General features: G+C 43.8%; 4 protein-coding genes across 5 annotated transcripts; 3 read left to right on the forward strand and 1 right to left on the reverse strand.

The window, feature by feature from the left end:
* Positions 1-14,494: 14,494 nt before the first annotated feature.
* On the forward strand, positions 14,495-16,902 carry LOC100821361 (serine carboxypeptidase-like 34). Of its 2 annotated transcripts, XM_003560524.3 has the most exons (6): positions 14,495-14,809; positions 14,914-15,021; positions 15,222-15,317; positions 15,423-15,515; positions 15,608-15,696; positions 15,805-16,902. In XM_003560524.3, the coding sequence occupies exons 1-6, from the start codon at positions 14,518-14,520 to the stop codon at positions 16,645-16,647; spliced, it is 1,521 nt and encodes a 506-aa protein (XP_003560572.1). In that variant the 5' UTR covers positions 14,495-14,517; the 3' UTR covers positions 16,648-16,902. The 2 variants fall into 2 exon arrangements, with proteins under 2 accessions (XP_003560572.1, XP_024313275.1); XM_024457507.1 differs by having other exon boundaries at positions 15,222-15,515.
* A 3,420-nt stretch (positions 16,903-20,322) lies between these two features.
* On the forward strand, positions 20,323-23,482 carry LOC100821665 (pre-rRNA-processing protein TSR2). Its single transcript, XM_010229193.3, has 4 exons — positions 20,323-20,631; positions 21,530-21,621; positions 22,456-22,569; positions 23,101-23,482. The coding sequence occupies exons 1-4, from the start codon at positions 20,442-20,444 to the stop codon at positions 23,101-23,103; spliced, it is 399 nt and encodes a 132-aa protein (XP_010227495.1). The 5' UTR covers positions 20,323-20,441; the 3' UTR covers positions 23,104-23,482.
* A 2,969-nt stretch (positions 23,483-26,451) lies between these two features.
* Positions 26,452-40,854, reverse strand: LOC112270036. The gene is made up of 13 exons (XM_024457678.1): positions 40,753-40,854; positions 36,011-36,200; positions 35,745-35,806; positions 35,516-35,648; positions 34,971-35,150; positions 34,653-34,818; positions 33,716-34,437; positions 33,483-33,539; positions 32,974-33,387; positions 32,785-32,867; positions 27,227-27,385; positions 26,973-27,149; positions 26,452-26,670 (listed from the first exon to the last, which is right to left on the reverse strand). The coding sequence occupies exons 1-13, from the start codon at positions 40,852-40,854 to the stop codon at positions 26,452-26,454; spliced, it is 2,664 nt and encodes an 887-aa protein (XP_024313446.1).
* An 11,158-nt stretch (positions 40,855-52,012) lies between these two features.
* LOC100822290 lies at positions 52,013-53,180 on the forward strand. The gene has a single exon (XM_003560526.4). The coding sequence runs from the start codon at positions 52,292-52,294 to the stop codon at positions 52,928-52,930; it is 639 nt and encodes a 212-aa protein (XP_003560574.1). The 5' UTR covers positions 52,013-52,291; the 3' UTR covers positions 52,931-53,180.
* Positions 53,181-56,696: the final 3,516 nt, after the last annotated feature.

Genomic DNA, 56,696 nt, shown 5'->3' on the forward strand with positions numbered 1-56,696 from the left:
AAAAGCTACTGTCATGTGTGGAAACTGAAATTGCCGTTGAAAACTAAGATCTTTCTTTGGCTAGCTATTAGAAATAGAATTTTAACTAGAGATAATCTTAGTAGAAGAGGATGGTTTGGATCCACTGAATGTGAATTCTGTGGATCAAAGGAAACTGTAGATCACCTTTTTTTTTCAATGTGCTGTTGCTCATTTCTGCTGGTCAGTGGTAAGTTGTGCCTATGGACTCAACAATGTGCTACAAACCATGGGGGAGTTGGTAGATGACATTTTAATAGAGCAAAGTAACAAGATTAAACGCCTTAAGGCTGGTGGTGCGGCTGCTGTGTGCTGGAGCATATGGAAAGCTAGGAATGCTTCATACTTTGATAAGAAAATACTTAAGGATCCTATTAATGTTCTTTTTTCTGTTTGTTACTGGATCGACTTTCGGGCTGATCTCCAAAAGGGCGCTGATAGGGATCATTTGCAGAATGCATCTCGGCTCCTGAGGACTGTGGCGATTGAGGTCTTTAACGTTCGACATGCCTGGAGACCGCTGGCAAAGAGGATCAGCACAAGTTAACCTGATGTTTCCTCTGTTCGTCTCGGCAGCTTATATGGAGTTTATATTCGAACTACCGGATTTTACCTTTCTGGATTGTAATAGCTTAGAGTTTCCTTCCTCGCAGGACCTGTTTATATTTCTATATGAACTTCTAAGAAGACCTGTTTATATTTCTATATGAACTCCTAAGAACACATCTGGTTTCGTTAATGAAATCGGGGGTCTGACCCCTTTTACTCTAAAAAAAGAATAGATGGTTATCAGATAAGATGGTTTGGGTAGATCACACAAAGTTGGAATTATATTTTGGCATTATACACTCAATTTGCAAGAAGCAAAGTCAAAATACCAAATATGAGTGCATTTCCATAGATACGTAATATGTCATATTTGACTATATGAAGATTTTCAATGAATTAAAAGAACAACCTCACAAAAGTGAGGGCAGTGGCCTAGGCCACCATATTTGAGTATGTATGAGTTTGACACCGCGAATATAGATTTTTGAGCTCAAGACTCAAAACTCACATTGAAGCTCAATGTATGAAATTAATGTTAGCATAGTAAGAGTAGCATTTGCCCATGAATTGAGCTATGCTCCCCCTAAATCCATGCACACATCCAAACTAGACAAATGTTAACCGTGGGTACGTGTGCAAGTTTATCAAACCAGAACACTAGAATCTAGGATATTTAGCTCATGCCTTAACTCCCGAAATCTTGCTTCATCAAGTGGCTTCGTGAAAATATCCGCAAGTTGCATACCAGTGGCAACATAAGAGAGATCAACATCACCACGGGCCACGTGCTCTCGAATGAAATGATGATGAATCTCACTATGCTTCGTCTTGCTATGTTGCACGGGGTTGTGGGCTATTTGATTGCACTCTCGTTGTCACATAAAAGAGGCACACTTTCACAAGTGATTCCATAGTCCAACAATGTTTGGCTCATCCATAATAATTGTGCACAACAACTTGCGGCGGCTATGTACTCGGCTTTCGTCGTGGAGAGAGACACACAAATTTGCTTCTTAGAATACCAACTCACCAAAGACCTACCAAGAAATTGGCATGTCCCGGAAGTTGACTTCCTATCCACTTTGTCTCCCGCCCAATCCGATTCCGAATATCCCATGAGCTTGAAATTTGATCCTTTAGGATACCATAAACCAAAGTTTGGGGTATGAACCAAATATCTAAAAATTCTTTTGACCGCCACTAAGTGTTTTTTTTTTTGGTGCGGATTGATATCTTGCACAAATACCCACACTTAACATAATATCCGGTCTAGATGCACAAAGGTAAAGCAAGGAACCAATCATAGAACGATATACCTTTTGATCCACATCTTTACCATTGGGATCTAGATCAAGAGAGCTTGATGTAGGCATTGGGGTCTTGGCACTCTTGGCATCATGCATCTTGAATCTCTTTAGCATGTTTTGGATGTATTTGGCTTGATTAATAAAGATTCCTCCTCTCAATTGCTTGATTTCAAATCCAAGGAATAACTCCAATTTACCCGTCATAGACATCTCAAACTTTTTGGTCATTAGCTTAGCAAATTGATAATTGAACACACCATTAGTAGAATCAAATATGATGTCGTCAACATATAGTTGGCATATAAACAAATCACCACCAACCATCTTAGTAGAAAGAGTGGGGTCAATAACTCCAATTTCAAAGCCACGATCCACTAGTAGCTCCTTCAGGTGCTCATACAAGGCTCGAGGTGCTTGTTTGAGGCCATAAAGGGCTTTATCAAGTTTGTACACGTGGTTAGGAAATTGAGGGTCCTCAAACCCCGGTGGTTGTTTGACATATACCAACTCATTTAGTGGACCATTTAGAAATGCACTTTTCACATCCATTTGTTGCAAAGTAATGTTATGATGCGATGCATATGCAAGCAAGATACGAATAGATTCAAGGCGAGCAACGGGAGCGAAAGTTTCACCGTATTCAATACCTTCGACTTGGGAGAAACCTTGAGCCACCAATCTAGCCTTGTTCCTTGTCAGTTGTCCAAGTGCATCTTGCTTATTCTTAAATATCCATTTAGTGACAATGACATTCTTGCAATCTTTTGGTCTTTCCACCAATGACCATACTCTATTGCGCTCGAAGTTATTCAACTCTTCATGCATGGCAATCCGGATCCTCAAGTGGTTATTGTACCTTTTGGGGCTCAACACAAGAGACACAAGCATGATGTTCACAAAAGTTAGCTAATTGTCTACGAGTAGTTACCCCTTTCCTCACACTTCCTAGGACATTGTCCAAGGTATGTTCTTGACGTTGAAGTCGTGAGGCAATCTTCATGGCCCGACGTTCCATAGCTTCTTGAGATAAATCTTGAGGCTCAATGGAAGTTTGAACATCTTGAAGATCTTGATCTTGGACATCATTTGGTGAAGAATCACCAACGTCAACATTTGCTTGAACTTGTCCTTGATCAACTTGTTCATCGACATGAGCGACTTGTTCTTGTTCTTGATTAGCTTGTGGATCTTGTGGAGATGAGGCTCTACTTGAGTAGAGCATTGTCCTTATCCTTCTTCCATATGTGGATCCTCAACGGGCATGATTTGACCTATGCCCATTCTTCGTATGGCTTGGGGAGGAATTTCATCATCTATATCCACAACATCAACTTACCCCACATGTGAGCCATTATTCTCATCAAACTCTACATTACAAGATTCTTCAACACATCCGGTAGATTTGATGCATAGCCAACAAATATGCCCTCATAAGTTTTAGGCTCAAATTTAGATAAACGAGCACCTTTCTTAAGCACGAAACACTTACAACCGAATACCCGAAAGTACTTGAGGTTGAGCTTGCGTCCCATGAGAATTTCATAAGGTGTCTTGTTCAATATCTTGCGGAGATAGAGGCGATTAGTAGCATGGCATGCGGTGTTCATTGTTTCGGCCCAAAAGTTGTATGGAGACTTGAACTCCGCCAACATTGCCCTTGCCACATCCATGAGAGTTCTATTCTTTCTCTCCGCTACACCATTTTGTTGAGGGGTATACGCAGCGGAATATTGTCTTTTGATACCCTCATCACTCAAAAACTTAATCAAGGTGTAATTCTTGAACTCGGAGCCATTATCACTCCTAATAGCCATAATCTTTGCATTGTATTGGCGTTAGACTTCATTGGCAAAGTCGATGACGGTTTGTTGGGTCTCACTCCTGTGCTTGAAGAAATATACCCAAGTGTACCTAGAATAGTCATCAACAATAATCAAACAATATTTTTTACCACCAAGACTATCATATGTAGGAGGACCGAAGAGATCCATATGAAGGAGCTCCAAAGGCCTCGTTGAAGTAATAATTGTCTTGTGGTGATGTGCCTTCTCATGTAACTTTCATTCAATACAAGCACTACACACACGGTCTTTATTAAATGAAACATTGATTAGTCCTGGCACATGCTCACCTTTGAGGAGGCTTTGCAAAGATCTCATATTGACATGGGCTAGACGGCGATGACATAGCCAACCCACATCAACTTTAGCCATTAGACATGTTTCTTCTCTAGTGGGCTTCTTACCAAAATCTACCACATAGAGACCATTTTCCACATATCCAACAAATGCTACTTTAAGAGTCTTGCTCCACAAAAGGGTCACACTAGTTGTGCCAAAGAATGAATAAAAACCCATATGTGCAAGTTGAAGTACCGAAAGTACATTGTATGAAAGGGACTCAACAAGCATGACATTCTCAATGGATGTATCTGAAGAGATGACAACCTTGCCTAGTCCCAATACCGTTGATTGTGAAGAATCTCCAAATGTAATTTGCTTGGACCTTGATGTACTCATTTTGCCGTCCACAAGCAATTCTTTGCTCCCGGTCATATGATTAGTGCATCCACTATCCACTATCCATGAAGATCCACCGGAAGCAACCTCCTACAAGTTTAAGCTTTGGTTTTAGGTACCCATCTTTGAATGGGTTCTTTAGCGTTAGCAACAAAGGTCTTAGGAACCCAAATAGACCAATGAACATATTCATAAGGAGAACCAACAAATTATACCCATGCCCATCATTAGTACGACAAAGAACATATGAGGGATTAAAATCTCCGGCACTATTATCATAGGTGGCATTGCCACCCTTCTTGTTCTTTGGCTTCTCCTTGGCCGCCTCCCCTTCCTTCACAAAATAAGCATTAGTGTGGGGAGGTGCCTTGCCCTTCTTCTTGTTGTTCCTCTTCTCATTGGGGTTGTACCCAATTCGCTTCAATTCAAAAGCTTTTCTATGATCATTCAAAAGATCATGGAGGTTCTTCTCGCCTTGGAAGCAAGTGGCTAGGCACTTTTCAAGTTGAGCCTTCAACCTAGCATTCTCCTCAATCATAGATGTATGCTTACAACAAGAGTTAGTTGAAGCATCTTTATCATTAGAAATTAATTCCTTAACAAGAGAATATAGAAGATGATCACAAGACTCTTTGAGAGACTTGTACTCACTTGTCAAGGACTTGTGATTCTTTACAAGTTTGCCAAAGTCCTCAAGGAGGTTCCTATGACCATTCTCAACTTCACATATCCTACCCAAGTACTCATTAGCAAGGGAAATAGCATTATCATAGGAATCTTTAACTTTAGCAAGTTTCTTAGAAAGTAACTCCTCAATTGCTTCCCTATTTGCTTGTTCTTCCTCAAGAGCTTCATTAAGCTCCGCAATCTCATGAGCGGCAACGCACTCAAGTCTTACCTTTTCATCCATGAGCTCGTCATGTTCTTCAATAATAGCTTGAGCTTCACCTAATTTTTCTAAGAGGTCCTCAAATCTCTTTTTGGTCTCACCTTCCAACCTTGCCATGAAGATCTCGAACTCATTCATGCTATGCTTAACAACACTACTCTCCTCCACACAATAATATAGAGATAAACTCTTAGGAATGACATGTTTGGTGGGAGGAGGGATTACCGAAGAGGTCTTGGCCATAAAGCACTTGGGTGAGCGGTTCTTGTTCTCATTGGGGGAGTCGAAGAGAGATGGAACTGAAGGAGCAATGGCAATGTTCGCCCTCTCCGTGGACTCTTCATCATCATCATCTTCGTCACCCGAAGTATATTATTCTTGAACAAGAAGCTGTAACATCCCAATTTTTTCCAAACTTTGCATCACGCATTTGCACTCATAAGCATCGTGCCATTTATGCACTTTGAGCATTTTAAACCAAGTTTCAAAATTTAAAGTCCTTTTTATTTAGCTTTTGCTTTCTAACCTTCTTTGTTACCATTTGGAATTTCTCAACTCATGGGGTTTTGTCAATATAAAGGGGTTTATTGCATCAAGATAAGCTGCCCCATAATTTTTGGAATTTGATTTGGAGTTGAAAAACTATTTATTTCTTAATATTATTGCACTAGAGGCAACTATTTTAAGCAAAACTATTTTTAATAATTTGCTTTTGGAAGGAATCAAGTCCCAGGTGTTTTAGCATTGAGGGATTTGATTTTACAAATTTTCTGGAATTTATTTGGAGTTAAAAATTAAAAGATAGAAGGGAAAAACAGAAAAAGAAAAGAAAAGAAAAGAAAAAGATCAAAAAAGAAGAAGAAACCAGGCCGGCCCGGCCGAACCGGCCCAGTCGCAGCCCAACCCAGCCCAGTCGCCTGCCCGCGAGCACCGCAGTCGCTGACAGGTGGGGCCCACCTGTCAGTCGTCTTCTAGATTCGCCCGGGAATCTAGCTAAGACCGACTTCATTGCTCGTCTTCAATCTGAGATTTAGAGCGCCCCATTAACCACACCCCTCGCGTCACTATAAAGAGCACTTCACCCTCTCTCATTTCCCCCACACCCCCCCGGAGAATTTCTCGCTGGAATCCCTTCGGCCGCCGGGCATTTTTCACTAATCGTCGTCGCCTCGGTGAGCGTTGGAGCCTGAAACTTCCATTTTCTGCTTCCTCTTTTCCTTGCGCACCTTTTGAAGCGAGTCATTTCTCGTTTGGTGCCCTGTAGCAGCCGGACGCCGCCGCCCGTCCTTGCCGGAGTTCCTGCGACGCCGCCGTCGCTCGTCGTCGTCCTAGCCGTGCACCCTGTCGCCCCCGGAGCGAACCGACCGCATCATCCTCTCCGCCTCGTCGCGCCGCCCCCGCCGGAGTCTTCCCCGCCGCCCGAGGAACGCCCGCGACGCTGTTCGCCGTCCGCCCGTGACGCGCCGCCGCCGGACGGCCTCGCCGGAACCCTCGCCGCCGCCAGAGGTGAGGCCGGAACCCTCACATCCGTCCGATGTGCATCAACGGCCGATATTAGATGGATTAAAACGAAGGGGTATCTTTAGATCCTAGCTGTCCATCTCGCCTTAAGTGAAATCGAACAGCCATCTTTTAATTAGACCCCGGACCGGTATCGACGAATCAGAAGACGACATGTGGCAATGTAATAAAATGTAAAATTTGTTTCCGGATGAATTAAATGGTAAAATTGCAGAAAAACCCCTGGAACTTCAAACACTCATAACTTTTGAACCGTGTGGCCAAATTTGATGATCCGCACCTTTTTGGAATCCTCATGACATGTAGAAACTTTTGGCATATTTTGTTTTCAGTTTTGGACAACTGAAACAGGACCAAATAACAGAATGCTTCACTTTGAACGTAATCACCTAAAAATTGATTTGTAATTATTTTGGACAATTTATCCACTCTTAAAATGTCTCAGTGACACACTCTAACTAGTGGAATAGAAAGAAAAATTTGTTTAGTATAAAAATGAATGCATCACCAACGATTGAATAATCTAGCTTAAAATGAATCAAACCGGCTTATTTTTCTGTTTTCCAAGCTGCACCCCATGAACATGATCTTAACGTTGCATCACGTAGATTTAAATCCCTAAACAAACTAATTGTGACAGGAACAAAAACTTTGGTTGCATCATGTGCATAGCATCATGGCATTTTTCAATTGATTGCTTGTGTGTATTGGATGGTTGTTTATTTCTGCTATACGTTTTGTGGTTAGATTTTACGGAGTGCGAACCCTGTCTTTGCGATGAGTGTGAGAACAACAACAACTTTGGACAAGGCAAGTTCATTTTGATCATGAATCACCTATCATCGCACTTATTTTATTCCTATATGCATTAAAGTTGCATATAGAACTGCATTAGGATTATATTATTATATTTATGCTAGCTATGCTGTCCTAATAAAGTAGATTTTCCCCGCTGTCAAATCCCCACCAATAGCCATCGTATTAGTTTTAACTTAGCCGTGCTATGTAAATATACGTGGGAGGGAACCACTTCACTCTAGAAATATTGTGGATGTAAAAGTTATCTTTGAAGTATGGCTAAAATCAACTACTAATGAACCATCCTGGGTGGGTGGCTTTGAGTACTTTGGATGTACGCGACGTAAGGTCCATATCTATGGGGCCCGCTGAGTCGTCTCTCCGTGGTTACGGGAGCGTCCATGGTCGTCTCTCCCGTGGATTCGGGGAGCACCTGCGTTGCAAATGTGGAATGCCACCCGGGGTAACCAGAGGCTGAATTGGGTTCCTATTTAAATGCTTCCAGTACAACCACATGCTATATGGGCTCTGGCGAGAATAGAGTACGTTGTATGAACCTAGACCCGAAGAATTGTAATGATGTAACCGTGTAGGTGGAGCGTGATTCTCTCGTGGTCTAGGAAATTACTTCTGAAAATCTCGTAATCGACGCCGTTGCTACTCTACCCTGAGGACAGCAAGGGATTAACCCGTCGGTTTCTTGTGAGAAATGTGTACAACCTCTTGAGAGTGTCAAAACTAAGTACTTAGCCGTGTCCGCGGTTATGGACGACTTATGAGCAGTTGGATACGGAAATAAGTAAGGTCTCACTCATTCAAATTTCTAAATAAAAATGAATGATTTAAACTTGGGATAGGAGCATTGATGTGTCTACTCAATGTCCGTAGTTTTAAATAGGAGCATCGGTGTGTCTACCCGATGTCCAATAGATTTATATTACTGTAAAATTTAATTATAGTAGGATAAAAATGTTATGTTAATTGCTTCCATGCCAGAGAGCCTGAACTCCACATGGCCAATAATTGCATATATTTGTTAGGATCTGTTATAATCCCCGGTGAACTTGCCAATACATTCAATGTATTGACCCTAGTGGTTGCAACCTTTAAACTGTTGCAGGGAATTCCGACGATGAGTAAGGTTACGTTGTTGGGTCACGAGCCTGCATTCCAACATGCCCCCTTTGTGGCATTGAATTGGCTCACTGTTTTTCCTCGCTTTTCCGCTGCTGAACAAATTATGTTATTTTTAAATGCTAACCCGAGTGGTTATGCAAAGTTGTAAGTACTATAAAGTTCTGGATGATGACGATGTAATAAAATTATTTGACCTTTGTTTCTCGATATTACATCTTGAACTGTGTGTGCTAGTGAGTCGATCCAGGGACTAGCACTAAAAGCAAAGAGATCGAATCCTGTACGGGGCAGGTCGCTTCAGAAGCATTCTTGGTTACCTCTTCTTCGTTGGCTTCTTGTGGAAGGAGGGCTTGGTCTTCCCCTTAAGTATAAGGCGTCCACCATTCTCCTCCCTCTTCTCATAAATACACTCTGCAACGAAATAGTCATTGTTAGCACAATTATAACATTTACGAGATCTTTGACCTTTGGGCTTGGAGCTTGAAGCTCCCTTGTTGTTGTAGAAGTTGTTGGGGTTGAAGGTGTTGGTCTTAACAAACTTCTTGTTCTTCCAAAAGGCTTGAGCCGCAAGAGCCATGTGATCACTAAACTCATAGTTGCAATTTTCTTCCGTGATCTCAACCTCTTCTTGTTGGGGTGCTTCACATGGAGTTGAGGTGAGAGTCACATTGGCCTTCAATGCAAGGCTTGAGCTTTGTGAGAGAAACTTGGCTCGAATGAGGTTGTCCTCGGAGGTCTTCTTGAGAATATCCATAGCTACAAACTCTCCCATCACTTGACGTGGAGTCAAGCTATAGTAGTCCGTTCTTTGCCTAATCATTGCGGCATGAACCTCTCGATGTGGGGAGATGGCTTCTATGAATAGACGCTTGAGCCATTCATCATTGATGTCATGACTTTCATGGTCCTTCATCTTGGCTCCAAGAGTGATGACTCTCCTATATAGCTCATCCGGAACCTCTCCATCCTTCATGAAGAAATTTTTACATTCGTTGATGACCACTTCAAACTTTGACTTCCTAACAATCTCATTGTTGTCAAAGTGGTCACCAATGAGCTTCCAAGCATCTCTAGCGGAATCAACACCACGAACAAATGTTCTATACTCCAAGGGTAGAGCCTTTAGGAGTATTCCAATGGCATGCTCATGGAGTTGATTGTCCACATACTCTCTTGGTGACAAGTTCTTTGGATCATGAACAAAGTAACCTTTTTCAACAATTCTACACAACTCCGTTGATGTGCTCTTGAAATGAGTCCTCATGCAATGAAACCAATCAGCGTAATTAGTAGAGGTTAGCATGGGGGGTTCACCTTGATTATACATAGGTGGCAAATTATGGTGGCGATGATTATATTGGGGTGGTGGAGCCACCTCATTATACAACCCATAGCCACCCCTACCTTGGGATTTGGTAGCACTCTCTTCGATAGCCTTAGCCTTGTTACAGGCTTCGGAATCCGAATCTTCCTTTGTCAAATCCACCGCACTTGGTGGCTTGGCATGGAAGGGCTCGGTAGAAGAAGAAGAGGCTTTGTAAGGTAGGTGCTCACTAATCTTTTTGTGCACACTATCTAGAATAACTTTTTGTGTACTATCCAAAAGCAATTTGATGGATTTAAAAGTTAGTGGAGCATTATCATCTATCACCTCGGTTTCTTGGGGTTTCACGGTGGGTTCCCCATCATCGCCGGCCATACACTTAAGAGCGGTAAAGCCCTAATTAAGATACGAGGCTCTGATACCAATTGAAAGATCGTATGGTCGACTAGAGGGTAGGTGAATAGGAGACTAACAAATTTTAGTTTTTCTTTTTCTTTTCTTGAAAGATACAAACACTTAATCCTAGAGCTTTCTAGATTCTCTAAAGTCAATGCAACCCTAGAATGAAATGCAATAGCCCAAGCAATAGCCGAAGCAACAATAGATAGCAAGAATGTAAAGGGGAAATGATACCACACGTGGAGACGAAGATTTCACCGGAGTTCCACCTATTGGGATCGGTGTACGTCTCCGTTTGGAAAAGTGCTCTACCACAAAGTTAGAGACGCCACGAAGGGTCACTCTATTCTCCAACTCACCACACCACAAAGGTGGGATGAGCTCTCACAACACCACAAAGGTGAGGTGAGTTCCACTAATGGCTTCCTTGAGGGCGAACGCCGAACCCTTACAAACTTGACCGGGGCAAACTCCACAACTCAATCGGAGGCTCCCAATCCAAGCCCCGAGCTCCTCACACACCAAGGGAGAGCTCGAGGTGACCGCTCCCGTCTAGGGTTCCCAACAACTCAAGAGAAACGAAATCCACAAAGAAAACAAGGGGAATCAACTTTTTGACTTGGTGAAATCCTAGAGCAAGATCTTCTCCTCCAATCCTCAAAGAACCACGAGTTATGAGTGGCTAGGGAGGGAGATCTTGAAGATTTAATCTTGAGGTGAGTTGAGGTGTTCTTGGCTGCTTGCTTGGTCAACAGGCTCGTTGGGGATGAAGGGGTATATAAGTGGGTTCCCAAAAATCGAGCCGTTAGGCACAGGTCGGAGTAGGCCGGAACTTCCGGCTGACCGGAAGTTCCGAATATTCACTGGAAGTTCCGCATATTCCCGCGGGACTAACAGAGAGCACCCGGAGGTTCGGGCGGAAGTTCACCGGGAACATCCGCCACCTGGAATCCTGAAATGCTAGAAACACCTTCTGAAAACTGTTTTCTTCTCACACCTTTTTGGATAGGCTTTTTAGTGGGTGCAATTTGGTGTAAATGTGTACGTGAAATTGATTCACCTATTACCTTCCCTTGTGGATCCCCTCTTAATAGTATGGATGTCCTACAACTCAAATCAACCGAAGAAGCCGCTAAACGCCGCTACTCTTCTTTCCTTTTTAGGGGTCCACAATTCATCTTGTGTCGAGTTCTTCATAAAACTTGAAATACTTACCACAAGATAAGTATTTTTCCTAACTCTCGTGTGTATTTTTCCGCATCGAATTATAAAATAAGTTTAGCACAACACAATTTAACAACGACAAACCGAGCCAAAGTTTTTTTTATCACGATGCTGGAATATATTATTGAGTAAGGATGCAAGTACACCGACCACGAAACATACTAGAAGGATACAGAAAGCGCTGGCACAGCCCAACAAAGAACAAGACCAACGAAAAAAAGAGAAAGGCAAATAGGTCCCGGGTCTTGTTGGACTTCCACAACCTCACAGGCCAACCAAACCCGCCGCCAATGAAACCAAGGCAGCCACCGCCAAGCCGTCAACCTGGAGCCAGTCAAGCCTCGACTTGCATGAAGGCGTTAATGAGCCGAAGTAGTCGCCTGCACAAAGCAGGAACATATGACGATAAGGCACACGGTCGGGGGAAATCGGCCAGCCGGCAATGCTCCCCAGACTCGAACTATAACTGAGCCAAAGTTGAGAAAATCACAAAGCATGATGCCAATGTGTGCATTGCCAGCTTTGTGGGGCTATGCTCTATGTGTAGGGATGGCAATGGGTACCCATTACTCGCTTACCCAGCGGGTAAATCCCTATTAGGGCATGGTTTGGGCCAAAAACTTTACCTACGGTTACGTAAATGTGAAAAATTCCATACCCATCGGGTAGAACGGGTACGGGTATGGGAATGCGTAACCCATACCATGTACCCGTTTACCCATATACTAGCTAGCGTGTGGGTGCAATCTTCACGGAGAAGATAGGCTCACAATGTGCTGCAGTTTTTGTCATTATGTGTTGCTATTTTTAACGAAACATTATCTTTTTTGTGTTGTTGTTGTTGTTAATATTATGCTAATGTAGTGTTTTGTGACATGATTATTGCAGTTTTTTAGAAGTATATTGTTCCTTCTAAGGAATATATTGTTGTTTACGACTATGTGATTAAATATTAACATGGGTATTTTTACCCGCAGGTACCCGTCTACACTACTGAGTAATGGGTATGGAAAAAAATTGTACCCCTTCACGGGTTTGGGTACGGGTAAAATCAAACGAAGCAGGTAAGAGTATGGGAAGGCACCACTCCGAATGGCACCCATCGGGTACGGGTATAGCACAACCATACCCGTACCTGACGACCCGACCCTCAACTGCTACCCATACCCATACCCGTAGTCGGGTATGAAATTTTATCATACCCGCCACCCGTCACGGGTACGGGTTACCCGTGGGTAGTGTCTGGCCAGGAGCCCAGGACCTGAGCTGCGTTTCATTCCTCGCTCGCTCTGATCAATCACTCATACTGTGGCCAGCGCCTACCTAGCTCCTCTTGCTAGCTCTTGAAAGAATCACATCTGCAGAATGAAAGTTTTCAATGAAGAACAAAAAAGAGCCGGCCGTCTCGAGATGCAGCAGGGCGCTGCAGGTGCAGGTCGCCCTGCTCCTCATCTTGCTCGTTGCTGCTTCACGGCTCCAGGCTTGCTGCGGACAGAGGCTCGTGGTCGTGGTCGTGGCGACGGGACGAGATGAGGCAGCGGGCGGGGCGGTGGAGGAGGCGGGGCGCGGGGTGGCACGGGGGACGACACGCTTGTGGAGGAGACGGCGCGCGGGACGGCGGGCTTGTGGTCGAGGTGGGGTCGCAGGGCGGCGGGTCGATGGAGGAGACGGGGCACGAGGCGGCGGATCGGGGGAGGAGGCGGCGGGCTGGTGGAGGACGGGAGTAGGCGGCAGCTGCGGACTGGCAGGGATGGGATGAGGATGAGTGGAACTAGGGTTAGGTATTGGGGGCCGATTAATATACTATAGATGTTGGGTTGGGTAAGATTTAATGGGCTTCTTGTAGTGGTCTATATGCGGGTAGACGGGTACACGGGTTCGGATATGCCAATACCATACCTATACGCGCCAAACCCATCGGTACAATATTTTACCATTTATGTACCCGCGGATATATTTTCTTACCCGTACCTTAAACGGGTACATACCCGTCGGGTATGCGGGTATCGGGTAGGTGCCATCCCTATCTATGTGTGCACCTACATGTGTTAATCCAATCCATTCAATCGCAGCAATTGACATGATTCTCTTATCGGTCTCTCCGTGTCTGTGGTTGAGTGATTCTACGTCTGTCAGCATGTACTGTACTAGTGTACCGTTCTAATCTGTACCCGTCTATCGTGCCATGGGCTCATGGTCTAGGCGCCCAGCCCTGCCGGTATTTCTCGACATACGTACGGTGCAGTACCGGTCTAGCATGTCCGGTGTCGCAGTACAAAATTGACCCCACGGAAGAAGACTCAAAGAATGTGAAAAACTCCTTTCAATAAAAAAAGAAGGTGCGATTAATAAATAAATCCAAGCCGAAGCTGTCAAAAACAAAATATCCATGCTGAAAATTGAAAACAAACCTAAAAAGATCCTTGCTTGACAGTTGGACATTACAAAGCGTACGTGGGATCGCGCGTGGAATCCGTCTCTGCAGCCGGATTCTTGAAAATAATAATCTGGCATCGTAATTGGTCCAGATACATGTGCCCAAACAACATTGATCTCCTGATATGCTACTAATTAATTGAGACTCCAATCTTAACCACTTAACAAACAGATCGACCTTCTACAGCCCTGATTCCTCCTAGATTGATTTCCATCCAAACACGGCCACGCTACCAACCAAAACACCCAATCCAATATCAGGAGTACAGTAAAAAGGTCCAACTCCCTCCCATATATATACACGCACGTACGTGCCATAGCAACAGCAGAAAACTTCCACACGTACGCACGATCTCGGCTAAAGATAAAAGATCTTTCTACCTCCGTCGAGTAACCATGTCGACGGCGGCGGCTAGCGTCGTCGTCCTCCTGCTGGCCGTGGTCCTCGCTACGGCGTCGACGACGACGGCGAGGCACCACCACCACGGCGGGGGCTACGGAGAGGTGTTCGAGCGCCAGGCGGCCGACCTGGTGGAGTCCCTGCCTGGGCAGCCGGCGGGGCTCGGGTTCAGGCACTTCTCCGGGTACGTGACCGTGAACGCCACCCACGGCCGCGCGCTCTTCTACTGGTTCTTCGAGGCCACGCACCAAGTTAGCAAGAAACCCCTCGTCCTCTGGCTCAACGGAGGTACGCGCGTATAAATATGAGATTTGTTTTCTGTTTATGATCCAATTTCTTCAAATTTGTGCAATGTTGTAGTAGCACGGATGGATAATGGATTGATGATGCAGGGCCGGGATGCTCGTCGCTGGGATACGGAGCGTTGCAGGAGGTGGGGCCCTTGTTCACCCAGAAGGGAACCCCGGAGCTCAAGCTAAACCCCCACTCGTGGAACAAAGGTAATTAACAGTAATTCATCTATATATGTGCTGTCAAGATTACTTTGGTTCGAGTTTATTATCGATTTAGTATATGCTGTTCATCATCGATCTAAAAAAGAAATCATCAAATAAGTTCGACTTTGTTGCTAATTGGAAATTATCTTACTGTTAATCTTAAATCTAAAAAACTTAATTCATTTTGATGTGTGCAACTGCAGAGGCGAACCTGCTCTTCTTGGAGCAACCTGCCGGCGTTGGATTCTCCTACACAAACACCACCGCCGATATCAGGAGGTTCGGTGACGAGCTCGCTGGTACGTATATATACATGGTTCATATATATTTCTTCCTATATTTATATTTATTATTCCTCCAAATTCTCTGTAACGAACCTGACACTCCATGGTGTGTTTGTGAAGCTCACGATGCCTACACGTTCCTCGTTAATTGGTTTGAGAGGTTCCCGCAGTTCAAGGGCCACGATTTCTACATTGCCGGAGAGAGCTACGCTGGTGAGATTAGCTCCCGATCCTCTCAGACTGCGATACTATTCGTACACCAATTACGGGTTAAATCTAATCAATTTTGTGCATATGCATTGCAGGGCACTATGTCCCCAATCTCTCCGAGAAGATCCTGGAGCAAAATAAGAAGGTGCACAAGAGCAGGCGCATCAATTTCAAGGGATTCTTGGTACGTCATCAAGACAAAAAATACACTCTTCAACAGGAATTACCAAAAAAAAGATCCTTTTAGTACGTACTAACAACTGTTTGCCCGTATATATCTTCCTTAATTAAGATCGGGAACGCGGCGATCGACGAAGCGTCGGACGACAGCGGCATGGTGGACTACGCGTGGGACCACGCCGTGATCTCGGACGAGCTCTACGCCGACCTGACAAAGCACTGCAACTTCTCCTCGGGCCAGAGCAGCGACTTCTCGTCCGGCGCGGAGAACAACAGCAGCAACGCCGCCTGCGACAACGCCCTCAACTCCTTCTACGAGGCCTTCAACGACGTCGACATCTACAGCCTCTACACCCCCGTGTGCACCACGTCCACAAACTCCAGGACTACACGCCGTCTCCGGCGACCATCCCCCAGCACCAGTAGCACCACCAACAAGAACGACGTGCCCCAGCTCCGCCTCCGGCTCCGGTACGACGCCTACGACCCGTGCCAGGACGGCTACACGGAGGCGTACCTGAACCGGCGGGACGTGCAGGACGCGCTGCACGCCAACGTCACGGGCAGCATCCCGTACGGCTGGTCGGCGTGCAGCAACGACCTGTTCCAGAACTGGCAGGACTCGCCGGCGTCGACGCTGCCGGCGATCAAGAAGGCGGTCGGCGCCGGGCTGCGCGTCTGGGTGTACAGCGGCGACACGGACGCGCGCGTGCCCGTCTCGTCGACGCGCCGCGCGCTGCGCAAGCTCGGGCTCAAGACGGTCAGGCCCTGGGCGGAGTGGTTCACCAGCGACCAGGTCGGCGGCTACACGGTGGCCTACGACGGGCTCACGTTGGTCACGGTCCGTGGAGCCGGCCACATGGTGCCCACCATCGCGCCCGTGCAGGCCAGCCAGCTCTTCGCGCACTTCCTCGCCGGCAAGGACCTGCCCACCAAACCCGTCGTTGCCGTTTAATTAAGATCGATCGAGCGTTGATTTCCTCGATCGCCGGCAAGGAACAGCTGCCACCCGAACCCTGCATGCTTGGGTTTTTCATATTGAGTTTGTTTTGGATTGGATATGGTCCATCTATCATTTTAGAATTGCCACATTTGTAAATTATATCAGAATTTGTGTTGCTCGTAGCCTCATGGTAAATGTAATCCGTATCAGTTTTCAAATAGACATTTGTACATTTGGGTTTTTTCTAAATCAAACTTTACGAGTTTAGATCGATTTTGTTGGGGAAAAAAACACCAAATTAGTATGGTCCACTGTCAAATACTATTTTTGTATTGCATCAGTTTTATGTTGCATATTTTGATCAATTTTTTTTTGTAAAACTCAAATCGAAATTGAAAAGGTTTGACTAAGGACAACAAAATTTACAGATAAGAAGAAATGGGCAGAGTAAATTAACAAGATATAAGTGAAATGCAATATATAAAACAATTTTGTAAGGTGGTCAAGAGAGTGCAAGACTTAACTTTTGCAAAATTTGCTCACATAAACTTTCAAATTTTGCTCACATAAAAATGTTGGGGTATGCAAGCTAATGAACAGTAAAGCTACAGTGCCATATTATGCGGTACCCAGAATGCCCCCTTTCCTGATGAAATAAATTCTATGTATAGCCTTATGAAAGCAATTCATCTCCGTCATAACATGAGACCCTACCTCCCGATAGAATGATCTACATGAAACACAGATACAAAAAAAATCAAATAATTATGAGCTCCTTCAAAAGAGCATTTTTACAGGAAAAAGAAATAGAACAAAGAATTAAAAATATCAATTGTGAAGAACAATTAGTTAGTCATAGGAAACCCATAATTTTTCAATCTAGCTAGTTAACCAAACATCTGACCATTGGGTCCCACATGTCAGCGTATGTACCTAAATTAAATCTGGTTTTTCACTTGCCGGGCCGGATCTGGCCTGTTTAACCACAGTTCGGGCTTGTCCGTATCAACCATGCCCCACAACTGACTATTATAGGTCAAGTGTATAATTGTTAGATGTGGCTGCACATGACACACTCTTTAGCTGACTAATGAAGGAAGGTATTAAGCGGATCTTGTGACGATGCTCCCCAAAAATACATTGAAGAAACCCTCAGATGAATTATTTAACTGAAAACCGACCGATTTGTGTATTGTGGTCGAACCCGGTCGGTTCGACTAAGCTGTGGACTGGGCCTCCTGAAAACTGAGTTATCTTGGGTTCTAGACGCTGACGAGTGGGGGCACATGTCGGTTCTGGTTTCAATCTGCTAGATTGCGAAATTATGGGTTTTCTATAACAGATTAGTACAAAAGTTGTGGTTTAAGTGAAAAAAAGTTCAAAAGTTCTGGTTTTCTAATACTAAACTTCCAAAAATAATGGCTCCTTGATAATTACTCAAAACAAAAATATGCAAAAAAAAGGACGTAAAAAATGAATTAAAAACTAAGAAAAAACTAGAAGAAAACCGAAGACAAAAATGAAAAGATGGACTGCTTACAATGATAACGAAGAAAAAAAGCTTTTTTTTAGGGAAAAAGCCGCCGCTTTATTGATTAACCAAGTTTAGAGGGATTGAAAAGGAAAACACGCTGAAAGATTGGTATGGTCGACTAGAGTGGTGGGGTGAATAGGCGACTAACAAATTTTCTTTTTTTCTTTTTCTTGAAAGATACAAACACTTAATCCTAAAGTTTACTAGATTCTCTAAAGTTAATGCAACCCTAGTACGAAGTGCAATAGCCGAAGCGATAACCGAAGCAACAAGATAACAATTAAGCTTACAAGAATGTAAATGTAAGAATGGATATCACACGGGAGACGAAGATTTCATCGGAGATCCACTTTTTGGGATAGGTATACGTTTCCGTTTGGAGCAGTGCTCTACCACAAAGGTAGAGGCGCCACAAAGGTTCACTCTATTCTCTTCTCAAAACACCACAAAGGAGAGGTGAGCTTCACTAATGGCTTCTTTGAGAGCGAAGACCGTACCCTTACAAACTTGACCGGGGCTTGCTCCATAACTTAATTGGAGGCTCGCAATCCAATCCCCGAGCTCCTCAACACCAAGGAAGAGCTCAAGGCAACCGCTTCCGTCTAGAGTTCCCAACGACCCAAGAGAAACGAAATCCACAAAGCAAACAAGAGGAATCAATTTTTTGACTTGGTGAAACCCTAGATCTCGATCTTCTCATTCAAATCTCAAAGTATTGGCTTGAGGGATCAACTATGGAGGGAGATCGAGGAAAATGAAGTTCTTGTGTTCTTGAGGAGAGAGTGGGGCCGTTTTTGGCTAAAGTTCGGGCAAAAGACCCGTTGGGGATGAAGGGATATTTATATGGGGTCCCTAAAATCGAACCGTTATGCAGTGCGCGGTGACAGGCCGGAACTTTCGGCTACCCAGAAGTTCCGCATTTTTCTCCGATCCTAACTGAGAGCGACCGGAGGTTGGGGCGGAAGTTCCGGCCGGAACTTGGGCCACCTGGACTGTAGGCAGAAAATAACAAGCTAGATTTTGTTCCTTCTCTCTCACGTTTTGGGGTAGGGTTTTAGTGGGTGCAATATCTGTAGTTTTGTACGTGAAATTGATTCACCCGTTACTTTCCCTTGTGGATTTTCTCTTAGTACAGATGTCCTACGACTCAAATCAAATCGGAAAAACCGCTAACACCGATACGCTTCTTAGACCTTGAGGGTCCACATCATTGTCTTGTGCCAACTTCTTTATAAAATCTGAAACACTTGACAGACGATTAGATATAGAACATGTTGTTATCACCACCAAAACCATTTAGGAGAGAAATGCCCTTTCACACGTGCCAGAGCATGTGCCTCCATGTTCGATGTTCTTCCTTCACGCATGAAGCTCACTGAGGCGAAACATGGACGTCGATGTTTTATCTCTTGCAGCACGAGAGCAAAGTGACCCAGATTGCCGCTCTGTAGCGTTGTGATGACTTCAAGGCAGTCAGACGCAGTACGACCATGAGTGCATGTAGATCTTCCGCCAGAGAGAGAGCTTCCCTGCAGGCGAGCGCCTCCAACGTTTCGGGGTCAACAATGCTGGCGAAGACCTGGGCGGAAGCACCAAGAAAATGGCCGTAAGCTCCGTGGCGGACTGCGGCAACCGCTTGAGTGCAATACTTCTTGGCAACATCTACATCCACATTAATCTTCACATGAGTTGCTGGCGGGGGAATCTATCGCACTACCGGCTTTGAAGCACGTGGATGGCAGGTCTTTTCTCGTCAAGGTGATGATATCTTGATATCACGAAGGAAAGCTTCAATGAAAGAATGTGTTGATCGGGGGGCTCCGATAACGATCTTAACGATCTTTGCGTCCTGTTCTGCTGTTCTTTTCATGTGTTCCCGTAGAGTTTCCGACACGAGAGCCACATGCTCGTGTTGCAATCAATGAGGGAAGAGTCCTGTCCAAATTGCCAACACATCTACCCATACGAAACCTTCGGGAGGGTTGAATGCCTTTATGCATATTTGGGAGGGTGGATGGGCTGCTTTGGGAAAATTCACCCCATGGCCGGGTCGCACTTGGTCAAAAGTGTAATTTTTAAAATAAAATTAATTTTGTATTAATCTTGTTTTATAAATATATAAAAAAAAATCTAAACCTTGGCGATCTATGCAACCGATAGCCCAGACCAAAAGCTTTCTAAGCTCAAAGTGCACCGCCGTCGAGCGCACATAGACCACAACCCTAGCCGCCTTCCTCCGTCCCAAACCTTCCGAGTCACGACACCGGACACCATGGCCGCATCCAACAGCGGCCCGATTTCCGCCGAGGCGAGGGCGGCGCTTGGAGAGGCCATCAGGCTGGTCTTCGCGCGGTGGACGACGCTGCAGGTGGCAGTGGAGAACGAGTGGGGTGGACGCGACTCCCGCGCCAAGGCCGATCAGTTCGGCGAGTCCATCCTTTCCTGGTTCTGTCGCTCCAAGGGTACGTACACCTCCTTCAGCATGCTCAGATAATTTGTTCCTCCTTGAGGCGGGATCCGGTAGCAAAGTTGATACGGTTAGGTTTAATTTCTGAATTCTCCTATCTGGCTTGGGCAATTCGGGACTGGGATCAATTGTGTGGGAAGTTGCTATGTCACGCGTAGTTGTGTCTCAACCAGAGAGGAAGCAAGATTCAACCAGCAAAAGTTTGATTCACGATGGGGAAGAACGTCGTGCTTTGTATGAATTGATCGTCACAATTGGATGTTGTGGCTATTAAATGTGAGATGTGAAAGAACTTAATATCATCTATTCTTTTTTGGAGGTTGCCCTTCTAGTTTATTTTGATTCAAATAGTAGAACAGATGGCCATTTATCCTCAACCAGTTTTTTCATCTCCTTACGGTGCTGTTTTGATCAGTTTTACACTTCGAAAAAATAAAAAACAATTGCCACGAATTAATCAAAAAAAAATAACTAGACACAGATTGGTCAGTTTGTAAAAAGTGTACGAGACCTTGGAATTGTAGACTACCAGCTAGTTGCCATTGTTAAACCTATTTTTGCTTGTATGTATGATTTGAAAACTTCGATACAAAATAGAGCTTGTTTAACCAAATGGAAAAATTTCTACTATGCAACGTCTTGTAATGATTTACATTTCAGCTTTCAGCCCTGAGCCATCTTTGTATAATTGTATTGTTCTTTTACTTTAGTTGTTTGTATTAAATTTTAGTTGCATAAATGCAAACCTTTACTCAGTATTCTTTAGTCAGGATTTTGGTCCAATTCCTATACAACTTCAGTTTATTTTAGGAAGTCTTTTTTTTTTACACCAAGTCAATTGATTTTGGCCTCAATTTCATCATCCATTTGTATTGATAAGGTTTCCTTCTCAGGTCCATATTTTTTCGAAGACTTGGTGGATATGATGGAGGACAAAATAGTGAAATCCTTCAATGCTGACTTGGACAATAATAGTGTTCAGGATGTAATTATTTCCCCTGTCCATTCATTTTCAGCGTCGACTTAAGCTTTAACTAGATGAACTTTTTCCATGAACCTAGTTCCTGTTAAACTCTATGGGTACACTGTATTATTGCTTTGTAGAGTGGGTCTGTAGCGTGGTTCAATTTAGCATTAGTGAATATGTAAATTAACTTTTGTTACCTTGATACCTCATTTACTGTTTTTTAGAAGTTGAACAGTCCTATTCGATGTAGTTCAGCAGCATAAGACCTTGAGCCTTTCTCAGCTTAAAACCATGAACAAATATCGTATTCTACTATTCTTACCTAATACTCCCTCAGTCCCATATTAAGTGACTTTTTATTACATGTATCTAGACGATTTTTAGGCATAGATACATTCGCATTTGGCAAATTTGAGTCACTTAATATGGGATGGAGGAGTCGTATGTGATAGTTTGTGGTTGATATTAACATTATCGGATCATGATACATGTCTTTGAAGTGCACTGTGCCAGATAGGTAGCCTAATAAATAAGGTTTGATAAATACATGGATGGAAATTTGGATTTAGATTGTATCATTTCAATTTTTACATTATTATTGTTGGGATTGGGAAAAAATTGTGGGCTTTATGGCTTATCACTAAATAGTACAGCTAATAATTCTTCAGAAGAAATTAGGTCTTGTTTTATGTTACCTCCATCTAATTTATCTTCAATGGATAGTTCTGTTGCATAATACACAAACTTCTTACAATAATCAATGGAGTGTTTCTGTTGTTTTCAAGTGTTATTCATTTTAGTCGTACCAAGCATGGTATATCTTCAGTACTTTCAATATTTCTTTTGAAACAGGTTGCTGACCAATTATTGTTTATACATGAACAATGCCTGCAAAGCAACTATTCTCCTATAGAGAAGTTAAAGAATTCACATGTTCAGGAAAATGATGTTTCTCAAAGAAGACAGGTATGTATTGCCGTTGCATTTTATTGAATCATATATTTCCCAGGGCAGTTGTACTATGTACTTCTGATGTCATAACATGCTCCTTTTTCCTGATTTATAATTAAATGTTGTAACTGTTCACACTTCTTAACTACCTTTTGCTGCAATTTAGTACCAAAGTGTTACCAATCTTCTTTTGCAAATGCCTTAAATTTTTATGAGTGTACCTATAACTTTTGTTAGAGTATGTGGTCTTTCTGATGCAATTGCAATTTGCCTCAAGCCTTCATTGTGAAACTGTGATATAATCGGAGAGGGATAGCTTCAACGGGTGGGTTGCATGTTTTGTTCATGTATGCCATGGGCTTATGCGGTGTGAGTCCCAATATATTTGTATTTTTGGGAGATCATACTTGTTTTGAGATGTGGGTTTTGTCCTAAGTCAAACTTATCTGACTTTGACCAAATTTATAGAAAAATGCACCAACATCTACAACCATTGAATCGACCATGAAATATGTCTTGATAATGCATTTATTTGGTTGTCTTAAGTGATGATGATGACACGTCGACGATGAATGATGAAGCTGCTGCGGCAGAAGAGACGACAATGGACTCCAACCCTTCTCCCGATGCCGATGGGTGGACTGTTGTGCCTCCAAAGCGTCGTGGTCTCAGGGCTAATTGAGTTTAGGCTTTTAGCGCATCACTGTGGTAGACTCCCGTGCCTCCTAGGCGGGCTTTGATTATTTGTCAATTGTCACTCGGGTTCAGTTGTCATTGACTCAGGTGGTCTTTTGTGTGAATGTACATAATTAAATTAGTCATCTTTTAAGCTACTCCATCGGTCCTAAAATATAAGACTTAGGTTCTTTCATTAGGACAAGAGTTTGACCGCGATTACACTATTAATATGATATTTATGTGAACAATAGCATACTTTTTTTTTTAAATATGCATCTAACAATATCAATATCATTGGTTAAACTGTTGTCATATGAAAAATCTAAATCATACATTTTGAGACAAGGGAGTATATGAATAGGTGTAGCGAGCTAGTTCCTCAAACGGCGCATGTTCCTAAAGGGAGGAGGCTGGCGCCGGTACCCGTGGCAGCTTGCCAGCAGCCGGAGTGGAACCGGATCCTCTACCTTCGGCGCCCAGGTCGTCTCAAGACAGTGAGGCCGTGTGGGGAGTGGTTCACCAGCGACCAGGTCGGCGGCTATACGGTGGCCTACGACGAGCTCACCTCATAGGACCGGAGTGGGCGATGACGGCCCGTCAGAGAGGGGTGGGGTGAGGATGGCGCGGGCGATGACTGTGCATCGAAGATGGGACCGGGCTGACACATGAGAGATGACGGGGCCACATGAGCAAGGTGCCAAGTGGGGTCGGGCTGGTTTACCCAACAGGTCGGCCCGAGGTGTCAGAAATGAGTTTATATGCACCAAACAACAAAATCTGTGGTATGTGGAACAACTTGTCTAAATCGCGATGGTTCCGCACAAAAATTAGCAAATATAGTGGGTTTTTGCAACAACTGTCTACAATGTGGTGGTTCTGCGCAATCTAGTCTCCATGGAGGAATCCAAGACTCCTCGAGCAGCTGAAATTCTTCTCTTACCTCATTGACCATGGACCCTTGGTACAGTTTCAATTCTTCTTTTTTCTTCTCTTGGCTTCTTGACAATGTTCTCCAATTGCAAGAGTGCCTTACGCCTAACTCCACGGACCCAAGCAAAATTGTTGTAGATCTTTAAGTAAGCCGGCTTATGGAGCTTAGTTTCATAGAGATGTGCATCAGCCAACAATTGCTCTGCCTCACTCTTTGACAGCGGTACGCCCGGATCCCGATCGAGCTCAGCTCCCAAGCAAACCCCGAAGCCCACCCCTGACAAGCAACCCGCATGAGTGCGCGCGGGCAAAGGACATCGGGGACACCATCGACGCCGCCTCGTCGGTCCTTTCGCTCGCAGTCGCGGCCAGCCCCGATTCGCTCGGCCAGGTAAGAATTTTGCGGAAGTAGTTACCGCTGATCGAGGCGCCGCTTAACGCGCGGTGCGGTATGCCGGTATACTCCACTGCTTCAACACACATGTGAGAGCGGGTGAGGCCCCAACACGCCCCCGCGTCGCTCTCACCCAGGGGCGGCTCGGGCGGCTCAAACCCTAGCACCGCCACCACCCTCCCCCACGCCCTCTCCTCCCCTCGCCGCCGCCGGAGGATGCCAGCGAGAGAAGCCCCAACGGCGGACGGCGGCGGCAGGGATTTTCCCCTACGGCGGTAGCCGTTTCTCCAAGCGTTGGTGGCGCGGTGTGGGCGTCATCGGGCCGGCGGTTCCGAGGCGAGGCGGCGGCTTGCTCTGCGTGGATCTGGGGGCTCTTGCCCAGATCTGCTTGGGGTGGCCGGCGCGGTGGCCGGGGAAGCGCAAGCAGGTTGGGATGGCGGGCGAGGTGCGGGGAGGCGTGGAGCGGGCCGGCAAGGCGCCGGCAGGCGTGGTGCGGGCCCTGCGTGGGTGCATGCGGGAGTGGGCTAGCGATGGCCGGCGAGGTCACTGGTTACGGGCTTGACCTAGGCGGGCAGTGGCCCCAGCTGGGGGCGCGAGGAAGACTGTGCGGGCGTGCGGCTGGCTGCTCGGGTTAGCGACGGCGAGAAGCTTCGGTGGCTGCGTTCGGTGGCAGGGTGCTCGAGGTAGTGGCGGCAGCTTGGATCTGGCTCCTTCGGGCCAAGATCTGGGCCTAGTCCACGTGGTCTGCGACTGGGAGGACGGTTGGTCTCCGGCAGTGCTGCTGTTGTGGTTGCCGGCCTGCCGCTGCTTTGCTCGGGCCTGATCTGGGCCTAGGCGAGCGGCGGCGCATTGTGGGCGGATTGGGGGAGGTTGCTGCCAGTGGTAGTGCAGGTGGCCCAGTCAGTTTTGGGTGGTGGATGGCGTGGCAATGCCAGGCAAAAGCCATGCTTCCGGTCGCTGACCGGGGCCGACAGCGGTGACGCCCACGGGCGCCATCACCTTCGTTGGGGCGTTGTTGTGATGCTGTCTCCTCCATCCATTCCCAAGGTGAGCTCCGAGGGAAACCCTAGGTTCTTTTGGACTAGACGATGGCGGCACTCGGTGTCGTTCCCCTTGCTGGAGGCATTGTTCTTGGAGTCGACGCTGGCTGGTGGGATCGGTGGATGGGAGGCTTGGGGTCGCGATGGGCGGCGGGAGTTCGTGGGCGTCTTCTGTGGCATTGATGACGGTGTTGAGTAGAGTTCGGGCTGCGGCGATGGTCTTGGTAGTCGGTACTTCTGACGTGTCTGCTGGCTCTTGAGGGTTGGGTTTGCTTTGTCGCTAGGAAGTCGGAGTCGCCAGCTCAGTGGAGTGTTCGCGTGATGACGATGACTTGGCGATGTGTGGTCTGGCCTTGGGGGGGTCTTGTTCGGCGCAAGCCTCGCATATCGCTCTTTTGATGCTCATCATCAAAATCGGTGCCTCTTGGTCGCTTGTAAGGGTGGCTGACTGTTTGGCATGTGTCGACACGAGCTTGCGTAGCTTCTGGGGCAGGGACCTCGTTCTTGGTCATTGGTGGGGGAAGTCGGAGTCGCCAACTCAAGAGGAGTGTTTCTGTGATGACGATGACTTCTGCTTGTGAATTCGGCGACAACTTTCTTTAGCGGCGTGCGTGGAGTGAGCGTGGGTGGCCAGGTCGGCCCGTGTGTCCTGCGTGCGGTTTACACGATGGAAGTTTGTAACGGTTTTTGCCCGATTTTCCGTAATTAACTGGGCGATTCTATTCTTCTTAATCAATGGATTGAGTCCTTCGGACTCCGGTTCGGAAAAAAAAAACTCTTTGACAGCATCTGAAAGGAAAAAACACGCATAGGTTCCTCACATGCACAGCGAGATGCTGAAAATACATTTGAACATTACAATTTACCTCCAGAATCACCGGTTTCAACTTGCTCTTCAGGATAACAAATTAACTTGAGAGGAGTTGCAAGTTTCAGTTCATCCCAATTCGTAGAGTCAATTGTTGATACCTCTGAAAGCTTCGCCCTACCATGATCCAAGTATGAAGCCCGTTTATCCACACAACGACCACTCTCATACACGATACATGCCATACCAATGATGTCTGAATTAACCTGCATAAAACAAAGTATTGCTTCATCTCTAACAGAAAAACACAAGAGCAAAGTTTTCTGCGAGAGTAATGTATTCCTCCGTCCAACAAAGTATGTCTCAACTTTGACTAAATTTAAATGCATCTATACACCAAGTCATGTCTAAATACATCCAAATTTTCACAGACTTGAGACATTGGACGGAGGGAGTACAAATACTTGCGTCAGTGGTCTCAAAGTGGGAAGTGCAACAATAGATTACAGGGAGCAAAAAAGCAGAAACCATTATATCTCAGACACGCGAAAGGAAGTAATTAGCTCACCATTTTGGATTCAACCTCAAAGCCATAAAGATTGTGGACTAATTTCAGTCCTTGACACATCTGGAAGCGGTCCTCATTAGTCAGTTCTACTTCTTCACCAGGCACTAAAACCTTGATGAGATACTTCAAGCCCCACATTACTTCCAGCACAGCTTCATTAAACAGGCAGGGAATTCCCTGAAAAAAAAAACAGAACAAAACTTGTCCTCAAACAGTTCACAGGCATAAAGCATACAAGGGAAGATTACACTCACCAAACTAGCTTCAATGATGTTTTTATATTCACATTTGCCAACAGCAAGTTTCTGGCCAGGCCAGATTGACCTCTTGATCATCTTAGCAAGCTTAGAACAAACACGGATAATGGCGCTGGCCTTGTCATTGAAAACTTGAAATTCTTTAAGAAAAGCAACCTGATAAATAAAGGTATAACAAAGACAAGCATGCATGTTAGCAGAGAACAAATAATCAGTCAAATATTGTGCCATGTATCAATGTTAACAGGTATGCCTCAACTGTAAAGATGTAGCCTATTTCAGTCCTCATTTATCAAATTATTGCAGTGTAATTCAGAATAGGCGAGTGTGCTAAGATATAACACAAACATATCACAGTTGTGTCGTTTGGAAGAACGAAGAAGTATCCTACTGTGCTCCTGGCAAAAATCAAATCCTTAACCAGTTATCCTTTAACTGCTAAGTTAAACCTTTTTCAATCTGGATAATTACAATATCTGTAACAGAAGTATTAACCCTTTTAATCAATTTAAAGGAACCTTTCCCCTTTTTACCAATTATATAATTATAATATCTGTAACAGAAGACATATTTGTTAACCTTTTTAATCAATTTCCAGGCACATTTTCCGTTTTTAGCTTCATAAACTATACTATGCCTTTTCGCTAAAACGGAATATACAGCTTGCGTTGTCTGTTCCAATACACCTTGGAATTGAAGTCTATACCATGGCTAGACACGCACTATTTTTCTAACTCGTATGAGCAGGAGTCATGACTTCGAATCACGGATGGGACAGTAAAAACCAAGAAACATTCTATTCTCCAATTCATCACGTACTACTACTCATATGTTCTCTAGCAAACCAGCGAGGAGCCGAGGACTCATGCTTTGGGGAGGGACGAACTGATGGAGCAGAGAGCGACGGACCAAGAGACAGCGAAGACATTTTCTCTTTTTTAATATTATTAGGTATAGATTTCCTATTGTGTGCTGCTCGCTTGAATAATGTATTATCCACTTTACTTGACCAGCTATCAGGAACACTACTTGAAAAAAATCAAGTCAGATCTGGTAGTAGAGGGAATCAAACTATCAAAGTAGTGGTTGCAAGAACCAACAGGAGGATATAATGAACAGAGAGGGCAAAGGCTGAAGATTTTGGTTCTGAAGAAGAGGAATTAATAATACTTAGAGAAGAAAACAAACAGGAGGATGAAATCTCTGGCCAAGTATGAAATACTAGAAAATTCCAAGTCTTGTTCAAAATCATATCAGATCCCATTCATGTTTTTTTTCAGTACAAAGAAGTGTGCGCTAACACTGAAAGATTTACATAGATGCATAATGAGCTACTCCCTCCGTGCCAAAATAAGTGCCGTGGATTCGTATAACAATCTATACAAATCCAAGTCACTTATTTTGGGACGGAGAGAGTACATCAATAGACATTTAGATGAAAGGTGGATGCACTATTGTATTGCCCTTTGAACCTATTTTTGTGTGGGGAAGAATTGCTAGTGCTTATTGCTAGGCTTCAAAATATTTACATTTGCGACTGCAGGTTGGTTATTATCATGTCAGGCCTCCATCGTCCTAGCTAGCAGGTACAAGTCAGAAATTGGTAGCAAAGCAAGAATGTATAAGCACTGTTACATATAATTTGGTAAACAACTAATGGCCTACTCGCAAAGATGAAGAAAATAAAGACATCTGACGGCATATACAACATGCCTGTGCTCATTCAATTCGTCTATTCAATTAAAAAGGGGATTGAAACATAAATTAAAAATGGGAATATTATGGTTGAAATAAGAGGTACCAACTTCTTGTGCCATAGGCTCATCGATGAATTCTGACCAGGTATCCTGCAATCAGTCCAGAGGACGTCAAGGGCAAGAAACACCTCAATAAATAAAAAGGGAAGAATAAGAAAGCGAGGAAGTAGGTACCCCGCAAGGCACTTGGGCGAAAAAGTTTGACCCCATCATAATGTAAAACTGCAAAGCCAGAGGGCGTCTCAAAGAGCACCAAGATTATCCCGTTTGCCCCTAGCCAGTGAGCTGTTGGGGGAAACAAAAGTAAAGCAAACTCAGACAAGCAGCAGTATCGTAGAGCATTCAGATTGATATGAAACATTAATAAAGGAGCAGTGGGTTGGAGAGGCTGGAGGACTCCGGCCCGCCAGATCAACGCCACAGCTTAATGACTACTCCCTCTGATACATAAAAAATGTCGCTCACTTAGTACAAAATTTGTACTAGCTCAATATGAAATGGACGGCATTTTTTATGATTCGGAAAACGTACATCCTAACCGTCACCAAACTCTAAAACTCGCATATGTAAGGGGAGTAGAGGTCTCGGATCTGGGGAATCGCTCCAATCCAAATTGGCTTCGTGAGTGCAAAATTCGCCTCGGCTAAAACTATCTGTTCACTTGGCATGACATGTACTGGGCATATGCTAAGGCTAGGGTTTCATTACTTATTACTCACATATCGGTGGAATTCAGATCGGAGAATTAGCAATGCATACTTGAAAATATTCTAAAATACTCTGAATAATTAGAGAGTGTTAAAAATTAGTTATGCATACTTGAGAATATTTTGGAAAATTGGAGGAGCAAGATATTTACAAATAGGCTTCTACTGAATATGAGAAGATGGATGTACGCTATTTACCATGGAAGATTCTAGAAAGTTTCAAGAGTAAGCGAAGATTCTCTAGAAATAAATTAATTGTGTGGAGTATTCTAGAGAATTGATATTTGTAGTACGTTGGGTAGGATGATAACATGTGTGATACATCCAATGGTCTTGTAAAAGTATAAATAAGGGTGCTCCCTCACCCCATAAGTAGTACCACAACCACCACAACAAGTAGTGTATCACTACACAAGAAGAGAAGTGAGTTTTCATGGTTGTGTTTCATGTGTAATAGTAGGTTAGCCACTAAAAGAAGTGTCGTACCAATGATACTGAATAAAGTGTTGAGCTCCTCCAAGTGTGATATTTCAGGTAATGTAGGTGTGTCAAGGTCTTCAAGAGTGGGTGTTAGGATCCTGCCAAAATCTCTACATATATACTACTTGACTTTTGTATGGTACATCAAATCAGAAGTAGTGATAATTATCTTCACTAGGGCACGCCCTTGCGGGCCTCCTAGTGTGGAACTGATTGGACAACCGATTTCAGAATGTGTCTACATCGTTTTTCTGATTGTATGCTATTGAGGATGTTCTAAACGATTTTTCTTATTGACCGAGGAAACCAATTTAGTCGCAGAATTTAAACATTGAAAGGAGACGCGGCAACAAAAGGTGCATACATCAGGAAAGACATGCAGGTACGCAGGAAGTTAGAGGACCATGGTTTTTTAGCTGGGAAAGAAGGGGCTTGATATATAAACAGGTCAATCTTGAAGGCAAATAGCGATGGCTTAATATACTTTGGTGGCCTGAAGAATAGCGTCTGCAAAGTGAAGTAAATGCACATGAGAAGGGAGTAAATTGACTGTAGTTATCTTATTATGTCAGTGATGTATTTTCTCTTAGAAATTTCTGCATGTAATTTACGGATAGAAGATGTTGGTTTGTTGATGTAGTACCTTCAGTCATGTTTTTAGAGTCGGTGAGCAGTGAGCCGCAGCTTGCCTTTGAGAACCTTGAACACGAAGGCAAATATTTGGCCTAGTTTTATTTGAACTGCTAAGCAGAAAAGGTGTCCAATTTGTAGTAATTGTTGCTCTACCATCTGTTCCTTTAATGAGACGAACTCTTTGGACGATCGAAGTTCCAGCAAGTCTTAAGCGCAGCCGTTCAATGATTGGGTTCAGAAATGGAAATACAAACCTTGCAGTGAAATGAACTGAGAAGTACTGCAGTCGAAGCAGAGAAGAAGATAGTTAGGTGCTATTCCGTGAATCTAAATGGAACTGGAAAGCTTGTAGTGAAATGAACTAAGAAACAATGCAGTGGAAACAGAGAATAAGATGGTCAGGTGGACAAACTGTGAATCTAGATCACATTTTGTCGAATGGAAGTGAAAATATCATCCCGTTTGTTGATGAAGTGAAAGTTTTGTTCATAGCACACAGACGTAGAACTTGATATCTGGACTGTGTGTACCGAGGATTTGCTGGAGATGCTCACCCTGTTCAGCTTTCATGGTTAGATCATTGCCATACATGCAATTTGAGTCGAAGTTTGTTATATATTGAAACTCATACAGTCCTACAGTTAGCAAAGAGATATGTGAATGCCGATGTACTTTGAATGTAGATATTGTCAACTGTAATGGTTGTTCTATACTAACCAAAACAAGTAGCTAAAAGTCAATAACTTAACTGTGAATGTGAGCGAAACATCCACACACCATTGAAGCAGTGTATATTTGAAAGCATAGCAGTAAAAATTATGAAGGATGCAAGGTCCACTTCTGTATGAAGAAGTGACATGCTTAATTGATTATAATTTTCAAATGGTTCATGCTAATTTGGCAGCATTTCAAATATAATTCGGTTCATTATTTTTGTTACAGGAGACTGCAGGTAATTGCTATTTTTCGTTATCGGGTTAAAAAGAGAAGCAGACACAACGTTGATCAAAAGCACAATTAAGTAAATAAGCGGTCTATGAATGCCCGATGTAGCAAAATGACACGAACGAAAGAGATCGATTGAGCTTCTAGCATCTGCAAGCGTAGTACATATGAATGGAAACGGAAATTTTATGCATGGTGGCACTGTGGCATGGTAATTATGGTACATTTGCAAGTGAAAATGGCAGATATAAGATTACCGGCATTATCAATGATCATATTCTGTTCTTTCAATCTTGTTTGTGATACATAATCAGATCGATTAATCATTTGTTAGAAGGATTTGATTTATTTTCCCCAGCCGGCGGAGTACCAAAAAGTCCATGACATCAAAGAATGAGCATAGCGAATCGAAAATCTAACATGATTGAGACATGGGGACAATACCTCGTCTGGCTGGTCCAACCCAGTAGTTTCTCTCTCTCTCTCTCTTGCGGGTGATCTAGTTCTTCGCTGTTCAAGTTGATAGTTGAGAAGAATGTTAATGTCGCGTTAGGCTGAAAAGCCAAAATATACGATGTGTTCTCAAAGATGGTAGTATTGACCTACTCCTGTACTGCCTATGACAGTGTTCTCAGTTGTTGATTCCATGAGATTGGATACCTAATCTGAAGCTGATCGCGCCGGATGCTATGAGATGTTCGCGGTGTCGGGCAAATAATAAACATTAGAACCAATCATAATACGTGCTTCAATTAACCGCTTCCCTAAATTTGTCACTGTAAGATGCATTCCATTACACAGGCCCGCGGTTCGATTAAGATTTCGCAACAACATAATGGGAACACCTTTTTTAAGTACCAATTTATGATCTGGGAAATTATTGACCCTTATCATGTTCAACACCTCCACAGGAAATATCGCATCCGTATCATTGAACTTTTTAGAAACCTTAGAAACACAGTCATAACTGAGGTATTCTTGTTCTTCACTACGAACCATTGGAATCCACCACACGATTTATTTCATCACACACCTCATTAATTGGAGCAAGTATGGCTCTAGCACATAAATAGGAAGCATCATCAAACGAAGCAAGGAAGTCAACGTAAACAACATCTATGATCGCACAAACTTTATCTCCATCACATTATAAGCACATCCAACGGCATTTCAATCCAATTCGGATCACTCTCATCGCCCCTACAAGAAATAGGCAGCGCACCGTCACCAATAGCTAGAACCCAGGCACTAAACTCAGCAAGTTCAGCCTGAGAGGCAGGATCATTCGAAGACGCTCTAAGCCGCATGTTCGTACGCAATTCTAAGACCTTTGCATGATGCCACAAAGGGGAACTTGTTATAGCATCGTTAACTATCTTTGATCTAAGCCCACCCTCAACAACAGGAAGAATCTGCCTTAAATCACCTCCCAGGACAACAACCTTTCCACCAAAGGGATTGGCCGACATTGTAGGATCCTCTTCAGACAGGACATCACGAAGCGATCTATCCAACGCTTCAAAACACCGCCGATGGGTCATAAGGGCCTCATCCCAAATAATAAGCACATCAGATTTTATAAGTCCAGCCAACATTGTGTCACGCTTTATATCACACACAGTAGTTTCATCAACATCTATTGAAATTTTAAACATGAATGGGTAGTTCTACCACCAAGCAGAAGCAGCAGCAAGGCAACGCCTGATGAAGCCACAGCAAACACAATTTTACGTTGTGAACGCAGGTGGCTCACCACCACATTCCACAAGAACGTTTTTCCAGTGCCACCTATCCAGAAACAAAATAAAAAGCTGGTTGCTCAGCAAGCACACTACCAACTATCGATTCATAAGCACGACACTGATCAGCATTTAGCTGCCCATATAAATTGTGTGCTTCATCAACAAGGCTAGCGGTATCATAAGACAGCTCATCATCAATAAGACTATTTATGAATTGAGTACCATTCTCACTAGTCATGGCAGGAAGATTGTAATTGCTAGCACTAACACCATTTTTACCAAACAAATCATGCAGCTCCTTCAGCAAAAGGTTTATCAAAGTTTCATCAGGAACAATATACAAAGGATTATTCAGATTTCTACGTGTCCCATATAGAATATCATCACTCATCACTCTCCAATATCTATCAAAGAATGCACGCTCGTCACCAATCCCGCAATATATAAACATCAAAACAAACAGAGCCCTAAGCTGATACCCCATGCCCCATGACACGGCTTCATCAAAAGATTTCCTCCACTCTTCATCATCACCCAACAAACCTCTTGCGGCACACGCCTCTTTGAATGTATCATGAACAACACCATCAAATGTTCTAACATCATCATATGAATGCGCACCCTTAACATACATAAGAAGCATCCGCAAGTAATAGCATTCACCAGCACTTGGAGGCACATAATACATACGACCTATACTATCACTAGATTTCCTCTTCTCCAACGCCCGCGACGAACTAACACAACGCCATTTTGTAGGAAAATCACGGTATGTTAAATCCATGGCCTCCACATGCACACTATTCGCAGCAAACCAACCAGTCAAGGTGGTTTGCTGGAAGTACGAAGTTGAAACCATCGATGTCAAATTAGTGGTGGGTTTGAAGAGAACGGTGTTCATATTAGGCAAATGGCAAGCAAGACGCTCAACAGGAGGACGGTGCCTATGAATATCAAAACCAAAAGATGCCAAATAGATTCTTTGTCACACAAATATCTACACTCAAGGTAATCCTGTATCTCATCCTTGCTTAGATTCACCGCTTCATCCACCCAAAGCCTCCGTTTCTTGAACTTTCTATGCACATTAGAACTCTCTGAACACGCTGGATCCATGGGAAGACCAGCATCGCCATTTCCGTCTTTTTTGTTGCTATACCTTCTGAACACCACATTAGCACGGTCTGTGCCCTTGGTAACATACTTGAAAAGGTACTTCAGAACCTCACTCCGGGTGCACCACTCAACATTGATATGTGCTTGGTATCGCTTAAGCAAGGTCATATTGTAGGGCACAACAAGTCGATTATCAAACTGAACACACCCTTATTAACACAAACACCTCTATCACGATGCCTATACAAAATAAAACCACGCTCATCTACCGTTGTTTCCTCCTGCAAATCCTTAGGAATTTATTTTTAGCAAACATCGTCCATCATACAAGGATATTTTGGATTATCCACACCACACGGACCATGCATCATGAACTCTGCCACAAGGGCATACCCGAGCGGATCAACAGCAATGTCAGGGATCTCTGCCGATATATGATGATCGGCCAGATTAGTAACCCCTTCAACAGATTTTCCGTCAAGCCAAACTAACATGTGAGCATGGGGGAGGCCACGCTTCCGAAACTCAACACTCTCCAAAGCTACAGCACAAAAAAGTAGCAAATCAACGACAATTCACAAGCCAGATACAACAAAAAGAGCACAACACAAACGCACAACATACATGCAACCACGGGACCGAAGATACGACCCTTCCTGATATGTTTCATAAACTCTTTTAACTTCACTTTGAACACCCTACATATAAGATCCGATCGGTTTGCATATTTCTGGCCAGGCTCAAGCGCGAGGGCCTCCTTAATTTCTGGCCACTTAGGATTACATGTAAACGTTATGAACAAATGAGGAGACCCAAACACCTGACAAATTGCAATGCCATCTTGAAAAGTTTGCACGGAGTATCGCTTTCCACCAGTGAAACTTGATGGAACAACACACTGTTTACCGACACTGCTACCATCAGTTTGTCCTGCGCTAGCCGCATCAGTAACTCCTTGCAAGTGATCACACCTAAAATCCTCCTGGTGCTCAGCTATATAGTTCAGCCTACCCTCCTCAACACAAGCAAAACCATCAACCTGGGATTGTGAAGACAACCGACCACAACACAAATATGAATTGTACTGAAACGGTCGATAATGGCAACAATAACAATAATACTCGGCCATAGGCACCATTGTTCGACCCTCATCACATGAGTCCTCAATACCATTGTGCAGTATCCCTAACTGGAAATCTTGGTCGGCATAAAGGAAACAACATCGGATATAGAAGCGACATATACGCAGGATGCAAGCGAGACACATGGTGCAATCGCTTTTCTTTACTGACAACAGTGATATCATGTTTATAATTTTCAAGCGAGAAATCACCGACAATAAGAGCAGCAAGTTCACTAACAGTCGGCAAATTGTACTACACATGATTATTTTTTTAGCACCTATAATCCTTATGCCCACACGCTCATCACCATGCTCAGCAAGGCGATCCCTAGCGGCCCGAAATTTCTGGACCAAAGGATTACAGTCATCAAGCATGCACTTCAACCCATCAGCAATAGAAGCATCAAGCACACCACCTTCAAAATCACCACCCGACACAATGGCCTTTAACCTGTTGTCAACCTCATTCTGCGTGTCATGTATATAAAGCTCAAGAAACTTGGGAGGCATACCAACACACGACAAAAGCGACCCAATCCTATGATGAACTTGACCATGAATTTTAAAAACATAGGGACCACCAACTTCATTTATGTGTGTATCTATATCATCACCCATAGAAGTGAACGCAAACAATGAATTGTACATTCTTATTTTATCAAGAAACCGTCTGCACCGTGAATCACCATCAAACCTAAGAAGCTCAGCAAGAAACGGTGGAGTTGAATTAAATGGTGGGACCAAAACTCACCCACCCTTAGAACAAAGGCTGTATAGCACACGCCGCTGCTTTACTGAAGACTTGGCCCTACACCGCTCATGGAACCAGAAAGCGGCACCACAAAACGAACAACGATACTCGGGCGCACCATGGTAGTTTTGATCAACATATGTAGCTACGAAACAAAGGAACAGAATGATGCACATGCCAGAACCTAGCCATGGACAGCAAAGAACAGCATATCACAAACCGCACCTTTCAAGAACTCCACGTACGTCGCGTCAAATAAGATCCTAAACGTAGAGGCACTAGGAAGAGGATAACACCCTTTCACACAGACAACAGATAAATAAGCACCATCGGCAACAAACTAAGCTCAAACAAAACACTACCAGTAGCAGCACAAAAACGATTCTCACACCTGATTTCGCCGAACGCTTCCACTGACGCTTCTGCACCCTATCACGGCGCCTAATCCGAGCATACTCGCGTGTTACAACAGGAAAGAAAGAGTCGGATAAAAGGAAATTTCGTCCAATAGTCAGCAACAACCAAACAAATCAAAAACAAAAGAAACAAAGCATCGCCAACCGAAAACACCTACTTCGATACAAGGCTCGACGTGCGACAAACCGATGACGGGAACGCTCATGGCTGCGCAAGGTCGCAGCCGCAGGATTCTCCATAACAACGGGATATATCTAGCAGGAGCATGCATACATGGACAACCCACACAAAAGGGAAAGTGTGAAATCATAGGTGATGTGTAACATTGGCAAGTGTTTTAGGTGAAACATTAATGTGGATACTTTGGATAATATGGATACTTATATGATGACTTGTATCTTGTTTGGACTTAGTGCTTTGCTAGTAGTGTGTTGATCCATTAGTTTCTTATGTGAAAACATGACGTGAGTTGTGTGGAACTTACCCTGAGTCAAGTCGTGGACTTGTGTCCGTACTGGTTATTCGTGTGTTCGCTTTTAGGTGTTACCGGAGCTAGAGGAATGTGGTCGATGACGGGATCGAGGGACAAAGCTTGGGAGAATCTGAGGTCAAGGGATCAATGTCATGCGGGACGTTCGTGCGAAGGAACAATGAAAGTGAAGACTACGATGATCCGGGAGGGCACCGGTTTGTCGTACGTTGTTTATACCGGAGATGTACGGTATTGGAGATATTCGACACGTGATGGTCGAGTTTTGAAGACATCACAAGAAGAGTTGATGACATGGAGTGGCATCGACGTGAAGACATGTAGGTCCAGCCGTGGCTGGATGAGAGCTGTTTAAAGATTAAACAGTAGCGTCCTCAAGATGGCGTCTGATGGAAAAGTGGTCCACATGAAAGTTGTGAACATCGTCGAAGCGAACAACTTTGCTTTTGAACTCATCTCAATACGAGGTCGTATGCGGGCCCCACTGGCAGAATACCGACCGGGACAGAGGAGTTGGTGTTGGATTCGGATTCAGTTCAAGGTCGCGAATTTTCCCTTATAAATAGAGGGCGTCCTAGGTAGGATTTCAGAAAGGACGTGAGGGATTCTTCGTGCTAAATCTTTCTAACACTTTTCTGCAGGTTTATCATGAGTTCATAATACTTTGCTGCAGGTTTACCACGAGATCAAGGAAGATCGTGATTACTTCATCTTTCTTGTTATTCCTCGAAATCGATTATAGATTAATTCTCGTAACTTTCTATTAGCTGTTACTGATTTAATCATATCTTTTGATTGGTAAGTCCAATTGAGCTGATTCTTATTGAGTTGGTTAGATAATTTCAGTACCTTTCTTTTGCATTCTCATACATATTTTTTGGTTCATCCAATCAAAAGTTACGGCTGTTTTACTATCACGGACAGAAAGGTGATTTAGGGTTTGAACTTTCGGGAAAAGTTTTAATTTGCTTCCGCGCAATCATTCACTGATTGCCTATCTCGATCTCACAGAAAGCGAATCACACAGATCCAATCCAAGAAAAACAAACAAAAGTACCATGAGATGGGGGACACACCAAGACACGAACTAATCCAACCAACCAAATCCTGAACAAACCTCATCCCACACCCTCCATCGCAGCGGAAGAAGCAAGCAGAGCAAGCAGCATGTAACGACCCGAACCCAGTAAGGTTCGAATCTCTGTGTTTATCGTGCTATCCCTGGATCATAGCTAGCACACACAATAACAAATGAATATCAAGATAACATATGTCAAAATTTATTACTCAAACGGTAGATCCAGAGTTTACTTACAAACCTGCGCAGCAGAGTTGCTGGCTCACATAACAGTAAAAGCATCAGAGCAAATGCAAAACTTGGGCTCCATCAACGCCACAGGGCTTGTTGAGTGTAGGCCCCGTGATCCTATCATCCTCACTTCTTATCTGCACGTGATATGTAGCAGGTGAGTACGTGGAATGTACTCGCAAGTTGCCAAGGAGTTATAACAGATATATATATGCAAGAATATGTCAAAGGAAAGGCTGAGGGTTGTTTTGCATAAAGCCAATTTTGTTTCATAAACTTTTCTTTTTCAAAGCTCCTTTATTGCTCAATTTTTTTTTCAAATCAAAATAGTTTTCTCATATGGAATCCACCATGTCCCAAATACGAGCTAAACTAACTCCATAGCCAATCACTGGATAGAGTCAGCATGCTTAATTTTCCATAGACAATACTAACTTCAGAACCAATCACTGGATAAAGTCGACATGCCTAAGTTTTTGAAAACATTTTTAAAACAAAGGAGATTCTCCATCAGATTCAATCTTCAGCCACTCAATTGCTCATGACCGGGAGCACGGCTAATCGATTAGATCAACTCTGCAGAGGTTGTACACTTTACCCACATGACACAATCAGTCCAAAGTGTTGCCTAACGACAAGCGTGCACAACAGGTAAAGATTGTGCCGAAGTCTTTCCATGGAGTCCCTCATACATAATGCTAGCACGCCCGCAACCATGATCCGAGGACCGCTCTCCTAGGGCTAATGCCAATGCACGAGTTCTCATCCATGTACTAAACTAAGCCAGAGCCCATATAGCATGTGTTTGTACAGTTGAAAGCTTCTTGGACTGAAACTTAGAAGATTCTCTTTGTTCCTGGGCGGCGGTCCCCTCCAAATTCCTGAGCATCCGCAGAGCCAATCACTGGTTGCTGCCGTTGTAGACACCAATCACTGACTCTTATCATACCACTCCGCCCAGAGAAAAACATTTTGAATTTTTATTTTGGAAATAGTTTGCACAATAGTGCCCCATATTGGGCTCATAATATCATAAAACAATTTTATTGAAAAAAAATCCCCTTAACCTTTATATATAAGCATTGCTAAGTATATAGACATTATAAAGATATAAAACATGGCTACAAGGATTAATGGTATGGAACCTATGGTTTTCTACTAGGATATAAAACATATAGGATTTTCCTACACATGCATTACTACGAAAATAAGTAAAACATGCATAGCGAAATAATGGGATAGATATGGTCAAAGCAACTTGCCTGATTAATGTCCTTGTCATCCTGTTCTTCACAATACTCGTAATGATCGCACTCCATATAATCTAACGTGAAGAACGGAAGAACGATAATAAACAACGTGTTGATAACTCCAAATAAATCCAAATAAGAGAATGATATGCAAAAACATGAACGACATAATAACATTACCATAACATAGTACAAATAATTTAATGCAAAACCTAAGTCCAAAACTGAAGGCTAGGAAGAGATTAGAGTTCAAACGGATGTGAAGTGATTGAATAGATAGCTTAAACAGAATACAATTTTCTGTTGACGATGGAGCCATGAAGTTGAATGATAAATGATGTCTAAAGTGATCTAAAGTGGAGAGTTTAATCTACTCTTTCCAACACAGCAAGAATCAGCTACAAAGAACATATGGATCCATGGTTATAGGCTCTGGAATTATGTTAATCAATGTGAATGTGCTGTTCAAATAGAAAGTTCAACTGATGATTCACTCGTGTAGATGAACAGGACAATATGAACAAACCAAACTGGATTATAGAGTGTGATCTATTCTTTGCGATACAAAAAGATTACGATTAATCAGATATACAGAACAGAGGATGTGAGCTTCTAAAGGTGGCTAATCAAAACAGTTTACTGCTGAATGTTGCTGCCACGGTAGGAAATCGGCAGAGAGAACGTGATGCTTACCGGTGAGGAGCGGGCTGGCCGGCGGCAAGGTATAAGACGAAGGCATTGAGGATATGACGTTGGAGGTCCCGCGAGGTCGAAGGCGAACTCCTCCGGTGGGACTTTCTTGCCAGAGTTCGACGGGTGATGGCAAACTTGGCAACGAAGTTGTCGCAGGGCTTGAGGAAGATGCGGAAGGTGTAGGAGGCCACGGGGAAGTAGATGACGTCCATGGAGGTCTTCGGGCCGTCTCCAAACGGTGGTGAGCAGTGCACGAGGTGGCGTCGGCGTCGATCGTCGGGGAGGCGCGGCCAACGACTTCTGTTGTTCTCAAGACCTTGTCAAGGAGATAGGAGGAGGTCACAGGGGTGTACCGGTGAAATTAATTAAGAAAACGAGCTTCGGGGTGATTTCACCATCAACAATGGTGACGGTGACCGGCGGGGAAAGACGCACCGGGCTCTACGGAGGATAAGAGACGAAAATTTCTTTTGCAGTATGATGGAGGAATGGAAAAGGCTCATGAAAGTCTTTTATAGTCTGAGAGTGTAGATCGAAGGGTGGATGCCAACGGTCGGCATTCGGTGCGCATGGGTGGAATTGGGAGAGGAAGAGGGGAAACGGGATAATTGTTGCCTGAAACGGTTCATGGAGACATGAGGATTAATTTGCATGTTTTAATTTGAAGAGTATCAGTGGATACGAAGGGAATCGGAAGGAGATCAACCGGCGGCAGTCATGGCTGTTTCTGCATGCTCTGAAACGAACAGAGGAGGAAGACGAAGCCTCGGGGCTGGGCTGGGGCGTTGGGGAGTTGGGCCAGAGGGGAGGGTGTGGCCCAAAAAGAAAAGAGAAAGCTGAGGTGGGGTGGTCTGCCAGGGAAAGAACTAGGCTGGGCTGGCCCGAACGAAATAGAGAGAGGGAGGGGAGGCATACCGGGCTGGCTAGGGATAGGTTTAGGCTTTTATAGCCTTTTCTAATTCCAATAAAATAGAGAGAGGGAGGGGAGGCATACCGGGGAGATGGGCTTCGGCCCAGGGATAGGTTTAGGCTTTTATAGCCTTTTCTAATTCCAATAAAATCACGGAAATTCAAATATGGCTTTATACACACCGTATGAACTCCAAAAATTTCCAGAAAATCAAAATAATTATTGTGGGCTTAGGAAATATAGTTTCCACCCAAAATATTGTTTTGTAAATACTTTTATAATAAAATAACTTTTGATTAAACCCCATAAAAGTCTTATAATATTATAATTGTCCAATAAATTCCGAAATAAAATTCTAACACAAAATCAGGCACTTTTTAAATCATACCAAATGTTTCCAACTATATACTTGGGAAAGTCATGGCATCCCCACTCTCGATGATTGAATAAATGTTGGAAAATCATTTGCACATGAGGATGTCATGTTACCCTCTTTCTCTTTTATTTGATCATTTCCAATTGGAAATGAAATATCAAAATGACAATCAGTCAAACAGAGACGAAACATTAAAGATATTTTCCAACCATATAATTGGGAAGTCATATTATTCTCTCTCTTAATCATTTACATAAATGTTGGAAAGCATTTATAATGATTCAGAAATTCAAATGATGACCAAGACTGATCATGAGCATGATATATGCTTTAGTCGTCGTCCAAACACGAAATTTGAGATTTTACAATTCCTTAATATAGCCAAGAAATGCAAACAAGGGTTTTTCAGTTCCAAAATTTCAGACAATGGCAAAAAATGCAAATGGATCAAATAGAAATAATTATATATATATTTCTATTTAAAATTTCAGACAATGGCAAAAAATGCAAATGGCAAAAAATACCTACAAGCTAAACAGGAATCGGTTCCTGTTTAACTAAACAGGAACGATCTGAACTTCCTCGCTTGTACGACTGAACTTCCCTTGCTACGGATGTGAACTTCCCCTCGCTGCGCTATACTCTGCACGCGCACGCAGTATGGGTGGTCTGTGCGGACGGTAATTTGAAATCTGCTCTTAAATCGTACAAAATTAGCAAAAACGTTATATACGAAAAAGGTGCGCCTGGTTCATAGCTTTCCAACGCTGTATTACTTGCATCATTCCGACAAGCGGTTCAAAAACAATCGTAAAAATACCGTCCGTCCTTTTTAGATTGATCTGATTTCGGTATTTTTGAAATTAATCTTTTATCATGAGGAATTTGGAAAAAAAAAATTACATATGAAAAAGCTGCGGATTTTCAGTAGCTTTCCAACGGTATATCGTTTGCGCAAATCCGAAAAAGTTTGAGAAACGCGGAGAAAAAATCAGTACATCGTGCGCGGCAACACGGTGTGCATGTTCTGAACTTCCATCGATACACGGGTGAACTTCCATTTTATAGACCGTGAACTTCATGATGGTCTCTGAACCTTCGTCGGCTGTAATATTTTGCCTGTGCCGGAGAAGAAGGAGGTGTCCGGGCGTGAATGTACTAAACTTTCCTATATACAAGAGTGAACTTCTTATTTTATAGACCGTGAAGTTCTCTGGTACAAGATTTTTGGTGAGGAAGTTTTGCCAATCCATATTAACAAGGCTACTACACCCCTGTTTTGCAGTTTGCCAGCTAGTGAACTTCCAAAATAAAACTTGCAAACTCCCATGAAACTAAATTCCATGAAAGGGCATCTAAACTTCTCAGTCTAAACAAGTGAACTCCCATGAAAACTAGCTAGTGAACTTCTCAGTCTGTACAAGCGAACTCACATGACAGGGCATCTGAACTTCTGTGCAAGTAAACTCTCATGAAAATTAGCTAGTGAACTTCTCAATCTGCATACGTGAACTTCCCTAAAAGCACATGTGAACTTCCCAGCGTACCACGCCTATAACTGTGGTCTATGGGCGTGAACGTTCTGAACTTCCATCGACCACACGAGTGAACTTCCGTTTTATAAACAGTGAACTTCCTGACAGTCTCTGAAACTCCGCCGACTGTAATTTTTGCCCGCGTTAGAGAACAACGAGATCTACGGGCGTGAACGTTCTGAAGTTCCATCGATACACGAGTGAACTTCCGTTTTTTAGACTGTGAACTTCCCGCGGTCTCTAAACCTCCGCCGCTTATATCTTCCTCGTTTATACCCTGTGAACTTCCTGACGGTTTCGAACAGCGAATGATAATTCGAAATCTGCTCTTAAACCGTAAGGAATTAGCAAAACCTTTATACACGAAAAAGTTGCACCTAGTTCATAGCTTTCCAACGCCGTATCATTTGCATCATTCCGACAAGTGCTTCAAAATATATCGTAGAAATACTGTCCGCTGTTTTTTGTTTGGTCGTAATCCGGCGGACGGTAATTTGCAAACTGCTCTTAAACTGTTAAGAATTAGAAAAAAAGTTATAAACAAAAAAGTTGCGCCTGGTTCATAGCTTTCCAACGCCGTATAATTTGCATCATGCCGACAAGCGGTTCAAAATATATCGTAGAACTACCGATTGTCTCCGCCGCCGCTCGCTCGCCCGCGCCAGAGAAGAAGGTCCGCTCGTTCGCCCGCGCCGGGGGAAGAAGGTGGTAGCCGGGAGCGCGTCGGGAGGAGGTGCCGCGGGCGGCCGCCGCGGGCTTAGGCCGACGCTCGCTCACCCGCATCGGTGGTAGGAGGTGGTAGTTGGGAATAGTTCCTGTTATATATATATATATATATAACAGGGACTTAATCCACTCGTTGGTTCAAATCACAAACATGGTGTGAAAAAGTTTAAACAGGGTCTATAAATGTGAACTCCTTCAGAAAATCCAACAAATTCCATCAAAAGATTTTCAACACAACAAGTTTAATTAAAATAATTATTTTTATTTAACATTTCAAAATAAGAAATTTTGAAATATTACACGGTAGCACCGGCGAACACGAACTCGATCAGCAAGACCGAGAGGCAGACCAACGAGAAGCCAACCGGATGACAACAAATGAGCGCAGAGAGAACCAAAGGCTTAAACAGCGACACGCTTCCAGCAATCCAAGTCCACCGACAACGTAGCACACAGGAGACCAACCAGCGCATAGACAATGACAAGCAGGACGCAACCACCAAAGAGCCCCACAAGCAGCCGGACAGGCGCAAAAACGACAGAAAACACTGTGAAGACCAACCGCCACACCTGGCGACGGCTTCAACCAACAAAGCGGGCAAAACAGTGGCCGGCGACGTGGAACATTCACCACCAATTCAGGCACAAAAGAAAACCTGGCGTTAACTGACCGAGAGCCTCGAGACTGACAAGTGGGCCGACAGAAGGAGAAGCCCCGCAAATGGTCACAGCCCAGCAATAGAGAGGACACGCAGAGAGGCACGCAGCGCCTATCGAGAGCCCCGAGCCTGACGAGTGGGCCGACAGCAGGAGAAGCCCCACTGGCAGCGAAAGAAGGGAGGAACACAGCGAGACAAGACTCCACATGCACTTCACAACGCGACAGACAGCTACAGTACGGACGACGTGGCCTATCCCACAAGGCTCACATTCTTCGCAGCTTAATGGTTTAAATGTTAGAAGTGGCAGCATACTAAGATCTAAACCTTTTAGATTTATTCCTCTAGAATTTGTGTCTTCATGTTAGAAGTGGCTGCACAGCCAGATCTAAATCTTTTATATTTATTTATTTAGAATTTGTGCACTAAAACTATAAGATTCTTTTGTGAAGATTTACCTTACTGTATTACTAAGTTAGAATACTTGCACATGTCGTACTTCTGTTTGTGTCAAAGAAGAACTTTGGAAATCTTTAGAAGATGGGACTTGCAAATATGATACCCTACCTCAGACATTTATACAAGCCATGGTTCCAAACTGGCAGATGATTTAGTAAACAATAGACAATTAATTCGCTTCGGCCTCGGGATAGTCTTCCTCTTTCCTTTCCTGACTCGCTAGCAAGCGGGCCCATGAATAATCTTCTGTGTGTCTTCTTGCTCGAAGAGGGAAAAAAGGAGGCCGCGCTCGTTGGGATGGCTGACGAGAATGCTGCTCCACAACGTAAGTCGACGATGGCGTGTTTTGACATCCTTGACCTTAATTTTGTCATGGATCCCACCAAGGTCTGAGAACCCTTTACCCGAATTCCGAATCCTCCTGGCAATTTTCCCTAAACCACCTCTCGTCCACGTTGTGTCTCTACCTCCGCCCTCGCGCCCGCCCCGCCCCCGCCCCCGCCCCCACCGTACGCATCTACCGTCAGACATGTCTAGTTATCCACTAAGTCGCACTTCACTAGCACCTCTCACCGATCCTTCTACTACCAAACGGACGTCCAACTCAATCTTGTGTGTTTCGGCTGCCATTCGAGCTTCTCCTACTTGTAGGTAAGTTCTGGATTCTCTGCACCCAATACTCTGGTTGCTCTCTAGGGCACAGATTAAATCACTATCATTCCTCTTTCATATAATCTTTTTTTATTCCTCCTCTTTCATATAATCTGAATGTTTTAGGATGTGTAGTTTCCTGATTTACTTTCGTTTGTTTCTCCATTTCATCTGAGAAATCATGAATAGAAAATTCAAAGAAAAAGATATATTTTGTTACTTACTGTGAAAATTTCAATTGATTGAAGCATTGGTTCATCTATAATCTTCGATTTTATAAGATGTGGCTGCCTCCAGGAAGCTGGAAACCATATGGACACCAACGAAGGGCGCACTAAACTGCGGAGACATGACTGGATGACGACATGGAGGGTGAGTTCTTGCAATGTATCTTCTTTCTTTCCTCATTTCTATTGCTCTAGCCACGCAGTCTCTTGTGCTTGATCGCTAAAATAACTAACTTGGAATGCTCAATCGTAGGCCTTTTCATGGCAGATTTCTTCTTGAATCATTTCTATAAACATCAAGTTCCATGTGCAGACATGTCTGGATGTACATAGACTGAATGTATGCCCCTTGTAAGAAAGCCAAGATTGTACCGCCTAGATCGAGAAGAATATATGTACCTTCATATCTTGTGTATGTGTGAGAGAGACACTAACGTACCAAAGAGAAAGAGAGAAAGGTGTGCGTGAACCTGATCTATTAGAAGGCGAGAATCCCCCTAGCCACAAATATTTCATATCATATACCAACATTTTCTCCCTGCACTCCCAAGGAACTTAGCATAAACTTTTTGAGATATCATATTACATAATTCTTATTTGAGATTTATTTTAGGATTTTTAACATTTAAAAATAAACATTACTAGCAAAACTATCGTCAAGGGTTTCTATGTTTGTTTTGCAATGTCATCAGAGTTGTTGAATCAATTCTTAGAATCCAAATTTTTTAACGAAGTCCCTGTCTGTTTATGGCACCCTTCTGTTTGGTCCAGTTATATGTTTATATGTACTACTTAACATTTGTATGCTACATCAATTCACAATCGGTGACAGTTATCTTCAAGTTAGAAGTGGCGGCACACTCTGATCTAAACTTTTTAGATTTATTTCTCTAAAATTTGTGTCCTCATGTTAGAAGTGGCAGCACACCCAGATCTAAATCTTTTAGATTTATTTCTCTAAACTTTGTGCAGACCTTATCTGAAACTATAATATTATTTTGTGAAGATTTAGCTTGCTGCATTATTAATTTAGAATACTTGCACTTGTAGTGCTTCTGTCTGTGTCAGAGAAGAACTTTGGAAAACTTCAGAAGATGGGACCTACAAATCGGATACCAGCTAGCTCACACATTTATACCAGCTATGGTTCCAGTACTGATCAGATAATTGAAAGGATGACAAATTTGGCCTTTACAAATGATTTGAAGTTTGAAAAGCCAAAGATGGTGTGATCTCGCACTCTGGCGTATCTGGGTATTAGTGAAGATGAAATTCCCCGGTTAAAAAAAAACATGAGTCATGTCAACAAGAGAAATGTATAATTTCAGTCACTTTAACGAGCGTGAACTTAAAAGATAATAAGCACAGATTTGAAGAGAAGCTACAAATGTTATACTTGGTTAAGAAAACACATATCAGTCAAATTCTGCACATAAAGCTAAAAGAATACACCACTTACTCACTAAAAGGATAAATATCCATTGGATACATCCCATGGATTCAAAATTGTAAGCTGAAATGAAGACATTGGGTGCAAAAATTATAATGACATATTGTAATTAAATAGATTTTTATGGCTAACATTCAAAGGGTTTTATATAGTCTCACTAGAGTTACACAACATTCGATCGAAGAGCGTTTGTTACTATAATTACTAAATACATATGTATATCAATGCTACGTTATCGTCTAAGGTAGTATGGAGGATTGTAAAAGAGCTCTATAATTCAGCCATGATTTAAGAAACATCATGGATGAGAAGTCAATTAAGGAAATAACATGCCATGTGTTATCCCAATTCCCTAGGCTGCCAGTCTTCCGGCCAGCTTCTGCATCCGCTTGAGATTCGAAGGTGGGCTATGCTTAGCACAGCTTGACTATTCTCGGGGTTCGCTTCGATGCCTCTTTGGGATAGTTTCCCACCTCTGTCCCACCACACGATCCTGGCGTATAATTTCCTAGCTCTCGCCCAGGAAAGCCCATTCGTGGATAAACAATAAAAAATGTCGCAGGCTAAGAAAAAGAATAGATTCACAAGCCTCCTACTTTGAGCTAGACTCAGCACGAAAGCTCCCACGCATCAGTGCAGAATCGGACGACTTCGGTATAAGAAATAAGCCAAACTAAACTAAATCGGACGGCTTCGGGTCAAAGAAATAGCAAAACTAAATCGGACGGCTTCGGTCAAAGAATAGGACCTCTATGTCATCGCGTCGGCATTCCCACGCCGGCGGAGCACGCGGTGTGCCGGTCCGAGTTCGCCAACGGAGACGCCGTCCGGCTGCTCACCACCATATGTCGCCAGGCCTTCCACGCGCCCTGTATCGACTCCTGGCTCCGCGCCCACACCACCTGCCCTGCCTGCCGCTTCGACCTCAACCTCCACGTCGCTCCACCCATCGACGACACCGTCATGACCCGACCTGCTGCAGTGGCGGTCCACGACCAAAGGACAACGTCGCCTTCACGCTGTGGCGGGGCGAGGACTCAAGAGCGCAGTGCAGCAGCACCAACCCTTCTCCTCGCCTCCGTGGTGACAACGCCTATTAAGCGGACTCGGTAGAAGAGTTGCGAGAAAATATTCTGTGCTCCCAATCTTTTAGGTGCTACCACGCATGGTATCATCCATAAAATGTTTTTAAAAAATTTAAAATAAATGGAGTTAGTTCGTAAGATATGTGTCTACATTGTCACAAAATTTCAACACCGCGACAGAAAATATTATAGAAGTGAGCACCGCGAGAGACAGTGTGCGCGGTTACAAAATAAACAATGGCAATGCCCAAATCTCTCGGGCTACGTTCCTCAGCACACTATGTCAGCACCGCGGCGGCCAACATCGTAATTGATGGCCATATCGGACGTCTATTTACGCACATGTAAGCTTTGGAGAGCAGGTAGAAGAGCTAACGTTAATTTGCGTGGTGCCGGCCTCGTCACATCGTGCGCGGGAAGCCGATCGATATATCTAGCTCTGCGGCAGCGGGGTGTACCAATAACGTGCATACGCGCGACCACCGGCCGTCCGACGAGAAGAAGAATCGACCCGAGAGCACGTCAAAGCTAGCCCGCATTACTTCCGCCGGAGCGTGCGCGGTTTTGTGGGATCGTTGTCACTGTGGCCTGTGGGATACTGACGAGACGGCCAAAAGTTATTGGACTTGACAAAGCAATTAGCCCCGCGAGCGCGAGCGAATCGGAACGCATATCCGCATGAGCGCACGCTAAAGTGCACTGCGGGTTGACCGAAGGATGTTGTGGGCTCCCGCAACGGGACCCTCTGTCGGTCGTCTGCTCCAGGCTACTCCCTCCGTCCCTCCATACGAGGCACGCACGTACTTCTAAAATGTTAATTTAGCTAACTAAATATAAATTGAATAATTAAAAAATTATATCATTAGAAAATTCTTTCGATAACGAATCTAGTGGTTTATTTTCGTTAGAAAACATACATATTTAATTATTCAAATTGAAAATTTAGGTATACGTGCGTATCTCATATTATGGGACGGAAGAAGTACCAAGTACACACGCTGGCCAAAGGGATTTGTCAGAAATATCGATCATATCACGGGCCAGCAGCAATTTATATTTCTTCCTCCATCCGTATCCAGCTTTCTTGATCAGGCAAGAACCACTGCAACGGCTTCATCCACGACGTGCTCACGGCAACATCTTCCTCCAACAGAAGGAAGCAGATCCTAGAAAAACGTGTTTTCTTCCTGGAAACAAAAAGAGATCACGTGAGATTACTTGTGAATCGATGTAACTGAGTGGCCACCAATTGGGACATGATTAGATATAAACTAATCAGAACATCATGCATGATAGGAGTAGCAAACAGTGAGACTGATAGAGAGCCTTCGATCCCTTTGCTGTCAGCTGCATGTTGCAGCGCCCGTGCCGTTAACAAATGAGGCAAGCAAATTAAGGGCTAGCTGCAACTTGCCTGGAAAGACGCCGTGGATGCAAATCGGGTCAGTAATCCGCATGGCCCAAAATATGGTCTGCCGTCAATGTCGTGCCACCACCATTATATTCAGCTTTCTTAGCTAAACAATGAAATCATGACGAGACAGGGATTTGAAGCGCGAGCACCGTGGATGCAACGTACGCCGGAGTAGCGGATGGTTCCGGTTTCCACACGTCCGTATCGCTGGCCGTCGACTTATCATCGGACGTATATGTATTATTTTTTTGAGCGAAAGGACGTGTGTAGATTTTTTGTGTATAGCTAAGCAGGAGGGCCCGCTAACAGCCGCCCCAACCGCGGGCCTCAGCATGCTTGCCCATGAAACGAACGGCACGGCCCAGGTGCGTGCGTCAGGTTTCACTTGCTCACCGGGCTGAGGAAGAAGAGTCTCCGGAAGCGCGAACGGGCCCCGGGTTGTGTGGGCACGTGAAAGCGCGCGTTGCTTCTGCGAGACCGCGGCCGGTTTCGTGCGATCGCTGTGGGGATTAAAGTGATAAGACGGCGATGCCCATTTTGACACAGCAAGCCCCGGGCACGAGCGAAGCGACCGAATCGGCACGCGCGCGCGCTTTAACTAGGATCCGTGGAAAAAAAACCTCGCGGCTGGCTCTCGTTTTCGCATGGGCCTCAAGAAAGCTCGACACGACGGATGGAAGAGAGCAACGTTGCTATGCTGGTATGGTGTTGATCTTTCTCAGAAATCTCCTGGCCAAGTCAAGTGGAAACTTCTTCTTGCACTACGTACTGCCTCGTTTACGACCTACTCCACTCCGTATCCATCTACTTGCAGTATGCGTATCACCCGTGTCCGAAAGATGCACCATATGCTAGTAACAAGAAAGACTAACACATTTTGAGACTGCCTCTTTTACAATATACTTTTTCTTTTTCACAAAGAATGGACACGTATACATTTTGAGATTTTACTTTAACCCAAAATTAGATTAATGATTTGAAGATACATGCTATAAAAATTATATCATTGGATTCGTATTTCAAAAATGTCTTGGCTCTTCCTGCTTACTTCATGTCATGTCTGTCCTTGCCGAAATGAGTCATTGAGAAGATTGATAGACTTAGAAGATCCTTGTTTTGGAAAGCAAAAAATTCCTCTAAGGGTAGTGACTGCTTAGTTTCTTGGGAGCAGGTTTGCAAGCCGGTTGACGAAGGAGGTCCGGGGATTAAAAATCTTGAACTTCAAAATAAATGTCTCTTGGCAAGTTTAGTGCACAGACTCCATGTTAACCCTGAATCTTCATGGGCAAAACGGATTTAAATGGCTCACTACCCGAGGAGGGATCTACTTGCAGTATGCCAGTATCACCAGTGTCCGAAAGATGCACTATATACTACTAACAAGAAAGACAAAACATTTTGAGACTGCCTTTTTTACAACATATACTTTCTTTTTCACAAAGAATGAGCACCTACACATTTTGAGGTTTTCTTTGACCAACAATTAGAGTAATGATTTTATATATCATTGGATTCATATTTCAAAAACGTTTTCAACAATATAAAATTTATAACATATGATATACATATCATTGGTCTAATAACTGGTCCTCAAAGTTTAACCTCGAAATATATGCGCTTCATTCTTTGTGAAGCAGAGGGAGTATTATCCTAAAGATGCGTTAATCGGTGATGTACAATACATATATTTCTTCGAGAAACCAACAGTAGGCACTTCCCTATGTATTGATGATGTTAGCATGTGTCAAGGAAGTTACAAAGTTACAAGCCAGTCCAATCACCCGGAACGACTGAAATCCACATGGCGATCAACAGCTAATACGGTACATGCATGCCAGTACAAAGCTAGGCCGACATCCTCTTAAACTAGACATTCCTCCACTTGCGTACTTGATCAAAAACCGCGACACCATATCCCTTTCACACATTTTTGTAAGAAGAGATGTAAACTTTGTGTGTATCCCCTTGGTCTAGACACGCTTGTCTAGCTTGTGTATTTCAACCTTGGAGATTGTTTTTCTTCCTTGCCGATCCTCCCTCCATTCCTCCATATATACCTCCACGGCTCCTCCTCACGCTTCCAATCTTCTTAATTCCAAGCTAGCTCCATCTCCTCTTCTCTACCATCTCCTGCGCGCGCACTGCAAGCTGAGATTAATGGGGGAGTACGCGTGCACGAGCCCGTCGACGCCGCTGCCGCCGGTGCAGGGGCGCAAGGAGCAGCCCTCCCCGCGCCACCACAAGATGGTGTCGTCTTCGTCGCCCAAGGCGACGCGGCCCGCCATAAGGATCATCCACATCATCGCGCCGGAGATCATCAAGACCGACGCCGCCAACTTCCGCGACCTCGTGCAGCGCCTCACCGGGAGGGACGCCGCGGACGACGACGACAGCACGGCCGTCACGGTGGGCGTGGCGCCGCCGCTGCCGCAGACCCTGCCGCCGTTAGAGGAGAAACCACAGAAGGTCGAGGCGGCGGCGGTCAAGAAGAGGGTATTGCCGGGGGCGTCGGCGCTGCAGGCAGCGGATTTCGTCGCGCAGCAGGAGAACAAGAGGAGGAAGAAGATCAAGTGCGAGGTGGTGAAGGTGGAGGACGGAGCAGGGTTCGGCTATGGGGGGTTCGGGGAGCTCGGCCATGGCGGCGACCTGTGGATGGATCTCAACCCAGGGGGGTTCTTGAGCTTCCTGGAGGAAGCCGACGTCTTCCAGGGGATGGCTCATCCTGACTTCCTGCAGCCTCTGGGGTCGTCCAGGATGGATTTCGTCGGTGAAATGTGCGCCTCGTTTCTGGCTTAAATTTAGTCGGTTATTAGATGGAGTTCTTCTTTGATTTTTGTCATCTCTTTGTGTTGTTGTGAGGATTTGGTTGAGAGAATTGGATTCTTTTTTCTCTTCCCTCTGTCTAGATGAACATAGATACAGTGGTTTCCTTGCACCCTTTGTTGCAAATTGTGACTATGTACGCATGATCATAGGAGGAATGATCAATTTGGGTGCTTACATTTTGTTTTGGCCTCTGAAATGTAAATAATTGTTCTTAACCGTCTGTTCTATATTCAAAGCATGATTATGTGGAGATTTTTTTTATAGAATACACCCAAGCAGGTGTATCATCGGTTAAAGGAGGAGATGATGCGACGCAGCTACAGCCTACAAGTCCATTACGGGCGGTTACAAGGAACTCTCCGTTATCTATCCACTCACTCGGCAGGCTACCAAACCTCTGTCCACTCAACAATCTTGCTACAAGCCCATTATGTGGAGAAAATTAGAGCAATGATATTGTTAACTGTATCAAAACCACTGGAGTTCTGTTATCACATTTGAAGTTGGCTGTACTGCACTCTTAATTTTTGGATGGAAAAAAGTGTGCTCGCCATTTTCATGACAGCTGAAAACTTTCCCCTTGTGTATGTACAAGATGGAGCTCCATGATTAATCCCATCGATTTGCTCAACAATCTTACAGCAAGGAATGTATACACTCCAGATTTTATGCCCGTCTCTTTCAGTGACTAGACCTGACAAAGGGGTGCTCTTATGACTAAGAGATGCTTGGTTTTGTTTACTAATTACAAAATGATGTAAACAAATAGGTGTCTATATGTGAATGTACGAACAACTGGCAAATTACCTTGATGGGAATAACTCCATTTTTGTATAGCATTCTTCTGGGTGAAGTCTTTTATAGTGTGGTTGTGTGTTGCCATTAGCAATATGCAGAGGTGTAAGTAAGCTGGCAGAAAACGATGCTTGCATAGGCTAATGCCCTAGCTCACTTGTTTAGAAAGTATTCTTTGTTTTGCTATCTAAACAAGATCCGGTGGTTCTTAAAAAAAACATTTGTCCTCGGTTGGAAGAATCACATATTCTTTGTTTTGCTATCTAAACAAGATCCGGTGGTTCAAAATGTACAGATAGATAGCCCTGCTGAAGTTTGGCACATAAACTCAGACAAAGTTTTGGATGCACAAATTTAGTTGACAATCAGTTTATTCAGCCTCTTGTCAAAGAATAGCAAAGGATCCTTATAAATATCTAATACTCCGTAGTCCGTACTACTCATCCATGGTGCATCTTATCCCTATAATAAAAATCATAGGATATTATGTACAATCAGTAACCTTTGATCTCACTTTCAGCCTTTTAAATGCATGGAAGAAGTTGCTATAGCTAGATTGGTGCCCACCTGAAAACTCTCAAAGTCTAGCACTCGCCATCTTAATTTCTATGTCACTCTCATGTATTTAAATCTTCCCATGCATATTTTCCACTGGGTCTTAACTTGAGAAGTACTTTGTATCTAGGCAAACTGACTAGCTACAGGGCGCCGTAGAATGTTAAAAATTTCCCGGTACACTTGAAATCCATCATGGGTCACCTTGAGGACATCGAAAAATTGTAGGTAGTTGACAAAACATGATGGACCCATATCTACTGCATTATCCATGTCCCTCCAAGATGTTGGATATCCATCTCCATCAGAGTGGCCTCTCAGAAAGTCCAAACGTCCGATGTATCAAATATGTGTCCAAAAATGAACTTTTGAGTGGTGTGTGTCTATCTTATTTGGTTCCCTTGATACAGTTGTCTCAACCCAACTACCAAACCAAGAGGTTGGCCTTAGAAAATCATACAAGTGGTTCTTTTTCTGAAGTTTCTGAAGTCAGATGTAAAGGTACGTTGCTAAAAAACAGTTGCCCCCGTTGATAAAGGTAAGACTTTTCATGATGGCTGCTGGGGATATTCGGAGCAGTTGTTCTCTTCCTTATAATGGTATGTGAGCAGCAGGCCTTGCCTTGCCAACTTAGCAATATTGGTTCTGCACATCGATCAGTTGTTCTTACCCACATTCTGCCTCTTGTTTTAGGCAAAATGCAAATTGAAGATAACTTGAATAGATGGGAAAAAACTTTTTCTTGGCGTTTCAAAGCTATCAAATTAATTAGTTGGAAACTTCTTATTAGAAAACATAATAGCACCTCCCAAGTTGCTGCCCTTTGATGCTGTACCAACGGCCAACCACTCCATAGTATCATAATCAACTGTGCTATCGAAAGAGATGCCCTGATAAACATATCATTAGAGCCGACGGGCACTTTGTTTCTTATTGCCAAATGCCAACGTCCCCTGTATATCGGTTGGGTGACTTGGATCCAAGCCCATCAATGCTATAAAGAACACCAATTATTCAACCCTCGTGCCCTGGACCTGGAGTTGTGATGTCATGCAGTGGACATCAGCAGGCTAGAGCAATAAACATTCGACATCTATCCGTTTAACGATTTTATTTTGCACCCTTCTGATTAGATACCTTTTTTTTCTTCTTTTTTTGAGCGAAGGTGGGAGGGGAGGCGCCTACCTAATTTTTATAAAAACGGAACCACGTTTTTTTCTTTTCTAGCACTCTCTTTCATCACAAGGAATATAGTAGGAATAAAAATAATTAGCAACCAATAAAGGGTTTAGGAATTGAATGATAGAGTGCATCATAATTCTGCATGGCCCCATCTCTTTGTTCTACATAGAATTTCCTTCACAGGATAAACATGTATAAATGTTTCAAAAATCAAAGGAGAAAGCCACCCATGAAACAGGGCGGGTACTAGCCCTCATTTCTAACGCGGGTAATATTTCAAAGAGGACTGGAAATTTTCCTGCTATAAAAAAATATTTCCACGTCTTGAAATGCCGACTATAAAAAAAATGCTTTTCCAAGGTGAAGAAGATAGAAAAAAAATCTCCATGCTGAACTGGACTGGCTGATGCCAATCTACTTGACCCAATTGTGAATTGTCAACTCATAATTAAAGATACAGGTACGAGAAGTACCACTCCTGAATAGCAAGTTGCCGGCACCAGGACAGTGACAGAGGGATGCAAACCCTTCCGATTCAGAATTCTGATCCTTCCTCCCAGATTCCAAACCGCTCTTGGGCTCTTGGCCCTGCCGCTGCCTGCCTGCGTCCGGTTTGGCCGCGGCGGCAGCGATGTTTCGTCGCCTCCGGTCTCTATCCGGGAAGCTGACCACTTGCCCAGAAAAAACGAAAGAAATCAGCAGTCGGCGAGTGAGAAGATCAGTGTGGCAAGGTGACAAGAGCGACAGCATACCTAACGTAGCAAGGTGTGCATACTGCATAGGAAAATGTTGCCTTGTGCACACGTCATAGATGGTGTAGACTTTGCGGCTCTGTGCAGCTGTCATGCTTCAGAGCAGCAACTATTTGTATATTAGTCGCCCTAAAAGAAACCACATGTCAACATGAGATGAGAGCAAAGGAGAACACTGTTCCCCGTCAAGGAAATACAATTGGTCGCCAGCAAGGCAGCAAGGCATGGAGCTATCTTTCCTATTTATGTGACTGATCAAGACAGATTCGACGGCACTACGAAGAGTACACGGTGCAGAGATTGACACAGCTGAAAATGATACCACAGGCGTACAATCAAGCATGGTTTCGACAGAACTGTGGAATTAGAAGGAAAATATTTCAAGTATATGTAACCAACCAAAAGGGGGCGGTAGCTAATCAGGCACCCCAAGAATTCAGTCCATCGGTAAA

Source organism: Brachypodium distachyon, chromosome 1, assembly GCF_000005505.3.
Source record: "Brachypodium distachyon strain Bd21 chromosome 1, Brachypodium_distachyon_v3.0, whole genome shotgun sequence".
Classification (NCBI taxonomy): domain Eukaryota; kingdom Viridiplantae; phylum Streptophyta; class Magnoliopsida; order Poales; family Poaceae; genus Brachypodium; species Brachypodium distachyon.

Coding starts and splice junctions, on each gene's coding strand:
- LOC100821361 (XM_024457507.1), top strand. CDS start 14,518: ATGTCGACGGCGGCGGCTAGCGTCGTCGTCCTCCTGCTGGCCGTGGTC. Junction 14,810..14,913: donor CGTCCTCTGGCTCAACGGAG/GTACGCGCGTAT, acceptor TTGATGATGCAG/GGCCGGGATGCTCGTCGCTG. Junction 15,022..15,221: donor CCCCCACTCGTGGAACAAAG/GTAATTAACAGT, acceptor GTGCAACTGCAG/AGGCGAACCTGCTCTTCTTG.
- LOC100821665 (XM_010229193.3), top strand. CDS start 20,442: ATGGCCGCATCCAACAGCGGCCCGATTTCCGCCGAGGCGAGGGCGGCG. Junction 20,632..21,529: donor CTGGTTCTGTCGCTCCAAGG/GTACGTACACCT, acceptor TTTCCTTCTCAG/GTCCATATTTTTTCGAAGAC. Junction 21,622..22,455: donor ACAATAATAGTGTTCAGGAT/GTAATTATTTCC, acceptor CTTTTGAAACAG/GTTGCTGACCAATTATTGTT.
- LOC112270036 (XM_024457678.1), bottom strand. CDS start 40,854: ATGGACGTCATCTACTTCCCCGTGGCCTCCTACACCTTCCGCATCTTC. Junction 36,201..40,752: donor CCATCACCCGTCGAACTCTG/GCAAGAAAGTCC, acceptor CATGACACGCAG/AATGAGGTTGACAACAGGTT. Junction 33,540..33,715: donor TGCCATGACTAGTGAGAATG/GTACTCAATTCA, acceptor GTTTCTGGATAG/GTGGCACTGGAAAAACGTTC.
- LOC100822290 (XM_003560526.4), top strand. CDS start 52,292: ATGGGGGAGTACGCGTGCACGAGCCCGTCGACGCCGCTGCCGCCGGTG.